This window comes from Myotis lucifugus, unplaced genomic scaffold (genome assembly GCF_000147115.1).
Source record: "Myotis lucifugus unplaced genomic scaffold, Myoluc2.0 scaffold_517, whole genome shotgun sequence".
NCBI lineage: Eukaryota > Metazoa > Chordata > Mammalia > Chiroptera > Vespertilionidae > Myotis > Myotis lucifugus.
In genome coordinates, this window is record NW_005871565.1 from 265,346 (window position 1) to 316,668 (window position 51,323).

The 51,323-nt window shown below is 41.4% G+C and overlaps 1 protein-coding gene across 5 annotated transcripts; it reads left to right on the plus strand.

The window, feature by feature from the left end:
* The first annotated feature begins 10,685 nt into the window (after positions 1–10,685).
* On the plus strand, positions 10,686–46,298 carry MAP3K19 (mitogen-activated protein kinase kinase kinase 19). Of its 5 annotated transcripts, XM_023745119.1 has the most exons (10): positions 10,686–10,707; positions 12,784–12,896; positions 21,241–21,337; positions 28,424–28,502; positions 29,606–29,859; positions 35,799–35,842; positions 37,352–39,787; positions 41,825–41,965; positions 43,345–44,042; positions 45,032–46,298. In XM_023745119.1, the coding sequence occupies exons 1-10, from the start codon at positions 10,686–10,688 to the stop codon at positions 45,096–45,098; spliced, it is 3,951 nt and encodes a 1,316-aa protein (XP_023600887.1). In that variant the 3' UTR covers positions 45,099–46,298. The 5 variants fall into 5 exon arrangements, with proteins under 5 accessions (XP_023600887.1, XP_023600889.1, XP_023600891.1 ...); XM_023745121.1 differs by lacking the exon at positions 37,352–39,787; XM_023745123.1 differs by lacking the exon at positions 37,352–39,787 and having other exon boundaries at positions 41,825–41,933; positions 43,457–44,042.
* Positions 46,299–51,323: the final 5,025 nt, after the last annotated feature.

A 51,323-nucleotide genomic window follows, 5' to 3' on the forward strand; every position in this document is an offset into this window, starting at 1 on the left:
AGCTCCCCCAAATTACCCATAGTAGCTTCATTTTGGGGAGAGCTCCGAAGTCATCTGAGGCTACATCATCTACTGATAGTCTTTCCTTAAAGATCTGAGGCTCTCTTATGACCACCCCTAGAGCATAAGTCATCATGTTTTCAGGAGGGATACAAGTTAATGTCAGGTTTTCACACAATAAGTATCTTTCCTTGGAGGGGAGGTGGTGTTTACCATTGTTCCCCCCCCTCAAGTGGGAACTACATTAGTCAGGGGGCACAGGTTGATAGTGCCTCCATGTGGCCTCTCAGCTGGCTGGTAAGCCTGAAGATTTCCAATTCAATCTGAATGATTGAGCCTGGTCCTTGATTTAGAAGGATTATCAGTACTGTTTGTCCGTGCCAGTAGCCTAGTAGTGTTCATTTGCCCCACAGAATGAGTGACTGGTGGCTACAGGAATGGGAGTGAAGTGTTGATAAGTGTTTTACATGGAAGGTGCAAGATCTGTGGCTGTTGGCCACTGTTGTTAATATACTTCTTGGTGAGGCTAAGGTAATTGGCAATTAAAATTGGACTATCTGGCTGACCCAGCAGTCAGTTAAATATAAGGTGCTTGTTACAGTTTTGGAGAGCCGGGATATTTTCTTTCACGAGGGTGTTTTGATAAGAGCCACTAGCAAGCTGATATCCATTTTTCAAAAGTGATGTACCTTTTGGACATGTCAGGGAGGCTCCCCAAGGACACCTATGGGTGAAAACTTCCTCCCTTTACCAAAGGCTCCCCAATTGGCAAAACTATCAGTTACAGAGAGACTCAAAAGGATCAGGGAATCCAAAGATATTTGTACTTCTCTACTTAGTAACTCATCATTGTTAAAAGAATCCTCCCTGACACTTAATAGGATTGGGAAGGTATCCTATCTAATAAAAGAGAAACATGGTAATTAGCTGTACCTCCGCTACCCTTCCCATTGGCTAATCAGGGCGATATGCAAATTAAATGCCAGCCAAGATGGTGGCCGGCAGCCAGGCAGCTTGAAGCGAACATGAGGCTTGCTTACTTCAGTGACAGAGGACTCCAACGTTCCCCGCCTGCCACTGCCGGCCTCTGAGCTTGCAGTTTGAAACATTGTTACAAATATAGAAGCTAAACAAAATCCCAGAAACCTGCTTTCAGCCAGCCGGGATCTCAGAGCTGGAGTTGAAACAGTGTTTCAATTATAGAACCCAAACAAACCAGATACCTGCTTTCAGCAGCCGAGGCCTCAGAGCTGGAGCCAAGCCTCAGAGCTAAAGCTGGCCCAGAATAAAAGAAAAAAAGGAGCGGTTGGGAGCTTCAGTCACCCGCCAGCCTGAAAACAGCCCTCAGCCCCTCACCCAGACTGGCCAGGCACCCAGTGGGGACCCCCACCCTGAAGGGGGTGTGACCAGCTGCAAACAGCCATAATCCCGCATCCAGGCTGGCCAGGCACCCCAGTGGGGACCCCCACCATGATCCAGGACACCCTTCAGGGCAAACCAGCCGGCCCCCAAAGGGTAATATGCCTCCCGGCACCAGGATCAGCGGAGCAGCGAGGCCTCCCAGCACCGGGATCAGCGTGACAGGGGGCAGCGCCCAAACCCCCTGATCGCCCTGCGGCTCTGTGTGTGACAGGGGGCGGGACCACAACCTCCCTATCTGCCCTGCTCTGTTCGTGACAGGGGAAGGCGCCCCAACCCCCTGATCAGCCCTGCTCTGTGCCTGATAGGGGGAGCTCCCCAACCTCCTGATCACCCTGCGGCTGTGTGTGGGACAGGGTGCGGCACCCCAACCCCCCCCCCCCCACGGGCCCTGTTCAGTGTGTGACGGGGTAGAGCCATAACCTCCCCATTGGCCCTGCCCTGAGTGTGACAGTGGCGGCGCCCCAACCCCCTGATCTGCCCTGCTCTGTGTGTGACAGGAGGCGGTGCCCCAACTCCCCTAACAGCCCTACTCTGTGAGTGACAGGGGGGAGCTCCTCAACCCCCTGATCGGCCCTGCTCTGTGCATGATGGGGGAGCTCCTCAACCCCCTGATGGGCCCTGCTCTGTGCGTGACAGGGGGGAGCTCCCCAACCCCCTGATCGACCCTGCTCTGTGTGTGACAGGGTACAGAGCCCCAACCCCCCTGATGGGCCCTGCTCTGTGCGTGACAGGGGGTGGCGCCGCAACCTCCCCATTGACCCTGCCTTGAGTGTGACAGGGGGCGGTGCCCCAACCCCCCCAATCGGCCCTACCCTGAGCGTGACTGAGGGTGGCATCGCAACCTCCCAATCCACCCTGATCTGTGCATGACAGGGGGCGGCGCCCCAACTCCCCAATCAGCCCTGCTCTGAGCCCGACCAGGGGCTGCACCTAGGGATTGGGCGTGCCCTCTGCCACCCAGGAGCAGGCCTAAGCCAGCAGGTCGTTATCTCCCGAGGGGTCCCAGACTGCGAGAGGGCACAGGCCGGGCTGAGGGACCTCCCTCTCCCCCCCGAGTGCACAAATTTTTGTGCACTGGGCCTCTAGTACATTTATAATACATTAATTCCTATTACAGATTCAGATATAGAAGCTGCAGCCATAGTACATTGAATTGACCAAAGGGCACCACCCACAAAGCCACGTTAGATTTCCTTCCCCACTGCAAACCATGCCCAACCCCCATTAGCTGAATTCATACACTCACTTGCCCCAAGGATCTGGGCAGCAAACAATGTGGCTTCAAGGGAGCCATAAAGGTTTGTGTCTCTCCCCTCCCCAAAGTTCACCAACATACTCCCATGGGTGGCCATGATCTTCAGTCCCTTTGAAGATAGGGTTCCGTGGTCCCACATCTAATGCTCTTTTTCCTGAAAGCAGATGAGGTTGAGGTACAGGAGGCTGTGGAGGGGTTAGGAACGTGGAGAAAGAGTGGTTACAGGCCAATAGGCAAGGTACATTTACTTTTGGTTTCCAGAAACATGGAGGCTTCTTGTTGTTCAACTAAGTGAACTCCTGATGTTTTCAGCCCACCTGAAGCCCTATGTCAGGTGGAAAAGTAATTATTACTGGCGCCATCTATTTCAGCTCCAGGCAAGGGCTCATTGGCGACGGCCCCAGTGCTCTCTGGCTGGGGCTTCAGCGTTTGAAGCCTTTGGTTGACTCAGGCTTAACTTTCATAGCAGTCCTTTTTTAAAAAAAAATTTAAGGATTCTACATTAATATAAATAATTTGCTGACTCATTTTCATGATAATATCTCTTAAAATTTCACCTGATTTTGACATAAGGTCTAGGGGAATGTTCCGGGGCAGTGGGACTAATCATAAGAATTTGTCTAGATTTCTTTGTGTCCATTTCTTTCTCCAGTGAGTCACCTTCATCAGTATTGTAACCCAATCCAGGCCAGTGAGATCCTGAACACTAGTTAATGCCTCAGCTGTAGTTTATCATGGGAATTTTTCTGTCTCAGGGAAATCCCCAAGAGAGCCATTGCTCCCTTAAAGTAGCTAAACCCACTGGAAAAAAAAACCCGAGGCTTTACCTTCATCATTAAATGGATCTAAGGTTGTCAGCAGGAAGAGCCAAGCTGCAAGATAGCTATTATCATTCCTCCTTAACAAGCATCACGCATCTTACCACTCGTAGTCCAAGTGAACCAGCCAAAGTTCAAGTTAGCCTGTGTTTTTTTTGTTTGTTTGTTTGTTTTTACCATTTTAATTATGAGTTTTCCTACTTCCATCCTCAGTGAAGATATGCATCTCTGTAACTGTTGTTTGAAAGGGAGTAGAATTTTCCATCTGCCCAGAACAAATCTTGGCTTTATCTGCTACAATGGCATGAACCTGAGGCTGACTGGCAAATTGGTGAGGAAGATACAGAAGAATTATCAAAAACCAAGAAATAGCTGTTTTGAACTTATTTCCTGATACACAGCCTGTAACTACCTTCCTGTTTAGTTCCTTAAACAGTCATGTATTATCAATAAAGTGGGGGATCCTTTATTGTCCAATTTACCATACAAATTAATTAACATATTTGCTACCATTTCCCATGAACTTCCCCCATTCTTCCTCTGTCATGCCTTTCTCTCTCATTATCTCACTTTTGCAAAAATTATCAACTGTGAAGCATCTGAGATTTTCTCCTTATAGGCGAGCTATCATTTTGCCTGCCGCAGTTTCAGAGTCTGGCAGAAGACACAAGACTCCTGGGTCAGAGAAAAGTCACAGTTTATTATTCATAATAGTAATAGCTGGCATTTGCTTCAGTTCCCTGAGCCCCAATTTCCACAGGGCAACATAGAGAGGTGATACCTACACATACAGTGGATTGGATTATAAGAGAGGAACCCTGAACTTAGGAAACCTGGGTCTTTTATAATAGCCAATCAGTAAGTCTTCCCAGTGCTCCAGGGGGAGACTACGTCTGTTTTCCAAGGTTGCTCACCATACAACTATCTTTAAAAACATAGGCGGTCAGTGCCTCTGCCATTTCCCTTATTCCTCACAATCAGATCTCCATGATCTCATTGGTCTCCCAACGTCCACTCTTCCCCACATCAATCCATTTCAGCAGCCAGAGTGATTTTGAAAAATACTTATCTGATCATGTTATTTCTCTGCTCAAAATTTTTACTGGCTCCTCATTTCCCTGAAGATTATAACATTAATTGCCAAAAAGGGGTTGGTAAGGCCTTTCAATTTAGCTGCTGATGATTTCATCACATCTCCTACTCCTGCTTCCCACTTCCTGAGCTCCAGCCATACCTTCCTCCTTCCAGAGCTTTGAATGTTCTTTGTCTTCCCGTCCACTGTATTAGTTTGAGCTCCCATAACAAACATACCATGGTCTTGGGGGCTCAAACAACAGAAATGTATTTTCTCATAGTTCTGGAGGCTGGGAAGCCAAGATCAGGGTTCTGGCTGATTCAGTTTCTGATGAGAACTCTCTTCTTGGCTTGGTATCGGGAGAGAGAGGGAAAGGGAGAGGGAGAGGGAGAGGGAGAGGGAGAGGGAGAGGGAGAGGAAGAAGGAGAGGGAGAGGAAGAGACAAGCAAAGAGATAGAGATGATGTCTCTTCTTACAAGGACACTAATCCTATCAGATCAGGGTCCCATTCTTATAACCTTTTTAACTTTAATTACTTCTTAGAGGCCCTCTCTCCAAATACAATCACATTGCAGGTTAGGGCTTCAACATATGGATTTTTAGGAGACAATTCTGTCCATAGCATTCACAGTACTTTGTTCATACTATATCCTTTGCTTGGAACAATCTTTCCCAGCAGTCTTTGCCTAGTTAACTGAGTCTGATTGCACAATTCTCAACTTAGACATCACTTTCTCCAGAAAGTCTTCCCAGCCCCTCTAAGACAGCTGATTAGGTTTCTTCTAGGTGCCCCTCAGCTTTCTGTACTTATTCTATCGTTGCATATATCACACTGTGTTGCAATTGGCTTTTTAACCGTCTCTTTTCCTCACTAGATTGTAAATGCCTTAAAGTCTGGTCATCTGTCTTGTTCATTGTTGCAGTCTCAGCACCAAGAACAGTTCTTGACACACGCACTAGTCACTCAGACCATATTTGTTGAATAAATTAAGCCTCCATCATTTTAAACAGAGTTCATTCTTTCCCTAGAAATACTTGTAACATTCAATAACTTATAAGCCTGAGTTTTGGGGTTTGATATTCTAAACTACAGATGATACTAATAGGACTTGAATGTGTTATGTGGATTTAACATGAAATACAGACCTCCAGTTTGAAAAAACTATAGTATCCTCAAACCATCCACATCATGGAGATTTTTTAAAAAGGCAAATAGCAATCACCAGCTTCCAAATCAATTCTTCGTTCTTATGCCCCTTTTAATCTCCTTTCCTATATCATGAATAGAAGCCATATCTAAGTAAGTTTTCCACTCAGCCCTGAAAATGCCATTGGCACTGAAAAATGCGAAATAAGAATGTTGTGGTGTTGCAGGTTGTTGAGTTTCTTCTGGAAAAGGGAGCAGATATCACCCTTTGCAATTACAACAATCAAACCGCGGTCCATGTGGCTAATTGTGATGTCCAAAGACAGCTCTTGGCCACCAATGGAATCCAGGCTTCCCAAATGCAACTTCTACGAAGTTCATGGCAAGGTGATCTTGAACAACTTCAGCAACTGTTGGTCAGTCAAATCAATGTTAAATTCTACCTTTGGGTATGTAGGCCGGTGGGTGGTAAGAAGGGCACAGACTACATATGACTCCTTTTAAAGAAAAATAACTTCTTTTCAAACGCAGTCCCAGGAAATTTCAGGCAGGAAATATGAGAAAGAAAGAGAATCAAACAGGACACTGGGGTGAAAAACAAGATAACAAAAGAACAAAGCAGCAGCCTTTTTCCCTTCCTGCAGCTGGAAGCTACCAGTCAGCCGCGCCCCCGGGAAATGATGCGCTCCCAGGGTGCCCCTGGAGAGCCACTGTCAACTTGCTCAGAAGCGTTCCCTTGACATCAGTGCCATTTGTACAGCTGCTGTTCAGATCCCTCTGGACTAGTTGCAGTTATTAACTTTACCTTGAAAAGGGAACCAGAGACCCTATGCTTTGCATAATACTTAGCTGTGACTAAAGGAGTTAAGAGGATACATTTTAAGTGCTTTCTTCTTAGGGTGTTGATCTTGTTTAGATTTTCTACCCATTGATATTCTTTCCCAATGAAACTTCAAAACCATATGCATAACGGAGGACACTAATTATTGGTGGCCACTGCTTACTCTTGGCATTTCCCCTCAGAGATACTGTCAGATCACATGACCTTCTCGCTGAAAGAAAATCAATGGCTGCTAGGAAACAGTTTCTTCCATTCCCTCATGGTAGAGACACAAATAGATAAAGGAAAAGTGAACAATATTATAGTCACCTAGAGCTCAAGAAAATATACAGCAAAATCCAAAGGGCTCTACATTTTTTGTTGTATTAAATGACCATCTAAAATTGCCATATGTCATGAATTCTGGCTTAGAATTTTTTTGAAAGACAGTAAATTTTATTTTATTGGTATTTGCAACATACCAATAGTTGTAATCCAATGTCTGTTTTCTTGACCACATTTTTCACCCCTAAAGATTGGCAGCCAAGTTTTAAGAAACTAGTGTCTATAACTGGACCCAGAGCCTAACCCACAGATGCTCAATTAAAGTGTGTTGTAAGACTACAAAATTAATGTGCTGTTGTAAGGTTCAAAATGTTCATGTTGGTTCTAACTAATAATAAACATTGATATAAGAGGTAGTTTCTTTTCAGAGACCGAAAAAAAAGTTAACTAATTAATTCCCAGAACACCACTCTGAGGTAATATCATTATCTCTGGTTTGTCCCTAGAGAAACTGAGGTAGAGACACTGACTGTATTCATATGGCATAAAGTGAAATGGAGGTGAAAATTAGTGAGTTACTTTGGTCTATGAAATAAACAGTTTTGATACTTTGGCCTTGCAGTAGCTTTTCAGTTTTGAGTTATCCAAATTAAAAATTTTAATTAATTTAAAACATTAAAACAACAAATAACTTCTATATATCCACCATTTGATTATATAAGTGCAGTTAAATGAGTGGCCTTACTACTGTAACTCAGTCATCATCCCACAAACATTTACTGAGCATGTGTGTGACGCTCTCCAATCACCAAAACAACCCCGCAGGGAACACACTGTTATTCCTGCGTTATAGCTGAGGGCTGTGAAGGTCTGTGAGGAGGGTTGCCAGGTTTTGCAAATAAAAATACAGGACACTCAGTTAAATTTGGATTTTAGATAAATATCACCTTTTTTTTTTTGGTATAATTACATCCCAGATGAAAATTATTCATTATGTAACTGGTGGCATTCCTTATTTAATCACCGTTTAACAGAGTGTCCTTGATATAATCCTATCAAGGAGGTTAAATAACCAACTTAAAAAGCTAAAGTTCACCCCCCAGGTCTGTCTGCCTCTCAGGCCTGTGTTTTCTCAATTCATCAGCTCCCTCCCAATACACATATTGAGAAAGAAGGTATTGAAGTCAAAATAAGAATTTGGCCAAGCAATGAAAATGCAAAGATTAGTATAAATAGACATTCAGAAAAACATTTCGTAAATAAAGCTTCACATTTTTAAAGGCATCGGAAGAGTTCCTGGACGTAAATTTCCCAAACCAGCATGGCCTGACCCCTCTGATGCTGGCTGTGAGAGATGTGGACCTGTTTGAGAGTCTTGAGATGTCAACAGCCTACAGACCCGCAGAGGTTCTGGCTGAGCTCCTCAGGCACCGCGCGTGAGTATGAGTGGTCAGTCAGCGCCAGTGCAAGGGAATATATGCCATTCTTACTTACAGGAGTCATTTAGATGTTTAAATTATGTATACTAAATGCACATGCGTGTTCACAAAAGGGACTTCATAGTTGCAAAGTGATGCACAGATGCTAGATGTCACTATCTATTATTCTTATTACATTGGTCCTTTATTTTGTTTATTAAATATTCTCTCTTTTTTTTGTCTACCTTCAGGATACCCAACTAACAGGTCATTAGGACATCCTGAGGAGGTACATTTTGATGCTTTTATAAGGAAGTTTTTAAAGCATAGGACACATTTTTTTGAATACTCACAGCTAGTTAGAATAATTAATTTAACTAACCAAAATAGCAAAACAAAAGTTTATGGCACCAATTGGGATTACAGAGTTGGAAAGGAAAAATACAACAACATGCAATTTGGACAGCTGGTTGTATTATACTTTGCTATTTGTTAAACCCTGGTTTAAAATACTTACTCTTTTGGTAGTTACTGGGAATGTCAGATAATTCTGTAGTATGTAGCTCCCTACCTTCAAGATGTTACTAATTATTTTGGAAAGCATTGTCCATTGTCTAAAGCAATTTATAGTAGTGATTTCCAGTTACCTAGAAATTACTACATGCCAACATGTTCTTTTAGGAGGGGGCAAAGAATAAAAGTCAGAGGTTAACAAACAGTCTCTCATGTTAGAATTGGTTTCCTAATGCTGTTTGTTACCTAGACAGTTTGTCATCAAATAAGAACAGATGGCCCAAGCTTTTTCATGTGGATTTTGTTATGGAAAAAATAAAGGAAAAAGGGCCTTCAAAAAGAAAAGTATACTTTAGAATGTGAGCTATTTTAAAAGTGTTAGTTTTAGAGGTTGAAGATGGAAGTTTGACACTACCTCAGAATTTAGTGTTGAGAAATATCTGAGGAGATTGTTAACAATGGAGGTTACTAGATACCACCCCAGAGAGGGTGTTCAATAGTCCTGAAGTGGGTCCAGAATACAGGAGATCAAAGGAGAAACACTATCAAGACAGATGAACAAACTGAGGTCCCTAGAAGTTAAGTGACTTGCTTAAGGCCATTTATTGAGGTAGTGACAGTGTCCTGACCCTTGATCTTATGCTATTTCTTTTGAATCATGACCTTGGTGGAGAAAAGGCCATAACAGAATATTGTTGTGGATCATAAGACATTACCCAGTCCCATAACAATAGATTCAAATTCAAAGGTGTTAGACCAGAGACCATGATCAACTCTCTCCTTGTCCCAGAACATGACTAATGAAGTTTTATCATTGTTTCCCTTACTATGACCTGTTGATAGGGTTCTCATCATTTACCCTCTGGATTTCTCTGAGCTGATGTTAGGATTCAGTACAGCATAGAGAGGATATTAGTGCTGTTGCAAGAAACCCTAAGATCAGCCAATTGGGCTTAAAAACCACAGAGCAAAGCAAAGAAAAATGAAAAGACCATGCAGAGAGAGATTTTATGACAAGATCATCCACTCAACCAAGAGCATATCAGCTTAATTTTAAAGAGAGATTATGTCATTCTACTATTTTGAATGATAAAAGGATTAGGTGTTAGCATTAGAAAAAAGATATCAAGAAGGTAACCAGTTAGCTAAAACATTGGAAAGAAAAAGAATCAAGTCAACTATTTGGAATGATAAGACAATGGTTTATCAATATGTTTTTATCTTTACTGAATTTATGTATCACTAACGAATTATGAAAGTTTATGTTCAAAAATTTTCTGCAAATATCATAATCCTATATAATAAATGGCCAACGACCAGAACAACCTCGACCAGTCACTATGAGGTGCATTGACCACCTCTTGGTCCCTCAGGCCAGCCCGCAGGCTCCAATAGCTGGATGGCCAACAGGGAACCATGGGGAACTGGGGTGGGTGGTGGTGGCGCAGCAGGACTAGGGACTGGTGAGTGGACGTGGAACAGCTGAACTCTTGGTCCCTCCCCCAGCCCACAGGCTCTGATAGATCGCCAGATGGCGAACAGGGAACAGGGGTGGGTGTTGGCAGCAGGGCAGGACTGGGACTGGTGAATGAGCGGAAAATGGCCCTGATCACAGGCTAGGCCTAGGGACCCTATCTGGGCACGATTTTGTGCACTGGGTCTCTAGTGTTTTATAAAAAATTGTCACTATCTCATACATTTAGACGTAATTATTGTTATCCCCAAACTATGTAAGATTGCTTTCATTTATTTGATGTCAATATTTTTCCTTCCATATTCATTTTCTTTTTTGAACAGATTTAAGTAATAAGCTTTGATGCTGATTCTATTTCTCCTAGAGATCCTAAGCTCTGTGATTTTAGTGGAAAATCAGCAATACATTATGTGTCACAAATAAAGAGTTTTAAGAAACAGCAGTTATTGGACATTCTAATGAATTCTATGCCAAAACCAGGTAAATATTCCTATTTCACTTTCAAATTTCCCCAAATATAAGGGCCCTACTAGACATCTTTCTTTTTCTACATGTATTTGATGGATCCATTTTAAGAAATCTATCTGACAAGTATTTATTGAGCAGTGACTGAAAGCCCATGACTGGGTTCTCTGAGGGATGCAAAGAAGTCTAAGATATGGTGCAAACTTTTGAAAGTGCTCAGTATGGTCAGGGCCATATCACATAAGTCAGAGGAGAATGAACTTATTGGGAACAGGGAGGGGAAGGGACTTATGGTGGTTCTTAAATGCTGGATGAGATATGGTAGGAAGAAAAAAAAGGGAAGGTTAGATATAGATGGGGAAAGATAGTCTGAGTAAAGACATGGTGACAGCCACGGCAAAAGGCATAATGGAAAAAAATGCTACTGACACATGATTTTGTGTAACCTGCTTGTCTTTATTGTTTAATGGACTTTTTGTTTGATGCATCTGGTCAGGAAACAAGGGTATACCTAAGAGGGTCTCATGGAAGAGGTGAGACTCAGTCCAGTCCTTAAAAAATGATGGGATTTGATTTTTGTGGAGCAGAGGCACCAGGCTGTAAGGGAGCATGGTCATCTCAGGGCCAAACAGGAGTCCAGATTGAAAGTTCATGTCAGGGAAAATGAACACATAACGTCAGATGCATAAAGAAGGTGTGTCCATTGAGGACCCCTTAAATGTAAAGCTAAGGCTATCCCTTTTTTCCCCCAATAAAATAGAATCCCTAAAGAATTTTGAACCAGAGAATGATGAAAACCATGTTTTTGGAAAATTAACCTGTTCTTATTGTGTAGGATGGATTCAAAGAAAGAGACTCATGGCAGGGAACTCTATTAAGAAAGTATATGGTGGAAAGAACCAGGAAAAGAGTCCTTGGGCAAGGTGTTGTAGTGGTCTGGGAGGTGCTGGATGTGGTGCGTTTATTGTGAAAGAAGAATTCACAGAACTTGGTGATGTAAAGTTGATAGTGAAGACACAAAGACAAAAGTTGAGTGAGAGTTGAGTCAAACATGATTTCAAAGGTTCAGCCCTGGGATGTGGGGAGATGGGAATACAATCAACAAGCTAGAAGAACACTGGCTTTGTGAGGATACTGAAGGTAATGTGTTCTAAAAAAATTGTACTGATGGAATCTGGGCACTTTCAAGGAGCAATTTTCTGTAGGATAGGGCTTCTGGGAAAGCATGGGCTGATATATTAGTCCTGGAATTCTCTACACAAGAGAGATCGTAAGGACCTGAGAGTGGACAAGATCATTGAATGATTGATGATGGGGAGAAAATTGCGGGGGGCTGAGCTGAGGAGGTGCACCCACTGCTAGAGAGTGGTGTGCACGTAGGAGAATTGGGAGAGAGTTGCAAGAGGAATAAATGGAAACAACAACAAATTAGAAAAGAGCTTACAAAGCAGATATGGTAGGAAGTGGGAACTTTCAATAGCAGGATAGAGGCAGAAGATAAATTGCAAAGAGTAAAGAAGGAAAATATGATGAAGAAATAGAGGGTCTGAGTATAGATCACTTGTTCAATCTTGTTTCAGTTACAAGATAAATGGAAGAGCCATTGGAAAAGGAAGACGTTGTCATTCAAGAGCCCATGCTTATTTGGAGAAGGCAGGCTGGCAGGAGGGGGATGAATATGAGAACAGTGCCCCTCAGGAGCTAACGGGGAGTTCACTGATGGGTGTTCAAACCTTGCCAATTTAACGTGGCTTCAGTGTTAGACAGGACGTGTGCTCACAGTAGCTAAATGTTTTTCTCTTTGGAAACTATAAAGCAAATGTAATTTCCAGCCCATTGTTCGTGGTTTCACTTGGCAATTTTGCCTAATTTTAAAAAAACAACAACAAACAAAACCTCATTTATTCTGTGGATTCATGTTGTCCTCACATCTCTTCCTGTGAAAATTATCCCCTGAAACTTCATCAGGATCCCAGATCACTATCTTAGAAAAATCTTTGACAAAATGGAACTGCTGTTAGAACCAAGAACTAAATCTTCCTGTAAAATTGAGATGAGTCTTATCAAAACACATTATGTTTCTTTTGGCAGACGAACATGCTGAATCATTGCTTGACATTTGTCATGATACAAACTCTTCTCCAACCAATATGACAGTTACCCAAAACCAAAATATACTCTTGCAAAGCGTCAGCAGCAGTGAGGTAAGATGCTCTCTTTAAAGAAACAGCCAATGAAGAATGGATACTTCATCTACTTCATTTGTGTTGCTTGAATATTTTATAACAATTACAATTATATTTTAATGTAATCATACAGAAATTTACAACACAATAAATAAGACAGTGTTCTTGGAGTTTAATCTCAGAGCAGTAATTAGCTAGTCAACTCTTAGTCTCCTGCATTGAGTGTGTATGTGTGGGTATCTAATACCACAAAATATTGTGGCACCCACACTAAATAATAAAGTGTGGCTTGTCTTTATGGATGTTAATGTGGAAAAGGAGAAGATCATGAATCTGATAGTGTCAAATGCCTCCTCTTGTCTCTAGCTGTCACCTGCTGCCTGTGATGAATGACTCCACCAAAAGTTCCTATTACTATAGTGACAGTACAAGTAACACACACTGTGATCCATAGGAAACTGTGGAATGGTACCCAAGATTTACAACAAATTACCAACAGTGGTTGTCTATAGGGAGAGAATTAGAGACGTACTTTACATGGTATTCTTATGTGTACCTTTTGAGTTTTTATAAAAATTGACATAGCCCAAAGAGTTAAAAATATTACTACTCAGTATTTTATTGATCAGAAAAAATACGTCTACAAAATTGTTTATTTTTAAAAGTTAATAAGGTATGGCCTATATTATTTAAAAATAATAATGAAAAAAAATAATAATGACTTTTGGAGATGGTGGAGTAAACACATTTCAGTCCCTTTCTCCTTTCAAAAAATCATCCCCAAACAACAAAGAAAATGAAAAACAGAAAAAAATTTTTTAACCTTTTATTTTGAAATAATTATAGATTCACAAGAACTATACATAGTGGTCTTTCGTGTCCTTCACCAACTTCCTCCAGTGAGAACTATAGTTATAACTTTAGTACATTGTCAAAACTAGGAAAATGACACTGACACAATGCATTTAACTAGACTACAGACCTTGGATTCCACTAGTCTTTGCATGCATGCCTTTCTCTTTTTTTCTGTTTGTGTATGTCTGTGTGCAGTGTTCTATGACATTTTATCTTGTGAATCACCACAATCAAAATATAAAACTGCCCTCTACTACCATCTTTATAAACACACACACACACACACACACACACACACACACACACACACACACACCTCTTCTGTAACTCCTGGCAACTACTGATCTGTTCTCCATATCTATAGTTTATTTTCATTTCAGAAATGTCATATAAATGGAATTATCATATATGTAAACTTTTGAGATTGGATTTTTCTATTCAGCTTAATGAATATATGCTGATAGATCCAAGCTGTGTGTGTCAATAGTTTCTTTGGATGACTAAGGAATATTCTGTGATACAGATGTCCCCCAGTTTATTTAGCCATCCGCCCATTGAAAGACATTTGGGGTGTTTCCAGTTTGGAGCTATTACAAATAAAACTACTATGAACATTCGTGTACAGATTTCTGTACACACATATGTTTTCATTTCTCTAGGATACATGCTCAGGAGTCCAATTATTAGATCATATATATGTAATGTATGTTTAACTTTAAAAAAAAAAGCCAAACAATTTTCCAGAGTGACTCTCCTATTTTATCTTCCCTCCAGCAATAAATGAGAGATCCAGTTTCTTTACACCTTTGTCAACATTTGGTACTGTCAGTATTTTTTATTTTAACCATCTGATGACTGTAGGTGGTGTCACATTGTAGTTTTAATTTGTATTCCCTAATAACCAATGCTGAACATTTTTTTCATGTGTTTCTTTGCCATCAGCATGAATCATCTAAGTCTTTTGTCCATTTTCTAATTGGATTGTTCATTTTCTTATTTTTGGGTTTAAAGAATTCTTTATATATTCTGGATATATGATTCACAAATATTTTTCTGCTAGTTGAAAAACTTGGCTTACTTTTCCCACCCTTTTTTTTAAAAATCCTCACCTGAGCATCTCTTTTTTATTGATTTTTAGAGAGCGAGGAAGGGAAAGAGGGAGAGAGAGAGAAACACTGATATGAAAGAGGAACATCAATCAGTTGCGCCCCTGCGCAGGGATGGAACCTGAAATGTAGGTCTGTGCCTGACTGGGAATTGAACTCGCAGCCTTTTGGTGTATGAGCCAATTCTGCAACCAACTGAGCCACCGGCCAGGGAACTTTTCACCCTTTAAAAATTATTTTATTTTTTTTTCAATTAGAGTTGACATACAATATTGCATTCGTTCCAGGTGTACAACCCAGTGATTAGACATCATATAACTTATGAAGTGATCACCCTGATACATCTCACACCCATCTGACACCATACACAGTTATTGCACTATTACTGACTATTCCCTATGTTGTACTTTACCGCCCTGTGACTTTTTATAACTGGCAATTTATACATCTTAATCTCCCCCTCTTTTTACCCATCCCCCACAACCATCAAAACGTTCTGTTTCAGATCTGCTTGTTTATTTTGTTTTTTAGATTCCAACGTAAGTGAAATCTATGGTATTTGTCTTTCTCAGTTTGACTTATTTTACTCATCACAGTACATTCGAGGTCAGTGATGGCGAACCTATGACACGCGTGTCAGAGGTGACACGCGAACTCATTTTTTTGGTTGATTTTTCTTTGTTAAATGGCATTTAAATATATAAAATAAATATCAAAAATATAAGTCTTTGTTTTACTATGGTTGCAAATATCAAAAAATTTCTATATGTGACACGGCACCAGAGTTAAGTTAGGGTTTTCCAAAATGCTGACACGTCGAGCTCAAAAGGTTCGCCATCACTGCTCTAGGTCCATCCATGTTGCAGATGGCAAGATTTCATTTCTTTTTATGGCTGAATCATGTTTCATTGTACATATGCATCACTTCTTTAGTTATTAATCTATTGATTGACACTTAGGTTGCTTCTATATCTATAATAATGCTGCAGTAAACATAGAGATTCATATGTCTTTTTCATTTAGTGTTTTGGGTTTCTTTGAATAAATACCCAGACGTGGAATTGCTGGGTTCTTTATTATAGCCTTTGTTTTAAAGTCTATTTTGTCTGGTGTAAATATTGCTACCCTAGCTACTTCTTTTTCATAAAGTGTCTTTTCCCACCCCTGTCCTTTCAGTCTGTGTGTGTCTTTTCACCTAAAGTGAGTCTCCGTAGACAGCATGTGTAAGGGTCTTGTTTTGTACTTCATTCAGCCATCATATGTCTTTTGATTGGAGCATTTAATCCATTTGCATTTAAAGTAATTGCTGATAGATAAGTATTTATTCCATTTTACTATGCATATTTTTATTGTCAACTATGATAACAATAAGTCAGTAGATAATGTCTCATTTTGCTTTCTCGAGAGATAGCAGAATAAATGTTTTCTAGAAATATGGAAGAAAATACCAAAAGAAAAGGTTAAAGCCTGGGAAGGGTGGGTAAGCAAACTGATGACCTTTTTGATATAAGTCTCTTACCATTATCTGACTTTTTAATAATGTCAACTTAAAAAAAAACATGTCAAGCTTGATACAAATTAAAATAAGCAAAGAAAAACCCACTATGGTATATCCATACTGCAGAAAACTATGCCTTGGTTAAATTTATGTGCAGAGTGTGATACCATTTGCATCAAAAAGAAAACCCCACAACAATACCGTGTGTTGTGTATGGGGATGTTGTTGTATAAGTAAAGGCACAGGAATTTGTATGGAGGGACTTAGCAAACAGACTGCTAACTGAGGCGGGGCGGGAAGGGCAGGGAGGGTAAAGCATGGAGTAGGGTGATGGTAAAGGCTTCTAAAAGCACAGTTTTCTTAGGCTAGAATGTAAAACTTGATGAAAATTAAAAGGATGAGATTAATTTGTTTGCACTGATTAAAACTTAAAATACAGAAATGGTTAAATAAGGATTCCTCTGGGACATGGGATGGGATGAGGTAGAATGGAAACTTTTATTTTAATACTACATGAATATTTTACCTTTGTTCATTTATAACTTTTCTAAACAGGTTAGAGTATTTATTTTTAAAGTTCCTTCAGTACAGTGGTTCTCAAGAGGGAGTGATTTGTCCCCCAGGGGGCATTGGGCAATGTTTGGAGACATTTTTGATGTCACAACTGGGGTGGAGGGGCTACTGGCATCTAGTGGGTAGAGGCCAGGGTTGTTGCTAACTATCTACAATGCACAGGGCAGGTCCCACAGCAAGGAGCTAACCAGCCACAAACGTCAATAGCACTGAGCCTGAGAAAACCTGCTATGTGGTGGATTTTGTCTCAGAACTGAAGGTTGCATTGGTTTTGGTTACTAATATAACCTAGTAATTGAAATAAAATGTTAGGGTCACCCAAGGAGGAACGCACGTGGCCAAAGTGGTAAGGGATTGTGAATTTATTAGGTCATCTGGAGACCAGATGGGCTGAGCCCCCAAATGGCGCCAGCCCCCAAAGGTGGGGAGTCAGAGGTTTTAAGGACGGGAGGCGGGCTTTTTCTGGGCGGAGAATTCTCTGTGCAGGTCTGGATTCTGGGCAAGTCCGGAGGGGAGAGATAATGGTCTTAGCAAGTGGAATGTGGTCTAAGCAAGTGGAATGCCCATTGTGAAGTGGCCTAACGGTCAGTTCCTAGGAGAGGGGTACCGATTCAATTATTTGATCAGACCTAACATAAAATATCTAGAGACCAATCTTGAAAGTGTCATGGATTAGAAATTGATAAACAAAACAGGTTTACTTTTAATTTTTAAAAAAATATTTTTATTGATTTCAGAGAGGAAAGGAGAGGGAGAGAGAGATAGAAACATCAATGATGAGAGAGAATCTTTGATTAGCTGCCTCCTGCACACCCCCTACTGGGGATCCAGCCCACAACCTGGGCATGTGCCCCGACCAGGAATTGAACCATGACCTCTTGGTTTCTAGGTTGACACTCAACCACTGAGCCACGCTGGCTGGGCTACTTTTAATATTTTATGGTATATGTAAGCAATTTTCTTTTTGAAAAGGCCAAAAAATCCCTTCATGGTATTACCCTTTTTTGTGTGCAACTTTAAAATGTTTATTGAACTTTCCTTCTATATTTTTTCTTATTATGATTAAAGTAACTCTGAACTCATTTCTGAAAAACAGACTCTTTCACTGTTGAACTTGCCTTTTCTTCCCTAGCGCTTTCCCTGGGGTTTCAATTGCAAAACCGAAGGTCATCCTTCGCTTCTTTTCTTTGAGTGAAAGCTCTCTTTTCTTTCTGGCTGTCTGCCGAGGTTTTTATAGTTGACAAATAGAAGCAGCTGCCTTGCTTGCAGGATCACTCCTAGAGGCTCTTTATAGACTCTCCCAATCTTTTTTCATCTAAGAAGAATCTTCTTTCCAAACTTAATTATGTATGATTTCTATGCCTCTTTCTCTTCTGTGTGTTTAGCATTCTGCTGTTTGTAGATGAGAATGCTGTCCTATTTCTAGCCTGTCATCACCTCCTGCATTGTTGTCCATGGTTTATGAAATCCATGTGTGTCTGGGATGTGCTAGTCTAACATTTTCTCTCCTTCCCTCACAACCGAATGCCATTATTTCCGTTCTCTTCCTTGTGGCACCGGAGCACATCTTAAAGTCTTTCAGATTTAGCATTCTGAAAGGAATTAAAAATTCTGAGCTCTTTCTGTAGGAGTCTTCACTTCCATGAAAACCTTCAAAGTAAATATCATTCTCTACATCCTTTTATTTGCGATGCTTATGGTTCCTCAGTTTATTTTAAAAAGACTTTTTTGTGTGTGTCAGGCACTTGTAGGTAACACATTTTTCATTCTTTCCTGTGCAAAACTTATAAATTAGGTTTGAGGATCCTTTTAAAAAATTTTTTGCTCGTTGTTATTTTTATCTTCTTTCTGGTTTTTGTTGAGATCCTTTGTTTTGAACTTTTCATGGTAGCAAGAAAGCAGAGTTGTTAAGAGGTCTGGAACCAGACTTTTGAGTCTGAGTGTGATTCCTGGCAATACCACTGGCTAGCTATGTGACCTGGTAAGTAACTTCACTTCTCTGGTCTCATTTAAAAAGAAGAAAAGAGTTCCTACCTTTAGAGCTGTTGTGAGGATTAAATTAGTTCATATGTGTAGGTGCATAGGACAGTGTCTGGCACTACATGCGTAAATGCTAGTCATTGTTAAGGATTTCGTAAGTAGGTGTTCCCACACTCTGCATCTTCCAGCTTTTCCTAAAGGACCAACTACTGATGAACTGAGCAGTTGAGGCTGATCACAGCCCATTAATCAATACAGAAACCTGACATGAGAACCAGTTGTATCTTTAACACTTCCACATGAGGACTGCTACTTTCCAAACTTTAGCACAAAAATTTCATTGAATCATTGTAATTATGTGAAATGGTAGAAAAATATTTGGAGGTCTCATAGAATGTTGTAGCCTAAGGATCTGAACAAAGACTATCTATACTAAAACAATTCAGTGGTCAATAAGCATCTGAAACTATCTCCAACTTTTCTACTAATCAAAGTATGCAATTCGAATAATACTAAGATAATCGATTCTACATACTGCATCACTACAAATGAAAAGTGATGATAACTGATAAGGGAGAAGATGGAATGGAACACACTCATGCACAGCTGGTAAAGTGTAAACTTTACTTTTAAAACTGTGTGTGTAAAAAAAAAATCTTAAAAATTTTCATACTCTTTGGATCAATAATTCCATATCCAGGAATCTACTTTAAATAAATAATGCAAAATTAGGGTATTAATTGCACAGATGTTCCCAGCACTGTATGTAATAAGGAGAATTGAAAACTGCCTAATAAGCATATAGCGCTAATGTTATAAAATTCATGGGCTGTTATGACCCCCTGGTAGGTATTTTTTTGAGGGAAAGAAATTTTAAATTCCATTAAAATGACAGTTGCTTAGTAAATTGCTGTGTAATCCATGCTTATCTTAAGATATAAAATTATAGGATGCAACTATATATTTAAATTCTTAGGAAAAGACAAAGGAAATATAATTAAATTAATGTTTTAAGATGGCAATAACAGTTGATAACAATGTTTGCTTTTTATTTGTAGGATTATAGGTGATTTTTCTCCTGCTTTTTTAAAAAAACTATTGTGTATTTCCATATATTCTAAAAAGAGGATCTCCCTCCCGCCTTTGTAATTGGATGGGAGGAAGAAGAAATTTGCCAGATAGTAATAAGGTTTTTGAAATGCAGAGAAGGGTGAGCAGTGAAATTGACAATAGTCTAGGACCAGGGTGAGCCAGTCCAGGTCTCCCACCTGCCAAGAAAATACTTTTAAAAGCATGACTTGCTGCATCAAAGTAAGGTATGGCAACTAAATGATTATGGTTGAAGACCTAAAATATTGTTAGTAGCAGTATAAATAAGGGTTTTACTTTCATCATTTTCTATGATAATTTAAATGAACAAAGTGAGAAAATAAAAAGGCTCCCTTGGCAAGTAATGAATGACAGAGCTTTGCGATAACTCTGCCTGCCTGTCCAACAGGCACCTGCACGCAGGGCAAAGCCTTTTCATCCAACAGTCTCCTTACATAGCTGGTCACCCGGGTCAGAGAAGCCAGGGAGCTAATGGTCGTATCCAGCTTGTGATGGGATATTGTAACTGCTACTAGCATCTGTCACTGTTCTAGGCATTAAAAAGGGCAAAATCACCAGCAAGTACTTCTGTGAGGGAACCTACCCATATCGGTGAATTCCAACAAGAGAGCGTTTTTTCTTTACAGAGTTTGGAGAACTTTTTATAAGTCAAGTTGGCTCTCAAACATGTTTTTCGGCATAATGATTATTTCCTAGAGGGTAAAAAGGAGACGTGCCATGATTGGATCAGAAAGCTGGCCGAGTGAAACTTTAATCGGCTTTGCTGCCTCCTTTCAGTCTAGGGTCCTTCGGGCAGCTTCCATACGGGGCAGGGATTTCCACCCTCCGCATTTGTAAATGATGCCCCAAGGAGGCAGATGGAAAAGACCATTTCCTTTGGGGTTGCTCACTGTGACTGCGGCCAAAGGATTTTTTCCAGTTACCCACCCAGATGGAATTTGTAGCAGCTTAGAAGCCTGGTGCCGACATGATAAAGTATAAAATATTGAATTTCTATGTGTCTATGTGATTTCGCCTTTGATCGTCATTTTTGATTATGTAATTAATCACGTCCATGTCTGTCTGAGCTTGGTGCTCTTGGGGGCAGACACTTTCCCATTATTTTAGTCCTAAATACTTTATTTAAAAGGAAACCGCAGTGTGAAACTTTAGCCTAGAAAAGTCAACATTTACCCTGCCCCCTCCCCCGCCAAAAAGGTAGCACACTGAATAACTGAGTTCCTATTTTATGATATTGCAGGAGTTTGACCAAGATGATGGCTGCAGTCATTCCATATTGGTTAAAGAAGGAGGAGATCCGAGTGGTGGTGGACGAGATTGGCAACCCAGGACAGAAGGTATCTTGGCTTCTGTCCTTGAAGTGTTTACAAAGATAACATGGACTATTTAGCTTTCTCCCTAATTTCAGAAGTGCTCAGTGCAGAACTTTGGAAACACAGAAAAGCACAAAGGGAATGAAAAACCACTCATAAGTCTATCCTTTGCCCATATGCAAATTAGTGAATCTTGTCAACTTGCTCTGCCAAAACGAGCATCCCTCTGCACTCTCTGTGTCCCTTTTCTTTATTCTACCCCACTCATCTCAGCCAGCCATTCTCTGGCTTTTTCCTTTTTTTTTTTTTTAATATGATCTCTCCAGCCCCTTCTCCCCCTGCCCCCGCAACCTTGGCGGCGGGGTTCAGGATCTGAGGGAGGGGCTGATGCACAAATGAAAATGCTATACAAGAAATATGACTTTAGAAGGCATTGGGAGCCAGGTGGAGACCTCTTTCTTGAAGAGGCACACCAACTTCTCAACTTATCGCCTGGTCAGCTTTTTATTTACTTGAATACACATTTGCCCTTTAGCAATGCATATAGGCAGATCAAAGGTGAAGTTTGGTAAACAGTATAAGGATTATCAGGTTGGGAAATTGCCTTGAGCCATTGAGCCCACAGCAGGGCAGTATTATGCTGATTTTCAGCCCTGCTAAATATCAAAGTCCATTGACCTTCCAATGTTTTCTTTTTGCATTAATATGCTAACTGCTGTTGGCTTTAGCCTCTGGCACCCCCGCCCCCCCCCCACCCCATTTCTTTCCTCACACAATCTTCCATCAGCAACAGGGATCTGTTCCCTTTCAGATCTAAGCATTTGTCCATCTGCTGCTGACCCAGAGCTCCTGCCTTGAGGGGAAGTTGGGGGGCTGAACAAGGCACTAAAGCTCTAAGTCCCAGTCTTTTATTCTATGAGGCCATAAGTCTGGAATTTTCCAAAACAATCATCCATTCCACATATGGTATCCTGTCATATCTACAAGCACCCTTGCATTGAACAGACCACAGGTACTTGCAAATTTTCGCGTCAGAAATTAGTCACCATAGCATCACATTTGTCTATCACATGCCACCTATAAACTTCTTAAATTAAATGTTTATTCAAACGGCTGCCATTTCTCTCTGCAGTTTTCTGACTTCCATTTCTAACACTCCAGGGAAGCTGCCCCACGGTTGTCTTTTCCTCTTGTCCCTGGTAACCTCCCCCGGGTGAGGCGGTGCTAGCCAGGCGGCAGTCTCCTCCTGCCCCTTGTGCGATGCTGTCCTCTGCTGGCAGCCTTCTCGAGCTCACTCGGAATCTCTCCCCCAGGCTGAGGGCGGAGAATACTTTAGTAACATTTGAAATGATTCACACCATGAGCCCTGAAAGACCAAATTAAAATAAACAAATCCTGGCCCCTTCCAAGCAGTCCTTGAAGTTGGCCTTTGACTCCCAAAGAGTCAAAGCCAAGTTCTCAGATACCCGGTTGTGTCCCAGGCACTTTCCAGGAGGTTAAATAATACATTTACTTGGCTCAGTTTGGAGATGACTTGCCACTTGAGATGCTAGTAATTCTTTTTAAATCAATTTGTAGTATTTTAGGTTTTCATATAAGAGCCATGATCCTTATGCGGCATCTCCAGGAAGCTCTTGTGGCTTTAAGCTTTAGTTACTTGGGTTACAAATTTAACAGAAACATGTATGTTTTTAACTTTCCTTCTCATAGTTGATACAGTCTTCAGTTGAGCTAGTTAGTTACTCTGTTGAGTCACAAAGTCTAAAATAAAAAATGTTTGGAGCATTACTGTGCATTGCTTCCATCTTAAATATCAATACATTGCTTTAAATCCTATTTACATGTTGTTTCTAACATACGCCAAGTGGTTAATGTTGAAAGCGTTTGCATACTTTATGAAGACCTTATGCATATGCCATAGAACTATTTATTCTGTTGTAGATATACACATGTAATCATTTATTCTATATCTGTTTGCTCATTGTAGTCTATTTAAGAGGGAGCATCACTAAAATATATCTATATATAATCTCCATAAATAATCTATCACTCTTATAGATTTTAACAAATAAGTATTCCTGCACTATGCATTTGCTTTATTACAGACTTTTACAGATGGTAATGTGTAAAATACAATTTATAGACTCCAAAAAAGAGCCCTCATTTTTTTCCCTAGTATAAAAATCTTGCATTCCTCAATCAGCTATTTTTCCAGAACATAACAGATACAAACCTTGTAGGCTGGAAATAAAGCGCGTACAATTGCTCTTTTCATGAGTGAATAAGAACCCATTTCCTGAAAATTACTGGACTTAAACTTTTAAAAAGAATTTTTATTGATTTTTAGAGAGAGAGAAAGGGAGAGAGAAACACTGATGTGAGAGTGACACATCAATCTGCATGCCCCCTACTGCGTGTACAAGCAACCTTTGATGCATGGGATGATGCCCAACCACACCAGACACGGCTTAATTTTTTTTTTACTGCAGTGTATATCCATCAAGATTCTTAGTTGCAGATAATACAATCTACTCTAGTTGGGTTAAAAGGGCAGTTTTAAAAGATATTAGAAAATTCATAGACCATTGAAAAGCCAAAGTAGAAGAACAGACTGTAGGTTGTACCATCAGAAAGAATTCTCATAACTACATCACAAACACGGCTGCTACTGACCCCCAACCAGGCTGCCTCTGCCCCAGCTGGGAGCTGCCTCCGCATCAACTTAGGATTCTCTCTGCTGCACCCACATCAGCAAAGAGGATGCCTGCACCTCATCCTTTTTCGTGTAACTCAAGTGAACCTGTCTCTCTAGTGGCAAAGGAGGCTGGAAAGTGCAGTTTTTGAAAACTCTTTGTTGAGACTTATGATTTAGGAAATTATCAAAACATGGAGTGGTTATAAAAATATTTTGAACCTAGCCCTGGTCAGCATGTTCAGTGGTTAGAGCACCAGCCTGTGCACTGGAGAGTCTGGGTTCGATTCCCAGTCAAGGGCGCGTATCTGAGTTGCAGGTGCAACCCCTCTCCCCAGTCGGGGTGCGGGTGAGAGGCAACCAATCAATGTCTCTCTCACATCACTGCTTCTTTCTCTCTTTCCCTTTCTCCCCTGCTGTCCACTCTATCTGGAAAAAAAAATCAATGGGAAAAATATCCTCACTCCTTGAGTGAGGATTTTAAAAATATTTTGAACCTTTGATAGCCATCAATTTAAACAGAACAAGCAGAAAACAAAAGAAAGTGAGACTTTTCAGGAGAAAATAATTTTTCTTTATTGAATGACTTAGGCTAAGTCTATTTTAAGTTTTCATTTTAATAATGGCTTTAACATTACAAGTAATAATCATTTCCAGGCTTTCTGAATGTCATTTTTACCATTTTTGTGAGGAAATTGTTTCTATGTTTAAATGTTGCCTTTTAGTTTTTCTACTGTAACATTTTCTGGTGGGGTTAATTTACACCGTATGTGGAAAGATGCACTCAGACAAGAGCAAGTGTTTTGTTTTTACATATGACAATGCATCATCTTTCCTGGCCCACTGGGCAGGTTCAGGGTCTCCCAAACCACTCACAGCATTCAAGAGACAAAACAGAGAACACATTTGTATGTTCCCAGCTGATTTCAGAGTCAGCACATTTTACAATTTCTTTTCCCACTTAGGGCCAACAGTTTAGGATGGGCCCATTATACACACACACACACACACACACACACACACACACACACATATCTATGTATATATGCTAGATGCCCAGTGCACAAAATTCATGCACTCAAGGGGCAGGTCCCTCAGCCCGGCCTGCACCCTCTCACAGTTCGGGAGCCCTCAGGGGATGTCCGACTGACAGCTTAGGCCTGCACCTCCTGGGGAGCGGGCCTAAGCTGGCAGTTAACATCCTTAGCACTGTCAGGGAGGTGGGAGAGGCTCCCGCCACCACTGCTGCACTTGCCAGCCATGAACCCGGCTTACTGACCACCAGGGGCAGCTCCTGTGTTGAGCGTCTGCCCCCTGGTGGTCAGTGCACTTTATAACGACTGGTTAACCAGTTGACTGTCTGCCCCCTGGTGGTCAGTGCATGTCATAGCAACTGGTTGAGCGGCCTTAGCATGTCATTAGCATATTATGCTTTGATTGGTTGGACGGACGACCGGACGACCAGACACTTAGCATATTCAGCTTTTATTATATAGGATAATTGATTGGATAAATTTTTAATTATTGATTATAGATTTTGATTGAGTGTTGCTGGGGCTGACCAGCAGACCCTGAGTGATGGATGAATGATTACTCTGACACACGATTGCTGTGAAAGAGAGGCTGAGGGACTGCCTGGCTATAGGAACCAAATAGCCTGTTAGCCTGCTTCTTCAGGCTTTTACTGTACCAGCAGTTTGAGGTAAAGTTTATCCTTTAGATACAATCAGTAGGGTAAGCATTCTTGGGAGGACACATGTGTCTGCAGTGGCCTTTAAGCAAGGACACCTAAAGGTTAAGCATAAAGAGTCTGCTAAACACCCAAGGGTCCACACATGCACAGGTCAAGGAACAATTAGGAGTGGCCGCCTTCAGCCAAACTCCCCTAAGTCAGAATTCCGATAAACAGGGAGGGCTGCCTTCAGCCCACCCCTTTTTTCGGAATTTTCCTCCTTACAAACTTTCCAACCAAGTCTCCCATGCTCCTCCACAGAGTATAGATTGATTATAGATTTTTAATTCTTGATTAGAGAGATATTTTAAATTACTGATTATAGGAAGAGAGAGAGAGAGAGAGAGAGAGAGAGAGAGAGAGAGAGAGAGAGAGACATTGATTAGTTGTCCTGCTTATTTATGCATTCATTGGTTGATTCTTGTATGTGCCCACACTGGGTATGGCCCCAAAACCTTGGCACATTGGGATGATGCTCTAACCAACTGAGCTACCGGCCAAGGCTGGGCCCATTGCTTTTAACAGTTTCTTTAAAAGCAAGTATTTCTTATACTTGATTATTGTATTTTTGTTCTTTGGTGTGAAAAAGAAATCAACCAATTAACAGACTTTGAAAACATTAAATTTGCTTAAAAACATCTGGTTTTCTTAGTCCTCAATCATTGTAAAGACACAGTCATTTTTAAGAACATTCTTGTGAATACACTGCACAGTCTTCTCACTTCCATACAAAGCACGAACTGCACCTTGCTTTGTGCAGAGCATCCTTTCCACTGACATTAGTTATTAGGAATGTTTGCTGCATGTTTTTCTGTCTCTAATGTGTCAGCTCGGTGTTTGCCCTCCAGGATGATTACAGAATGTTATGAAAGACATCCATCTTCCTCTCAGGTCCAAGCGTGGCCCCGGACACGTCCCACAGCCTCATGGGTGTCAGTTGCTCCATTTCTAAAATGAAGGGCTCGGATTAGGTGAACTCTAAGTTCCTTCCAGCTCTACACAGTCATTCCAAGCCTCTCATTTTGTGCTTCCAGAGTGTGGTGATAGGATCTTTGAAAAGTTTTTTTAAAAATCAACCATTGCAAAAAAACTTCATTTTTAGTGACATGTCCTTTGCTATCATATAATATTAGAAAACTTGCAATCAAGTTGTCTTATTTGAGAAACATCAAGAAAACCAAAGCGAGGTACATTTTCATGGTACTACATAATATAATATTGAATAACAAAGCTAGTAAATACTATTATCATTGTAAACAAAACTTTTCCTTTTAGAAATGTTTACTGGTTTTTAATGCTAGTCTCATAAATAACACAGGCACAAAAATTGAACAATAAAAATGCTTTTGTTGTGGTGGTTCTTGTATGTATGACAAAATATCCAAAATCCTTTAAAAATAATAAAAACATGATTGTCTAACTACTGTGCTGTACACCTGAAACTAATGTAAAATAATAATGAATATAAACTGTTAAAATAAAATTTAAAGTTCTTTTTTTTAAAATATATTTTATTGATTTCTTACAGAGAGGAAGGGAGAGAGATAGTTAGAAACATCGATGGGAGAGAAACATCGATCAGCTGCCTCTTGCACATCTCCCACTGGGGATGTGCCCGCAACCCAGGTACATGCCCTTGACCGGATTCGAACCTGGGACCCTTCAGCCCGCAGGCCGACGCTCTATCCACTGAGCCAAACCGGTTTTGGCTTAAAGTTCTTTTTTTTAAAAAACACCTTAATTGAGATAATGCTGATAACCATAGCTATTAAGTAACTTTCCCAAGGTCACCAAAGAAGTGGAGGAGGGATGTAGACCCAGATTCGTGCCCTGCTGTTGTCTTCCCTGCTAATACACACTTCTTCCCTAGCAATCGACCAGTGGAGCTGATTAAAACGGTGGCTCTTCCGGGCATATGCAGACTGAATCAATGCTCTGACAGATCCATGGATAGGACAAGCACTGCGTCCTCCCTATGTTCCCGCATCACAATGCTTGTCTTGCTATACCCTTTGCTTCCTTATTTATCGGCTCTGTGAGGGCCACAGCGGCACCTTGTTTATTTCTATATCTTTAGCACAAAGCCTTGGGCTTGGCATACACACTTAATACAATTTTGTTGAATAGAAAAAGAATGAATAGACAGACAAGCCTTAAAGTACAGGCTATTTTGGCGTGGCTCACAGTGGTGTTTTAGGTGTGTTTAACGTGGTATGTTGTAAGCAAGCATGGAGTCTACAAATTGGAACTTTCTATTTTAAGGGTTATATTGAATCATTCCATGGAATCAGACAGGAGCTGACCAAATTTATAAATACGAGCAAGCTCCTGAGGCAATATATAAATTATCTCACTTAATTCTCACAGCAGTCCTCTGAAGTGGGTGTCATTGGTTACACTTTACAGAAGGTAGCCTTGTTTTTCCTATCCTAGGGACAACACTGCTTGCCATAAAACTTTACATCTGGAAAGTTTTGCCATACAATTTTTTGCTCTCTAAGAAGCATTTATTTAAGACCTATCATATGTTGGACAGAAAAGATACAATGATGGCTACCTCCTGGTTAATTCCATTCTGTAATAATTAAGAACAGATTCGCCAAATAACCGAAAATAAAATACTTCTCTCAGTTACCACTGGACTTCATTTCTTTCTTCTTTCTACTATTGTCACATGTTTCTATAGGTGTCGAGATTATTGTTACTTTTCCAAGAGAAGTCCATCATGCCCAAGAGATGAGCCAAGAAGATTTAAAAGAAAGCAAGTAAGGAATATTCTTTGAAGTGTTAGGACGAAATTTAAGTATGAAATGATATTTGCATGGCAACCTACATTTTTAGGAAGTCCACTAAAAAGAAGAAAATAATCGTCTGAAAGCAGGAATCATAATAAATATTACTGTGGCAGGGCCCAGGTAAATGTGTGTGGGCCCTATGGTTTCTGTTGCAATGATTCATCTCTGCAGTTGTATCTTGACTGCAGCTATAGCCGATTTGAAAACAGCCGGATGTAGCTGTGATCTCATAAAACTAGGAAAACAGACGGGAGGCCATGGTTTGCTTTCCCTGCGCCAGAGCTGCTTGAACTGTGGTCTGTGGTCCTTCTGTTACCAGTAATTTAAACACTTAAAAAGTTGTATAGCAATTTCACAGTCATGTTATATTCATGAATCTGATAATGAAAAAAAAAATGGGGCTTTTTTTTCAAATTTTTAATTCTTTTTATAGTAATTCACTTTTTTTGTTGTTGTTAATTATCACCTGAGGATATTTTTACCATTGATTTTTAGAGAGAGTGGAAGAGAGGAGGGAAGAAGGGAGAAAAAGCGAGAGAGAGATTGATGTGAGAGAGAGACACATTGATTGGTTGGTGGGGATTGAACCTGTAACCCAGGTCTGTGCCCTTGACCAGGAATCAAACCTGAGACCCTTTGGTGCACAGGCCAATGCTCTAACCACTGAGAACACTGGCCAGGGCTGTAGAAATTCACTTTTATTACATTTTACATAAGTTTCAGTCCACAATAGGCTGGAAAGTTTAAGCACCGATCCTTCACCAAAGACAGATTGAGAAGCACTGGCTGGTTAATGCCTTTGGAGAAGTAAAGGGTGCCCTTGGCCACTCTGATTTCTCTGCTCAAAATAGGGACTGGGAAAACTCAAGTGTGGGTGCAGAGGGCAGGCAGGTGGGGAGCAAGTTGAAGGGTGGGGAGGTCTTGTCCTTTTAGGAACACAGCCATCCTACTCAGCAGCACCATCTGGAAATGGTTCTCCAAAGTTTCTAGTGATGTCAGGCTGGACTGAGAACTGGAGATCCGGAAGACATGGGGAAGGAGTTTTAAATCAAGCCATTTCCTCCTCCTTTTAGTCAGATAACCTCAGAGCATCAAGCATGGGCACAAGCACCTTCTGTTCCTCTTCCAAATGAAATTGAGATGATGGACTTCGGAACAAAGATGCCAACCACACAGCCTTTACTCCTGGGGACAGAAGAAAGCCCCAAGGAGCTCTGCGATGAGAACCTGGTCTTGTTACCAAGACCTTGCTTAGAAGCCCACATCTCCAAGTCTGTAGCCAGAGATGTGCCTCGCCCTCTGAGAGGCCAGCAGAGAAAATCTGAAGGTGAGTCCACAGATTTAAATGCACAGCGATTCCTTTATCCTTCATTTGACAAATGTTTATTTATCTTTTTCCTGAGGGTTGGACCATCTTTCCTGTGAACTCATGTTTGCTTGATGTTTATCTGTGGGAACCTTGGGGTCCACACTGAGGATGCTTTTCTGCAGTAGCTGAGTTTCCCACTCTCTCCAGCTCCAGACTCATTGCCCTAAGGGGAAACAGGCCAGTGTTTCCCCTTAGTGCAGTGGTCGGCAAACCGTGCGGCTCTTTGGCCCCTTGAGTGTGGCTCTTCCACAAAATACCATGTGCGGGCATGCACGTACAGTGCAAAGTTGACTTAAAACTTTAAGTTTATTAAGTTAATTTTAGGGAACGTTGTGGAGTGAAAGAAGATGTAGTGTCGAGGATTGAGAAAGGTATGTTGAGATGGTTTGGACATATAGAGAGGATGAACGAAAGGAGATAAACGAAACAAGTATACGAGTGTGGATGGGAGAGTTGGAAGGGGTCAACCTCAGCGAACCTACCTCAATCAGATTGAGGACGTTTTTAGCAAAGGCCAGCTTAGGAGTACCCTAATTAAGTTAATAATAATGTACCCACCTATATAGTTTAAGTTTAAAAAAGTTGGCTCTCAAAAGAAATTTCAATTGTTGTACTGTTGATATTTGACTCTGTTGACTAATGAGTTTGCTGACCATTGCCTTAGGGCAATGCTGTCTTTGCTATTTGCTTTCCACTGTCTTGAGACAATCGGCCAACCACCTGGGACAAACATGTCACCCAAAAAGCTACATTTATTGGCTTATTATAATGAAGGAGATGGCACAGCATGCGAACTGTGAGGCATTGCACCAAACAAAGGGGAGATAAAATTATAAGATTTAGGGGGCTGGGTAGAGCTTAAGTGAATTTTAACTAAAGCAGTATTTTATTACAATTAAAATTTTTTTATTGTGGTAAAATGTATATAACTTAAAAGTTACTATTTTAAGTGTACAGTTTAGTGGCATCAAGTACATTCACATTGTTGTGCAACCATCCCCAGAATTCTTTCATCTGGCAAAACTGACACTCTCTACCGATGGAACTCTGTAACTCCGTTCTCCCCTGCTCCATAACCCCGGTAGCGTTCTGCTTTCTGTCTCTATGGATTTGAATATGCTAGGTACTTCATGTAAGTGGAATCACACAATTCTTGTCCTTTCGTGTCTGGCTTATCTCAGTTACCATAATGTTGAAGCAGTGTTCGGACAGGCTGTACGCAAGGGTGTTCGCATCAGGTCTGGACTGGAAAGTAGACCCAGAGTCTTCCTCCTTAAAACCGGCAAAGTTCATTCCGGCTCTCGGCAGCCTCGCTTCAGCCTCCGATCCTGCCTCTCGTCCTCAGCAGCATGATAAGCAGCACTAAACGCCTTCCAGTCCCAGGACAAATAGGGAAATATTTGCACGTTCTGTTTCTTTTCCTGCTGGGACATTATGCCATCCTTCAGGTGACACCCGAGATACCACTTCCTCTGGAAAGTCTTCCAGAACTTTCTGAAGACTGGAGGCGTCACCATTCCTTTCTACTCCCATAGGCCTGATTGGCTGCACAACACTCATCATGTTCAATTCTCACCCTTTGTTTATATGTCTGTCTTCACCAGATCACAAAGCCGAAAACCACCACACCTTCAAGCACCTGGCACCAGGCCTGGCACATAATTATTTAAAAATGTGTATTGAGTTAATAACAACAATAACCATTTATTGAGTGTCGACTATTGCAAGGCACAGATACGCACTGATGTAGGTAATATCACATCCTTGTTTTAGAAATGAGGAAACGGAGCCCCAGATGCCTGAGAGTGGGCCCAGGTCACACAGCTAGGGAATTACAGAGGCTGGGCTCCAACCTGGACCACCTGTCTCTGAAGCCGATGTGCTTAAGCATCTTTCCGTCTGTGTTCAGGCTCATCCCTTCCTCCTGAGCCCCTCTTCAGTTACGAGTAAAGGAAAGGATAGACATATTTAGTCCTGTAGTGGAGAAGATTTAGGGAAAAGGAAGGGCAGTGAGGTGGGGCAGGTACAGACTGGCGGGAGTGTGGACGGAGAGACTGAATTGGCCACCATGGACACAGCTCTTCTCCCGGCCACACCACAGGGAACCCTGAAGGTGTAACAGAAGTAACTGCACACACCAGACCAGCACACAAGGTTAGGTCAGTATCTTAGTGGAAGCTGCTTATCTGAAAATGTCCGCTGCGGTTCCCCAGGCCGGTCCTCGCCTCCAGCCTTTTTAAAATTTGTTTAAATGCAATTTTAAAAATTAGACAATCAAGATATGTTGATTAAGAAAAATGCAGATGAGCAAATACAAACTAAAAAGCACAAATGGTATTCCAAGACCATTTCTCCTAGAATGTACTTCCATACTTCAAGATAACATGTTTATCATGATCTTGCTTAATTGTTCCATTTACACCGTAGCTATGAGAATTTAACACTCTCACATTACTGTCCTCACACATGGGCAAGTCCCAATCTTCTCAACCTTTGTATTGAAAAGAAATCAACACTGGGTGTGTCCATTGTTGTGACTGGGGAAATACTGGTTACAGCTGAGCTCATTCGTGTGCTGTGATTATGTTTTCCTCCTGCTGAGACATGGAGTTTATTACAGTGCTGCTGAAGGCCCCGATTCCGTATTCGCTTCCTTCCTGTCATATATATATATATATATATAATTGATTTTTTCAGAGAGGAAGGGAGAGGGATAGAGAGTTAGAAACATCGATGAGAGAGAAACATCGATCAGCTGCCTCCTGCACACCCCCCACTGGGGATGTGCCCACAACCAAGGTACATGCCCTTGACTGGAATCGAACCTGGGACCCTTCAGTCCGCAGGCCGACGCTCTATCCACTGAGCCAAACCGGTCAGGGCCGGATTCGCTTCCTTTCTGTGTACCCATGCTAATCCCTCCCGGTGCTGGCTGATGGACTGTAAAACGCACCTCAGCTCAGGCACCTGCATGGCGGGTCATCGGCTGGTTAGTGTTTCTGAAGACATTGCCCTGGAACCCTCTGCCCTCCTCTTTCATTCTGTGTTGCTTGGTCTTTGGCCCCACCGACCAGCTCTCTGCCTGGGGTTCCCTCACCACCGTCCTTGGCCTCCCGCTGCCGTGGACGCCTGCGTCCTGGATACTCAGCGTCCTCCTCCTGGTTTGCTCCCTCCTTTCAGGGGGCACATTTCCAGTAGCTCCCTGAGGACAGCGCAGTAAGAACAGTTTCCATTGCCCCTGATCCTCTGAGCTCTTTACTTCCTTGCAGTCTGTTTTATTCTCTGTATTTTCACGTTAGAGGCCTTCCTCGAATAGCCGTTGCCAGGCGGGGCGGGTGGGGTGGGGTCTCCAGTGTCAGCGCGCACAAGGCTCCTCCCGGTGAGTGTCCCTGGAGGGGGATTGTCCAGGCGCCTGCCCAGAGTTGTGAGGCGGCTTCACCTGCAGTGGGCGGCTGTCATCCCATCCTCTCATCCTCCCCCAAGAACCCATGTCTGCTCTCAGCTGCTCCTCGCTCCTTGGCGTCTTTGTGCCAAGCTCTCCAGAGGGCCACCCTCCCGCCGCCAGCCAGGGCCCGAGCAGCTCCTGATGGTGGGCAGGGCAGGGAGTCTGGAACCTCCTCCGACGCAGACTTACAAGCAATCCCTTGTTTCAGCCTCCGCTCTCCTCACCTTCGGAGGTGCCGTGTCTTCAGGGCCTGCTCCTTGTTCTTATTTCTCTCCCAGGTCTCCCCTCTGCAGGCAGTGAGCAGGATAGAGAAAGCTGGCAACTCATCGATTATTATTCACCCATACGGGTTTCACTGTCCGAAATTTTGTTGATGTTGCTCATCTGCTGTTTTATCCTCAGGGTTTTTGTTGTTCTTATTCACACCTTTTAAAATTTCTTTGCTATCGTTTTAGTGAGGTTTGTGAGGAGTGTGGAGAGAAGTTTGTATGTTCAACCTTTTAACTGGAATTCTATATACATTTTTAAAAATAGATTTTTATACATTTTTTTTACAGAGAGGAAGGGAAAGGGGTAGAGTTAGAAACATTGATGAGAGAAACATCTATCAGCTGCCTCCCGCACGCCCCCTACTGGGGATCAAGCCCACAACCAAGGTACATGCCCTTGACTGAAATTGAACACGGGACCCTTCAGTCTGCTGGCCATTGCTCTATCCACTGTGCCAAACCGGTCAGGCTGGAACTCTATATATATTTTAAAAGGTTTTCAAATTACCTACCAAAAAGGTCTTATGTCTGCATTCTCACCTGAGTGTTTGAGTGCCCTTCTACCTCATGTCATTCCTTACCAACACTGGATACTATTTATCCAGTAAGACCTGAAAGGTTTCTTAACTCAGGAAGCTATGCATGCGAGCCCACTATAAATTGTATTCAGTTGTATTTCTGGTATTAAGTTGTAGAATCTTTTCAGTAGAAAAATCTCAACCTCTAGAATATGACCCCTATGAGGGCAAGGAATTTGTCTTTGTTGTACACAACTATGTTGCCATCTTCTGGGACAGTGTTGGCCACTCAGTAGGCACTCGATATTTGTTGAATTAGTGCATTAAGAATTGGGGGAGGTGCCTTGGCCAGCTGTGGCTGAGGGGGGTGCCCGTGCCCCTCCAATGGGATCCTCATCTTAGGTGACCATTTTCCACCTGAGAATGGCTTCTTGACCTGCCTTACATCGTAAAGAGGTCTGTTTCTAAGTGAAATTTCAAGTGGTAACTGTGGCTAAAAGGACCCACAGACCTTCAAAGCATTAAAAAAGTGGGGGTGAGGGTGGGGGGCTGGGAGGGAGATTTCACATAAAGTCTCCAGCTTTCTTGACAATGGAGATCTCGCAGAGATGGATTCCCCATCTGGCATGGACAGCACCAACTAGGACTTGGTAATGGGTGGCCCATTAGATGGGGCATGTGACTTCAGCCGACCACTGTCCCCACCTGTCACTTCACTCAGGTGTGTGAGCTGCTGTGACTCTGGACACACTAGCACTTTCGGCTTCAGCGTCAAGCTGTGGCGGTGGGTGGGGTTTGGGGGACCAAGCCTAGAAGACAACAACTAGGCTTCAACTACCTAGTCAACCCGTCTCCCCCTGCCACACAGCTCCCCTTCAGAACTTCTGATGGATGCCAAGTATGAGTTCGAACAACAGTTGGGAGACGATTATACATGAATGTTTTGACATTTCTGCACAGTCCAGGCTTTCTGAGCAAAAGGCACTAGGAAACTAGGTTGCAAGATGATTGAGTGATAAACGGGTCTTAACCATTAGAGAGAGTGTGCTGCTCCAGGGAGATTCAGACTTGTTTCCTCAGGAGCTGTTGGCTCACCTTCTAGGGCAATAAAGCCCAGAGACTACACTCCCCGTCTCTCCTGGAGACAGTTGCTTACATTTCTCGGGAGGGAAGATGAGTCGAAGTGCCAAACACTCTGTATAAACGCTGAGTCGTGATTTCTGTGCTCATTCCGGTGGTGCAATGTGCAGGTACACACCTGCTCTCAGTGCGTGGCCCTGTTGGAACTGGTGCTATGATGCCCTGTGAGTAACAAATGCTCTGTCCTCTGGTCCAGAGATCTTGTGTTTCCTGCCAGGATGTAAATATAAACATATATCCACATACATTTATACAAATGTTATATATAAGACACATATATAACATACATGTATGGGAAATAATATTATATATAAAACAACAACTCCCTCTAGTGGAAGTAGCCTAAGGTTTTGTGTAATAAAACCATACCCCCTTCCACATGGATTACAGCTGGAATAACTCTCAATTTTGACTTTTTCAAACCTCAGCACCAAGATGACTCCATACCCAAACTCTGGTGTGAGGCTGACTGTGTTCACTCTACTACTAAGAATATCTAATTTCTATTAAATGTTCTTGTTGTAGAGTTTTCTGCCTCTGATATGAAGTACAGCAGTCGAAGAATTGAGGTAAGATTAGTTTCAGTGTTACTGACTTAAGGATGAACACCAAAGAACTTTTGTTGTTGGAGAAAAACTCTATCAAAGAACTCAAAACCAAATTTCTCAGCAGTTATTTCTTGGAAAAATGACAATTCATATATAGTTTATAGAGTAGCAAATAATTTCTGGGTAAATTGTACCTTGCCTTGTATATTCTTTTTCTAGGGTGTTTCCTGTTCTCTAGATAATGACATGAGGAGCTCTCAGACATATTTAAATTTGTCTTCTTAAAACATATCTAGAAATTAGGTCATTCTTATTTCCAGTGGCAGAAAGATTTGCCTAGTTATCTAATATAGCAAAGAAGCATTTGGAAAGATCCTTGCAATTCTCTCAACTGTCTAACTCTTCTGTATCCAGGAGCCTTTGAGAAAATGCCTAGGTACTGCTCATTGTTGTAAAAGGGGTTTATTGACCAAAAAATATGGCTGCTCTTAGGGAGATGTTTAAGCACTGGGAGAATCTGTCTTTATTTCCTGTTATTTTTTTTTAGAGATGCTAGAAAATTGTTAATAAAACTAAGGGATTATACTGCATCTCGCCCGGTTCTAAAGCTTAATTAAATGTCTGGTGTCAGGGTCCTTTCCTTTTCTTTCCTCTTAAACACAGGTGGCAACAGAATGACAATGAAACATATAGCTCTCAATTGCCACTAAAGATCCAGCCCACAAATATTCTGATGCAATTAAGTATTAAATCTGTATGCACAAGAGAAGGACTCAATGAATAGAAGCACGGAGTTTAAGAGTTTATAGCTTAATGACCTGAACACTGAACAGTATATATTGGGTTACACTGACCTCTAGAGGTTGATAATAACAAAGACTAGCTTATTTTGAAACTACTTGTAGGGCAAAGGAGAATTAAAAACCATCAGGGTTGCTAACTTTCAAGTAGATAGTGTAGCCCATTTAAAGCCACCCTCAACAAAACAGTTCAGCAAAACAATGAGGAGTAGTTGTGTTCTGGATACAAATTCTGAGTTAGTCTGTAATTCATTGTTAAAGTAAGTGTTAACAGCAATTTTAAGCTATTCTAAGTGGAAATTTTTTTTTAAATCTTAGATCAATTCTTTGGAAAATAAAGAGAAAGAAGGAGAGAAATAAAATGTCTCATCTTATATTTTAATGCTTACATTATAGGGCCCTTCTTTTAAATATAGAACCATGAATCTTTATGATAATCTTGGTTTTTTAAAGTATTGTTTTACCTTGGTTCTAAAAAAACAACGACCCTGTTTGTTTGTTTGTTTGTTTGTTTGTTTGTTTTTAACTTGGAGGAAAATAGCTAATTCTTATGTTTATTTTTTTTTGCATTTAGCTTTTAAAATTATTATCTCAATGATAGCTTTGTACTTCCTAAATACAAGGCCTCCCTAAAGAGAATCTTAGAATCTCTGAGGATTACTTTAAACCAGTTAATATGACATGCATATATGTTTCTGTACTCATTAGCTTCTTCTCTCTTTCCTTTTAGTTCCCTCTGCCACCATTGTCATTCTTGCCCATGAGACCTGGTCTTCTTACTATCCCCCCAAATCACAAGTATCAAAAAGAGAGAGAGAAAAATCTTGATTCTTTCGAACCTAAGCTCTCCGAGCCTATTAGTCGATCTGATGAATTAAGACCACCAAACAAGCAACTGGAAGCCTCATTCAAGGTGTTTGTGGATCAGACTCTCGGGTCCTCCAATAGCTCTATTTGGTCCAGAAACATGTGCTCTTTTGGGAAAGCTAACCATCACAGGCAACACCTGAAGATGGAGGAGAATGGGAAATTGAAGGAAACAGAAGGATGTGACAAAATTCCAATCTCTCACTTTGAAAAAAGGCAGTCTTTGGTATCCTTTGAGAATTTGAAGGAAGGCAACTTTCCTGCAGACAGGGAAGTGGATATGGACTGGCCTGGCAGTGAAATGAGAAAAGCAGAAGAGAACTCTCAATGTCTTTCATCGGGGAAGATAGAGGGTTCCGTAGCCAGAAACTATGAACAAAATTCAGACGTTGGATGTACCATGCCAATCAAGTCCCAAGAAGCCCAGCATTCAGAAACAACTCTAAGCAAGGATAAAGGTACTGGAAATGATAAAGATGATTCAAAAAGCGCTTCAGTGCATAAAGGTGAACTAATTGAACCAAACCATATTTTAGAGGAATTTACTGTACTTAAAAGTTTGTACAATGTAATTCCTGACAGCCCCATTGAAAGGCTGCTGGAAGATCATAACAACATGGAGAAACATACAAAAATATCAATAGCAGAGGCAAGCAAATCAGGAATGAATGGGATAGTGCCTCTTATCCACATCACTTTCCCTGGAGATGAGACTCCCAAGGAACCAGCCGTAGCCAAGCCAAGCCTCCAAAAAAGAAAGGGCGCCCTTCATAACAACAGCTTCAACATACGTGCACACCAAGAAAATGACAGGCGTATGATGAAAACCCATAGAAATAAGTTCGATCCAAAAACCAAGACCAGTAACAGGACACCTCAGAATGGCATGATTTCCATTGATGGTCCCATGAAGCCTACCATGCATAAAACCAGCATAAAGACTCAAGTTTTCCCTTCTTTGGGGCTTGTTGAGCCCAGACCTCGGCAATCACCCAAGTTTCAAAGGAGAATGCCTCAGATAGAAAAAAAGCAATCAACTTACTGGGCTCTGAAGCCTAAAAAGCAAACATTTCCTTGCATCTGTAAAAATCCAGGAATAAAAAAGTCTTTAGCTCCTATCCCTGTTCAACCAATAGAGCCGAGACTAAATTACCTAGATCTTAAGTATAGTGATATGTTCAAAGAAATCAACTCAACTGCTAATGGACCTGGAATCTATGAAATGTTTGGGACCCCAGTTTATTGTCACATGAGAGAGGCTGAACGGCATGAAAACAAATATTACCGGGAGATATGCTCAGCTCCGTCAGGCAGATGTATCAACAGTAAATGTAGATCTTCACACGGTGAGAGGAGCAGCAATAGCAGAACAAGGTTTTCTCAGAAAAGACAACATGTTAAGCCCCCAAAGGCTTTGCTTGGAATTAAACACAGGCACAAAAGTTTAATTTCCAAAGAAAAGGGTTGCAAGGCTGTAGGTAGCAAACTACAAGACACTGAAAATGGTGGTGGTATTTCAGAACCAGAGTGGCAGATGAAGTCTTTGGGAAATGACTTTCTGTCTTCCAAAGACGAAATTCAGCCCATGAACTTTACTCAGACTCATGAACAGTCCACTGAACAGAACAAATTCCTTCCTGTCTCAGATTTGTCCATTGTTGAAGAAGTCTCTATGGAAGAGTCCACCGATGAAGGAGACATTTCTAACAATCAAATTCTTCCCACAAGCCTCAGGGATCTGCATCAACTTGAAGAGCTACATCACCAGACCCCCTTTTCCCTTTCAGAATACAGCAGGGCAGTGCCCAGTGAGAAGAGTTTCAACAAACATGTACCACAAGAAAAGCAGAATATAGCATCTCTTGGTAAAAATATTGCCAACCAAATCTTAATGAATGATGTAGAGTTTGACAGTTTGATAGACACATCTAAAACACTTACGAATCTCTCTTTCCAAGACACACAAGGAAGTGCATCTTCTCAAACATATCAACATTGGGCACATTCTTTGGATCATGATAGTTTAGCTAGTAAGCCAATTACACACCAAACATTTGAAAAAACTTTAAATGATGCAAATTCAATTTCCCAAGAAATCCTCGACTCTATAAAGAGCCAAGAATTGACAGATGAACTATTAGGTTGTCTAGCTGAAAAACTACTAGCTCTTGATGAGAAAGATAACGCTTGTCAGATAGTGGCAGATGAAACAGATCCTGAAAACATAAATCTCATCTTCAGTAGGAGAGGAAATACCATGCAAGAGTTGGGTGGAGAGACAACCAATGTCAAAATACAGGTTGGTATAATTAGAATCAATGATTTAATTGGGGTGGGAAAGGACCCTAGGGATAAACTGGTTCAAATCCCTTATTTTCAAACGAGGAATCAGAAAGTGTAAACAATTAAATAGTTTTGTCCAGGTCTCGTTGGTTGCAAGTTTGGAATCCACGTCCTCTAACTCTCGGGCTAAAATGTTTTTATTATGCTGCTTTACTTCTGGAATTTTGATAGCCCACACTACAATGGAAAATTTTGGGGTATGTTAATACTATAACAAAACTGCTTATTTAAATAGATCAATGTTTTTATACAATGATTAAGTTTTTAATCAACAAATATCAGCAGTGAGATAATTATGGGTAAAGCATTGCTCTCAGTGGTGTGCGAGTAGAAAGAAATTAATATGGTGTGCTGAAGGCCTGGGGCGGGAGCAGGTATGGGCTAAAAGGGGTCAATGGAGGGAAAAAAAGGGACATCTGTAATACTTTCAACAATAAAGATAAATTTTTTAAATTAATAAAAAACATCTAAAAAAAGAGAGAAATTAACATGGGCCCTGAAGTGGCTCACCATCTAGTTCACACTATATCAGGATCAGGAATAAATAGTTTAAATAGGTGATCAGAATACTAGGTAAATAATTATACCATAACTAGTTATTGAGAACTTACCATGTATGAGTGAGGGCATCATATTGCCGCCTTTATATGCTTCGTAACAGCTCTATGAGATATACTAAAGGTACTAGCAAGTCCCCATGTTGCAGATGAGGAAACTGAAGTTTATTACCCAGTCAGTCAGTGGTGGGGCCAGGCATTCTGATTCCAGCCTCCCACGTTTAATCACTTAATCACTGTGGAGATATTCCTTGTCCTGAAAGGCCAGCTCTGCCCTCATGGTGATCTTGGTGTCTGCTGGGAGGTAGATCGTGATTCAGAGAGGCCTTCAAGCTGGGGTAGGAAATGGGGGTATGTGGTGCTGGTGTGACTGAGACGGGTCTACCCCTCTGCCATTTCAAACGGAAAGAAAAGCTAACGAGCTAATAACTATAATCATTCAGAGCCCCATCTGGCAGTCCTAGAGTAAAACACTGACTTTCTGTGACCTTTTCTTTTTCACAAAGCCCTTAGCTTTCAATTTGGATAGAGAAATGTGAAAGGGTGGGAAGGAGGAACCCAAATGACCTTTTGGGGGCATGCACGCTCATTTGGGAGGAAGGTGACCCTGCAGGTTGTCTTGTTCGTAAAGGCCCTTCACCATGCCTCGACATCACCACCATCATTTATTTCTAAGGACTGGTAAAGAGAGCAAAACAAAGCATGCAGTCAGGATCAACCAACTGGAAAACATGATCTGAATTCTACAAAGAGATGCTTGTTTCCTCCCTTCCAGGGCAGGGCCTCTCACAGTTTACTGTGAATGCAAATCTCTTGGGGATCATGTTAAAATGCAGACACTGATTCAGTGTGTCTGGGGCCTGAGATTCTGCCCGTCTAACAAGCACTCAGGTGATGTTGATACAGCTGTCTGCAGATTCTCCCTTGAGTATCAAGGGTCAGGGCCATGCATCTTCAGTTGTTGCACCCGATCTTGACTACTAGATTTGCTTGTTATGGTTGTGGGTGTGTGCACGAGAGAGTATCTTATCTGTATGTATGTATGTGTGTAAATGTAAATATGTGTATGCAAGTATATGCTTATGTCAACATGGGTGTGTTTGAGTGTGTATGTGTTGTGGAAATAAATGAAGAACAAAGGCTGTTTATTCAGGGCTCACTATAGCAAAGGAGTCGGCCACCATCACTTGCAGTTGGCAACAAGTCAAAAGTAGGCAGAGGAGTGGGAAAGTTTCATAGTGGAAAAAGGGAAGGCTTCAGGTATGACCTGATCGGAGGCTGTTGGCATGGGTTTAGAAGGGGCATCCTATGTAATTAGTTAGGGGTGCATATTTGCCTTTTCCTAGCTAGCTGATCCTAAGTTAGAAGGAAGGAAGCCACCTCTTCTCTCCTCTTAGAGTTTAATGGTGACTTTTCTTTTTATCTCATTCTTCCAGAGACATAGTAATGGGTTCGGAATATATGACGAGGATAAATTTCTCAATGACAAGAAAATATTTTCTGAAAATAGTTTAAAGTATGAAGAAGCCATCCTGTGGACCAAGGGTGAGATCCTTGGGAAGGGAGCCTACGGCACAGTAAGTTAAATGGGAAACAAGATGAAACCCCAAACCTCCACTCCTCCTTGATCCCTCCCTCTTCTTTAATACTCTGAGTGAGCCCTCCCCTCCCCACCCCACATCATACTCTTTTATTTAGAACTATTTCAGTTGGGAGTAACAGGAAACCCAAACAAACTGGCTTAGGGAAAAGGCGGTTCACTGCTTTATGTAACTAAAGGATCTCAAGTAGGTCTGGCTCCGGGCACAGGTGTTTCAGGGGTGAAACAATGTCCTCAGGATCTGGCCTTTCTAATCGCCTTCCAGCTCTCATTCTCAGGTTCCTTGTGCTTGTACAATGCCCATCACATTTCTAGCCTCTCCTTCTCCTAAGTTCAAGTCCAGTGGGAAAGAAATCTCTTTGTTCAGCAGCTCAGAGTATGTTACCAGAAGTGGGGAGAATCATTGCTGAGTAGAAGAAACAAAAGATGTTCCTTACATTTTGTGAATTGGAAAAAAGATCACTTGAAGTCCTAGCAGTATTGATAGTATTTACATAGATTGGTAAAGAGAAGACTGTCCCCCAGATAATGCATGTTATGCTTCTAGCTGGAGACATTTGAGGAATCAGTGAAAAGGTAGGAAGACACTGCAGGGGTGACTGCTGAATTTTCTCAGGACCTGCCTTCCTCTGTCTCCTTTGAGCTTTAGTGCCGGGGCTGACCAGCAGACCCTGAGTGACGGATGAATGATTACTCTGATACACGTTTCTGTGAAAGAGAGGGCTAAGGGACTGCCTGGCTAGAGAAATCAAACCGCCCTGTTCACCTGTCTCCCTAGGCTTTTATTGTAACAACAGCTTGAACTAAAATTAACTTTCAGATACTATCAGCAGGGTAAGCATCCTTGAGAAGACACATGCATCTGCAGTGTCCTTTAAGCAAGGATGTCTAAAGACTAAGCATAAGGATTCCAGTAAACACCCGGGAGCTTGCATGTACACTTGTTTGGAAAGGTCAAGGCAGGGGCGGTTGCCTTCAGCCAACTCCCCCTGGAGGTTCCAACCTTTCGGAGTTTGCTCCTTACAGACTTTCCAACCAGGTCCCATGCTTCCCCACACTTGAGCACTGAAATAGCCCTATTTTAGTTATTACACAAGGAGCTTTCCCAAACCACCATCTCAGTTAGTCATTGTAGGTATCTGTGAGGTAAGAACTGTACCTCAGCTTTGTAGATGAGAAAAAACTGAAGTCACAACTGTTACACAACTTACCCAAGTTACACCGCTGGGGATGGGTGAAGCCAGGATCTAATCAATCCAGGCCACTTGTGATATCCACTCACCATGCTGCTCATCCCCATCTTAGCTCCACTGAAACACTGCTTATATTTAATCATAGGTATTGGTTTGCTTCTAGGTATATTGTGGTCTAACTAGCCAAGGAGAGCTAATAGCTGTAAAACAGGTGGCTTTGGATACCTCTGATAAATTATCTACTGAAAGAGAATACCGGAAACTGCAGGAAGAAGTGGATTTGCTCAAAGCGCTGAAACATGTCAACATTGTGGCCTACTTGGGGACATGCTTGGAAAAAAACACTGTGAGCATTTTCATGGAGTTTGTTCCTGGTGGTTCAATCTCTAGTATTATCAACCGTTTTGGGCCATTGCCTGAGATGGTGTTCTGTAAATACACAGAACAAATTCTGCAAGGTGTTGCTTATCTCCACGAGAACTGCGTGGTGCATCGAGATATCAAAGGAAATAATGTTATGCTCATGCCTACTGGAATAATAAAACTGATCGACTTTGGCTGTGCCAAACGTTTGGCCTGGGCTGGCGTGAATGGCACTCACAGTGACATGCTTAAGTCCATGCATGGGACTCCCTACTGGATGGCCCCAGAGGTCATCAATGAGTCTGGCTATGGGAGGAAGTCGGACATCTGGAGTGTGGGCTGCACTGTGTTTGAGATGGCCACAGGCAAGCCTCCGCTGGCATCCATGGACCGGGTGGCAGCCATGTTCTACATTGGCGCACACCGGGGGCTGATGCCACCCTTACCCGAACACTTCTCAGAAAACGCAGCGGACTTTGTGCGCGTGTGCCTAACCAGGTAAGGAACTGAAGGCAGGAGGAGGAAGATAAATGCCCAGAGATTTCAAGCAGCTCACATCTCCCCTGCAATATATGGCCCACTCAAATTATGAAATCAAGGAGCAATTTTGTACCAAAAGGAATCATCATTAGTCATTTTGGATGGCTGTGTGCCTTATTGTATCAAGGGAGAGCCTCCTAGAAGGGGAGAGGTTTTTATTTCTAAATGATTATATCACTTTTTTCCCAAAGTATTTCATTTCCACCTGGGCTATTCTTAGTGGTCATTTGCTCCAAAACTTATCCAAAGATGCCAGTTTAACCAAAAGAATGCCTTGGAATATGTCATTGCAGATAACTATTGGCTGGTTCATTCATTCATTGACTGGTTCATTGGCAAAGGCTTTTTGATTTCTTGAGGGGAAAAAACAAAAGCACAGTTATACTAATTGAGCAACTGTCTCCCTTTACTTTATGCTCTTCCAAGAGTGCCCCAAATAGGATCATTTCAATTAATCACCAGCATATATTTAAATGTCTCCTTAACAGCCTTTGTTCTGGATTCCTGTGCCTTGAAATTTTAAAGATAAATGTAATGCTGGTTAAAAGTGCATTAAGCTTTTTTTTAAAATTATAATTTTATTTGTGTATAAATTATACCCAAACTGAACAAAACCACAATGTGAAAAATAGGACCCACTTTTAATCATAATAGCTACTGTTTTTTGAGCAATTACTTATGTGCCAGACATTGTTTAACAGCTGTATATACATCATGTATTTCTCCCAACGAGTTAGGCATTACTGTTATTTCCATGTTACTGATGAGGAAAAAGTCTGAGTCACTTGCCTAAGATCACACAGCTGAAAACTGCAGACTGGGCTCAATCCATCTGTTTGACTGGCAGAGGTTGTACTTTCTTCTTCAAGTTGGCATTTTGAGTCAAGTCTATCTGGTTGGCATGCACATTTTTGGATGTTGCTTCTAATGTGGTTTTCCTCTCCTAGGGACCAGCACGAGCGCCCCTCTGCTGTTCAGCTCCTGAAGCACTCCTTCTTGAAGAGAAGTTACTGACTACGCACCAACACTTTCTTTCCAGTTCCATTACAGAGCCGGTTATTGCTTCATTGTGGGGATGATGTTAAAGGACCTTGGTTTTCCTACTGGAAAGTCAACCTAACCCAGTTTAACTAGATCCTACAGTGTCGCTACCTGAAAAGTTTGTTACACAGTCTCTCGAAGGTTCGGGCACGATTACTTATGTATATGAGAAAATTTTTTTAGAACAATAACAACCCCCCCCTCCATGTATCCAGTGTTTACAGTTTTGACTATCCAGTAACTATAATCTCTATTGCTTATACAATATTTCTTTTTATTTTTGTCCTGTCCATTTTAATGTCATTAGTTTAAAATAAATTGTGAAAACAAACAAAAAATTATACTTAATTGCTCAGTGGGTAGACACTTAATTTTTACAAAAGAGACTTGAGGAAGGTGAGAGGTTAAAAGTAGAGAGACACTAGGCTGTGTTTATTTTGGGCTACAATCTTAACCTTGCAGGTGATGGGAGCATCATGGTTAACAGGAAGAGCTAAAGGCCTTAGTATTTCACTATCAGAGGGCCCCAAACTCCTCTGAAGTCTCCAACTACAAGAAGCGGGTTATACTAAGTGGCCTCATAAACCTCAGACTGCTTTTCCTATAACTTATAGTATGATTTGAGGTCTTCACTTATTTGTAGGGTGAATTAGGTCATTGCCACATGTAGAACTAGCTAAACCTAGCCCACTGGTGGGATAAAGCTAGACTGGATAGGGGGAGAGGATCAGCATATATAACTTTCAGGGCACCCTGGTCACTTCACTCCAAGAACATCCCCACTTAGGCCACTCTCCACCTTCACATCCCAAACACTGATAAACCTCACCAAAATGAACAGGACAAGTTGTCAAAATTATTACAAGCCCTTGTTTTAAGTTGGTGGACTAAGCATATTTGATAAGGTTTCTATAGCTGGATGTTTTTTTTTAAACTGGCTATCATTTCAACATGTCACAACTACAAACTTGAGGTGCATTCTAACACCAGTTGTCAGACTGTTAAAGCTAAGCTGCTGCTTCAGGTTTTGAGAAATACATGTGAAATGAAGTCCAGCTGAGGTAAAACAGGTTTTACTTTGGTCAACATGCTTACATGGGTTTCTGTGAGTATACTTTCCTTCTTTCTCTCCAATTTGTACAGTTCTTTCTCATAGTTGAGAGGAATTCAAGGGATATGTTGTCTCTTATTTTGCCGGAAGCCGGTCCATCCTTGCTGCTTGACACAGTTGCTGCAGGAAAGAAACATCGTGTTTTCTTCTCTTTCTTTTCTTTCTTTTTCTTTTTTTTTTTACAAATTGAAGGCAAGACCCACCACCAGCAAAAGAACCAAGGTCACCTCTCTAAGAAAGGTTGTTTCCCCAGGTGGGGATTTTTCCCTGAGGTTAGGGAGGGGATACAACCCCTTAATTAAGTGCCAGGCGGGTAGTCAAGCTACATAATCTTTACTCCCTGGAATGGAGATAAGAAACGCCCTAACCTTTGTAATAGAAATTGACAGGATTAAAATCGGCTGGTATAAATACGGATGTAACAAGACAATAAACATCAGATCCTCATCAGTTCCTAACCAGAACTCCGACCAGAACTTTGGCTGGAGATCCTGGCTAGAGGTCCTGACTAGGCTGCTGATCAACTGAAGGCTGTCTTCGTGTCATTCCTTCTTCGCCGACTCCGTCCGCACCTTTGGGGACCCCTGGACCCGCTGGGATTGGACCCCAGCATTATTTTACTTACAAGCATACCTCATTTTATTGAGATTTGCTTTATTGTATTTCACAGATGTGTTTGGTGTTTTCTTCTCTTTCTTTTCTTTTTTTTTTTTTTTTTTTACAAATTGAAGGCAAGACCCACCACCAGCAAAAGGTTTGCAACTCACTTTATTGCAGTGCTTTGGAACTGAATCTGTAATCTGAGTTATTCCTGTATTTGTGTATCTACATAACATGAAACATCATTTTATTTAAGTAGGGCTTACATTTAAAATTTTTAGTTGGGATCTTTAGTATGATTTAAAATCTGAGTGGTCTTACCTTATTTTGGAGCAATTATTTACGTTCAAGCCTATTAAACCTTATGGGGAAAGGGCAGGGAGTCAGATGTTTGTACTATGTATACAAATCAAAGTAATGGACACGTGTCTTTGGTATTAACAGACCTATCCCTCTTTTATGGATATAGAATTCTCAAGTATTGGAATATTAAACAGACCCTTCAAAACTTTAAAGTTTCGCACTAGCTGGTCTGGCTTAGTGGATAAAGCATCAGCCTGTGGACTGAAGGGTCCCGGGTTCGATTTTGGCTAAGGGCATATGTCCGGGTTGCGGGCTCAATCCCCAATAAGGGGGGTGCAGGAAGCAGCCAATCAATGATTCTCTCTCATCATTGTTTCTATCTCTCTCTCCTCCCTTCCTCTCTACAATCAATAAAATTATATATATTATATAACTTTAAAGTTCCAATAGGCCAGCCTTGGTCCTAAGAAGAGCTTTCTGTTGGTCAGTTAAGACATGAGATTGGAATTAGTTCTCATCATTGCCCAAGTGTTTGACACTTAGAGCTTCCTCAGTAGGGTCTGGAAGGAGACTGGGAGTGCAGATAGGTGGAGTTGGGAGGGCTAGCATTCATTGAGCTCTTATTAGAAAAACGCACATCATTTACTTCTGGCTGCTGTTTGGGTTGGTAGTTAGTAATTCCATTTTATTAATGAACAGGGCTCAGAGCTACATGATCTTCTCAAGGTCATCCAACTGGCAGGTGGGTGTTGGGACTGCCACCCAGACTTGTCTGACTTTAGAGCGCTTTCCCTGCTGCCTCCCAGATGCATGGCTTAAAAATAAAATCAGTCACATCGTTAAATTTTACTCAAACAAAACTTCACTGGGATAAATCCACCAGTCCTGTTAGTGGTTTTGATTACATTAATGGTGTGAAAAGCTTTTCACTTGGCAGTATTGCCTTCCCCTCCGACCACCTCCCCTTTTTACCAAGCACAATGCCCATTTTCACATTCAGAGGTGCATTTCATTACGGGGTGAATCTTCCTGTATGCTCTGGGCCCCAAGCTCAACCAAAGGAAATATAACTCCCCAAGTAAACTTCTAAAAGCAGTTCCAGTTCTATGGCCTTTGTGGCCATTTCTCAGTGGCTGAATTAGGAGTTGCCATAGTGGGAAAGAGTGATCTCAAGAGTATGGGACTGGGAACATGCTGTATTCCACTCAACGGCTCTATCGATCCTCCTGCATGACCACTACACCAGCCCTGGGACTTCCAGTGTAATGAGTTGTTCTGAGATGAAAAACCCACTCAATCAGCTCGATGAGCAGCCATAAGCCTCCATCACCTACTGGTTTGTCTTTATTCATCATACTTGCTGCACTTGTGTTAATTCAAAGCAGCTACATAATGTAGAAACTTGCATTTAAAAAGGCTTTCCAGCTGGTATGTGAACTTGAAAGCACCCAGTGTTGGTAGTCTACATCTTCACTGGTTCTCAACAAAGTTAAGTCTTTGTGAATGGCATCAGTGTGAGGCGGGAACAGCAAACACTCAGAGCAAAAGCTCTATTATACTGTCCTATTGCCATGGCTGCCAAACTTGTGAAAAACCACGGCTGAAGTCATCCCGAAAGCAGTTGCTACTACAGGTTATATCTTCAAAGACTAAAAATACTGAGTTTAGGTATATGTCTGGACATTTATAAGGTTTAAATAAGCCTCTTAATTTCATGGCAAAATGATAAAAAACCTAACTAGTGAGGTCCTCCATTGCTTTGAGAGGTGATGTTGCCGGTCCATATAGTAGTTAAAACAAAACTGCACAATTTTAAAAAATGATATTGAAAACAGAAGATGACCAATGAGGGAAGAAACAATGGAGTAGGATGAATCACTAAATGGAATTACTACGTCTGGTTAACTGGAATTACTGACTTTATAACATTTCCAAATAAAACTCATGTTATTATAAGCCAACGATAACACCTTATTGGTGTTATCAACACAAGATGAAGACAAATCTTTTAATGTGATTTCAAAACATTTCAATTTGGGTTTCAAATGCATTTTGGAGGAAGTAGCTTTTCTACCCTAGTTCTGTATTATTAAAGCCATGCAAGGCTTCCATTTTTTTCAGGTGGAAGGTGCAGGAAATCAGTGGAGATGGGAGGGGGTTGGAGAAGAGCAGCAATATTAAAGTAGTTTAATTAGATTTTTATGGTTAATCCCCCTTCCATATAATTGCAACTACTTACTCTGGTTTTTGTGGAGGTGATGTAAGAGGTTAAACAAAAAATCCCAAAGTATGAATTAGAGTGAACAACCCGAGTTCTGTAAACGGGAGGCATGCAGTGCTTAAGCACATGTTGAAGTTTATGCACCTAGATTGGCCTTCACCATTCTCCCTAATACCCAAAACATATACCTCTATTAGGATGCTCTTCCATATCATCTGTTCTTTTTAGCCCTTCCCATCACCCACACCTTAAACCTCATACCCTATGATAGGTACTATCACCAGCATGTTGTAGGGAAGAAAGTGGTGGAGCCGAGATTGGAATGCGGACAATCTGATCCCTGAGACCATACTCCTTGATGGTATCTGAAGTTACTCAGAGTAAGTTATAGTAGGAGACCTGATTTCCCACATTTCCCAGGGACTGAAAGTTATTTCTGATTCACATTAACAAGACATATTAGAGCCTTGGATTTATGTTGTGAATACACAAATTTTATTAATTCCTTGTAATAGATACTGAGCTGAAATTCAATGACTAATTGAATTCATGCCGTATACACATATTCCTGTTTTGGATTTTCTATCAGCAAACATCTCATTCAATAGTTCTTGGGGGATTCAGAAAATGAAACCCCATTATTGACAACAAAATGAGTACATGTGAAGTTTTTCAAACCTAGTGAAACTGCTTGAAAATAATAACGTACTCATTAACAATAGGCAAATCAAATTAAACCAACAACTGAACAGGTTTAAGTGAGAAAACTTTGAAGAGAAATTAGTCTTCAGAATTTACTTTTGAGACTGATGGATCAGAGTGAACAAGTCACCTTTATAAGAAAAAACTTGTTCCTAGCCACACAACCTTCAATGACCCTTGTGTACCAACCTAAGAACCGTTAGGCAGAACAGATACTGTTAAATTACATAGTCCACAAAAAGAGCCACAGGCACAAAAGCTAGCTTTGCGCAACTCTACATTGTGGAAAAATGAATGCATGGCATCAGACTGAAAACACTTTGAGCATCCCAGACCCACTGGCTGTAAAGATGTTTCAGAGGCAAACTTCTTTTACAAAATAAGCAACATGTCAGCTTACACTGATCGAATTTCAGATATTAACATAGCTGAATTTTAAATTCTCAAATGAACACATTTGTATAGTAACTTGGCACCCTGGGCAGCCAGGGACAGAATGTGCTGCTTTTCTAATGTAAAAATGCCTGTCTAAATCAGCCCATTATAAATAAACGAATTCGTGCACGGGTGGGGTTCCTTGGCCTGGCTGGCAACTGGGGCCGATCAGGGCTGTCTAGTCCAGTCCGGGGTGGGGAAGGGACCACGAGAGGTTGGCTGGCCGCAGGATGTTGGCGGTGGGAGCACACTGACCCCTGGAGGCAGCTCCTGCATTGAGCGTCTGCCCCCTGGTGGTCTGCATCACCGGCCGATCGGTCGACCAGTCGTAATGATCACTTAGGCTTTTATATATATGACTAGAGGCCCAATGCATGAAAATTCATGCAAGAGTAGGCCTTCCTTCCCCTGGCTGCCGGCACCGGCTTCCCTCCAGCCGCCAGCAGGCACCCAGGACCTGGGTTTCCCTCCTCCAGCCACTGGCAGGCACCCGAGACCCAGGCAGCTTCCCTCCGGCCGATGGCAGGCACCTGGGACCTGGGCTTCACTCTGGCCCCTGCTTTGTCCATAATGATGTCTGGAAGGATGTCCGGTCTAATTAGCATATTACCCTTTTATTATTATAGATGGGCACATGAGACAGCAAGATGCATACAATTGCCTAGCAATTTAGGCATGGTACTAGGTGAGAAACAATTACTTTCTATTTAGATAAAATTTGGGAAGAGTGAGATTTCTTGACAATACAACCTTCTTCCTTTACAGATAATATAATATACCATGTTAAAAAAGTCCTTACTTATTTCCAAAGCCCTAAAATATCTCA

Bases quoted from the DNA above. Each gene is read 5' to 3' on its own strand.
- MAP3K19 (XM_023745119.1), top strand. From the start codon at position 10,686: ATGAATTCTATGCCAAAACCAG. The intron at 10,708-12,783 runs GTAAATATTCCT...TTCTTTTGGCAG, and splicing joins GAATTCTATGCCAAAACCAG to ACGAACATGCTGAATCATTG. The intron at 12,897-21,240 runs GTAAGATGCTCT...ATGATATTGCAG, and splicing joins AAAGCGTCAGCAGCAGTGAG to GAGTTTGACCAAGATGATGG.